Source organism: Helianthus annuus, chromosome 11 (genome assembly GCF_002127325.2).
Source record: "Helianthus annuus cultivar XRQ/B chromosome 11, HanXRQr2.0-SUNRISE, whole genome shotgun sequence".
Classification (NCBI taxonomy): domain Eukaryota; kingdom Viridiplantae; phylum Streptophyta; class Magnoliopsida; order Asterales; family Asteraceae; genus Helianthus; species Helianthus annuus.
Window position 1 is genome coordinate 42,228,295 of NC_035443.2, and position 72,089 is coordinate 42,300,383.

The 72,089-nt window shown below is 38.6% G+C and overlaps 1 protein-coding gene, 1 long non-coding RNA gene and 1 other non-coding gene across 3 annotated transcripts; 2 read left to right on the forward strand and 1 right to left on the reverse strand.

Moving 5' to 3' along the window:
- Positions 1-18,054: 18,054 nt before the first annotated feature.
- Positions 18,055-18,160, forward strand: LOC118484522. Its single transcript, XR_004873632.1, has one exon. It is a non-coding gene; the product is annotated as a small nucleolar RNA R71 (small nucleolar RNA).
- Positions 18,161-21,594: 3,434 nt separating this feature from the next.
- LOC110888125 (protein PELPK1-like) lies at positions 21,595-21,957 on the reverse strand. The gene has a single exon (XM_022135664.1). It carries the CDS (start codon positions 21,955-21,957, stop codon positions 21,595-21,597), a length of 363 nt encoding a protein of 120 aa, XP_021991356.1.
- Positions 21,958-38,033: 16,076 nt separating this feature from the next.
- Positions 38,034-38,759, forward strand: LOC110891969. Its single transcript, XR_002565723.2, has 2 exons — positions 38,034-38,086; positions 38,556-38,759. It is a non-coding gene; the product is annotated as an uncharacterized LOC110891969 (long non-coding RNA).
- The last annotated feature ends 33,330 nt before the right edge of the window (positions 38,760-72,089 follow it).

Here is a 72,089-nt window from a genome sequence, read left to right on the forward strand (position 1 = left end):
CACCAGGAGCTAAAAGGCTTCTCGGCAAACTATTTCCCGTTGTCAGTAACTAGTACCCTGGGGGCCCAAAACGACAGATTATGCTTTCCCAAACGAAATCAATGACTTGTTTCCCTGAATTTTTTGCCAATGGTTTTACTTATGGCCACTTGGTGAAGTAATCAACGACTACCAATAAGAACTTGACTCCTCCTTTGGCTAGTGGGAATGGACCAACAATGTCCATTCCCCATTTGTGAAATGGCCAAGCCGAGGAGATGGGAACGAGGTCATGCTTAGGGCTTTTAGGTACTGGAGCATGCAACTGACAAGCTTCACATTTTTGCAGCTGTTCGGAGGTGTCTTGATGCATGGAAGGCCAAAAGTATCCAAGGTTCATCAACTTTGAGACTACCGATCTTGGGCCATAATGAGCCCACATATTCCTTCATGAACCGCCTTGATCAGATACTGGCTTTGTTCCGGGCCAATGCATCGGAATAGTGGTGCAAGGTATCCTTTTTTATAAAGGATATCTCCTTGTAACACATACTGCCTTGACTTGATACGAACCCTATCGGCCTCTGTCTGATCATCTGGCAACTCACTATTTCTTAGGAACTTGATCAAAGGGGTCATCCAGTTTAGCCCTTCCTCAGTAATCACGTCTTGTACTCCAAGCTCTTGAATGGACGATGTTTTCAATACTTCAACTAATACTTTTTTGGTGAGATGAGCAAATATGAGCGATGCAAGCTTGCTCAACGTATCGGCCTTCTTTTTTGTGACCTTGGAACCTGTTTGATTGTACATGATTAGAATGTACCCATGAGTTCCTTTACCTTCTCTCGGTATTTATTCATGTTAGGATCTTTAGCTATGTAGCTATCATTTACTTGATTTGAGACGAGCAAGGAGTCTGTGAAGACATGAAGTTTTTGAACATCCATCCTCTTGGCTAGCTTGAGTCTAGCAATTAGTGCTTCATGTTCGGCTTCATTGTTGGTTGTCTGAAATTCAAGCCGGAGAGCATATGTAAATTCTAATTCTTCGGGATTGATCAGGACAAGTCCAGCCCCTGACCTTTCAAGGCTGGAAGCACCATCGGTAAAAAGCTTCCAGGTATCAGGGTCAGATGTAGGCTTTGTACGTTTTGATGGTCCCCACGGTAGCTTCCACCACCAAAGGGTTCGAGAGTAAATCCCCTGCGGGTGGTGGGAAGCAGACACATTGAAGCTCCCAAGCCTCCAAGCGTGGTCGTTTGTGGGAAGCTTCTCCATCAAAGTTTACCATGTTCACTTCATTACTCTTACCTTCAGCCATTTTGTCTCTTACCCCTTTGACCAAATGGGCAAGTTCTCCGGACTCAAAAGCTTCCTCGATTCTTTTCTTGAGATGGAAGCAATCATTGGTGTGGTGGCCTTTTTCTTCGTGAAACTCAAAGTATTGAGTGGAGTTTTCATTTCTCTTGCTCTACGGTAAGGATCGAGGAGGTCGGAAGCTATGTTTGACCTCTTCAGTGGCTAGGATCTCTTGCGGGGTCTTGGTTAAGGCTGTGAAGTTCATAGTCTTTTCCCGGCTTGGAGGGTTCCTGCCTTCAGGCCTTCTTGGATCTGAACTTCTAGAGCGTTTGTCATAGGAACCATAGTTACGCCTTTTCCTATTGGGACTATTGCTTCTCCAACTAGGACCCCTTTTCCTTTGCTCTTTGATGTCAACGGCTTCCTCCCCACGAATGTGAGCTTCAGCCCTTTCGAGGCCCCCCTCAAGGGTTTTAGGTAGGCACTTATTGAAGTCCCTAGTTGTCACACGCCAACCGATGGCTGAAACATCGGAGTGAGACGAAAACGAGATTGCAAGAGACTTCATAACGGCAAATTGTGACAAGTATTTAAATAATAAATTCCGTTGCATTATTCGGTGTCATGTTACGTTCCGTGTCTTACCATACACAGTAGAACACCCTATGATTTTCATGCGCGTACCACTATAATCCCGTGTGCACCCACTATTATATTGGTTGTCGCATGATCCGCATAGTCTGTACTAGGTGTGTATGAGTCAGGGTATACAGTAACTTTGAAAATAAGAATGTGTGCGCATATGAATGTAGCATGTAGGCATGATTATGTTTAAGTATGTATGAGACCAACTTAAGTGAACCCCTCGGGTTACGCTCACGTATAGGTACTAATGTATGAACATGACTATGAGTATAAGTATAAGCATGGATGATAACGATTGCGTATATAGTATAAATTGAAACACAACGGCATATAAAATAGTCGAGAATTTTGTGTATGTAAAAACGAATGAATTGCGTGAGATTTTCGTGATATATTGACTAAAACGTGTACGATGACATGCGTGTGTGACATGCATGTGTAGTTGTTCGAGTATCGTTGCGTTTATTGAATCAAAATAGACCGAGTTTAACTTGGAATGTAGAATCAAGTTTGTGAATGTAAAGTATCTATTGGTTATGCGAGATGTATTTTGAAAAGATAAGGATACGCTATTATTGTTTCAAAAGGAATAAGGTATTTACATATGTCGGAGATTGTCGTTTTCTATGAGTCTCCTTGCCCACGTGTTTTGGAATTGAAATGATGTATTGAGCGGTGTATGAAAGGTTGTTGAAAACAGAAAGTTTGTATCATTTAAAGGATGAGCTATGTCGTGCAGGTTGGGTGTATGACTCTTGTGTAGCAATGCCCACTGAGTCACCTACAGCTTGTAAACAAACGACACGCGCATGTACCATTAGCTGCATTTATGATCTCTATTACTTGAACTTCATTTGATAACAGGTCCAGGCATGCATGTGAAACCTTCTTTCGAATGAGATCAAAAATAGGTTTGTTATGTGGACCCATTGTCCGGCTCTTGCTTGCTTCAATGCTGGCTTTTATTTCAGTGACCTGGTTTTTCATTAGGTGATCGATAAGCTGTATAACCTTATCCAGTGTGTGCTGGCAAACCCAAAACGCCATATTTTACTATATACCATTCATTTTAGAAATGTCAAAAAACCCAAACATCAAAGATTCCAAAATCGACGTGTCTTTAAGATACACTATTTTCTCAGTAAAGCACCAAAAAGTTAAAAAATCAAAAATGGCAAACATCGTTTCTTGGATATTCAATATTGTTCTACGCGAAGTTTGGCCGGATGGGTTGTTAGCTGAGGAATGTAACTCAATCACATTTTGCTGCATGAGATGGACAAATCTTCAAGAAAAAGATGCTGATGTCAGACTTATGTCATTTTCTATTCTTTGTTCTTGATGAATATTTGAATGGCATGAAGACACGGATGACACTTGAGAGTGGGATGAAGATAAAGATGAACTTCAAACAAAAAACCCATGTCATTTTGTGCTTCTAAACGGCCACAAAAAAAGCTACTTCAACAACAAAAAACAAACGAATCATGCCAAAGTCAAACCGCCGCCAGTGAAGATGTTCTAAGAAGAAAGAGACCTGTGACAGTGAAGATTTGGAAGATGAAGTGTTTCTATTTTTTTTTAATTTTCTTTTTCTATTGTTTGTTTTGTTATTTTCAGCTAAGAACAAAATACATTGTTTATCTAAAAAATATAATAAAACACCACACAGACAAATGCTTGTGAAACACCATCATGCCATAAAACGCCCAAAACTCCCAAACTATAATAAAATTACTTTGGACAAGTATTATTAAAAACTCAAAAAAAAAATATAAAACAAGGTGCAAGAGTTTAGAACAAAGTGCCATCTTTATCTAAACCCAACTAAAAATACAAAACGCCAAAAATCTCCAAAAGGTAGCTACAAACAGTAAACTGAAACGATAAATAGATGAAGCTGAACAAACAGTAAACTGAAGCGGCAAAAAATTTATTATTAACATTTATTATATTAAAAGCCACTACATGGGAAATTGAATTTATTTATCTTTTTAAAACGCCATAATTACCTGTTGAATTTATTTATCTTTTCAAAACGCCATAATTACCTATCACTTTATAGACTGCATCCTATATGCGCGGGAAAAAAAGTCATTATAAAATTAGAACATGTAAACACGACTTAAACACTCTACACATTATCTAAAATGCCACATATTGTCTAAAATGCCATCAAACCTAAAAATGGCCAAGGTTATTGCATGGAGGTTTGAAAGGTTGAAGAGACGTTTCATCCTAAAGTTCTCTGATAGGAGAAGGGTGAAGGTCAAGACAATCAAAGCCATACTTAGTATGGATGAAGGGGTTCAGAGGGATATTCTAGCCCTTAGGGTTCCAACGGGGTAGGCATTGGATATTCCCCCTCTAACTTGGCGTGAATAAAATGGTTTCTGTTAACATGAACGAGTGTAACCGTTTGATGAGGAACACTCTGTTTGGCTGTTGTCAACAAGGGAAAACGTAGTAAAACCGACATTGCTTAATAAGTGACAAGTCACATTCCACCGGTTAGCTATCAGAATTCCCAAGGCATTAGTAGCCCCACCAGCTTCGGTGCAAACTCTATACCATTCCAATCCAAGGAGTTTTGAACTAACTGAAACTTAACTGAATCTATGCTATTCCACAGGTCTTGGTACCAGTTGCACTCACCTAGAAGCTCACACCGTATTAACGGCCACTCCGTCTGATGAAGCGATAAGCCGACCGCTATATATCGAAACCCACAATTACCATCACCACGAACATCTTGAATGTGCCTTAGGTATGGATGGAAGCAACGTGGTATGAACTGTTGGTAGTGCTTGAATATGTTAAACTGTACTGCAGGCAGTAAAGGTAATGTCAGTGCCTCTTCCATTGATATTGCCACCTTTTGCTTACCCTTCCTTTGCCTAGCACCCTTCGCAATCTCATCGATGAACGTCGGAACTTCACGATGATCACTTTGTAACTAGACAAACGAGCTATGCCTTGCAGGTTGGGCGTATGACTCTTGTGTAGCAATGCCCACTGAATCACCCCCAGCTTGTAAACAAACGGCACACGCATTAGCTGCTTTTAAGATCTCTATTACTTGAACTTTGTTTGACAAGAGGTCCAGACATGCATGTGAAACCTTCTTTCAAATGAGATCAAAAACAGTTTCGTTATATGGACCCATTGTCCGGCTCCTGCTTGCTTAAATGCTGGCTTTTATTTTAGTGACCTGGTTTTTCATTAGCTGATCCATAAGCGGTACAACCTTATCCAACGTGTGGTTTGGTTTGTCGAGGTATTTCTTTAAGAGCGCATGTTGACTCTCTACCCTGTTGGTTGTGCGCTATCTGAAGTTCAAATGCTGGTCGGTCCAGTAAGAAACAAACCGGTCTCCATATGGTTCTAACCAGTTCTAGAACAAGTAGTCCATGATCTCGATCTCTGAATACAAAGTGAAGTGTAGTCAAGACAAGCCAGATAAGTACGATTAATAAGAAAATTACTAGGAAACTTACCGTTGCGTCTTCTGTTTGGCAGTCCTGCTCGTATACGCTGGTACCAGTAGTTGTAGTCGTAATCGATTATTAAGTTAAATAGCCTGCCCCACTTGTATACAAACTTTTCCCAGCCTTCTTGCGTTTTAAAGTTTGGCTTGCAATATTTTGTGATGTTTTGCTATATGTGCCACCTACAAAGTGAGTGTCTAACGTTCGGTAACACGCTTGCACATACGTTCATGAGGGCGAGATCTCTGTCCGTTACTATTACACGGGGCTCCATAACACCGTCTAGTGAGTCTTTCAACCTCTGTAGCAGCCACAAGAAGTTTTCCTCTTTCTCGTTGGCTATGAACGCATGCGCATCACATAATGATAAGTATATGGACGTGACCCAATAATCTGAACTAGCGACATTTTGTACTGGTTCGTCTTGTAGGTGGAGTTTAGAAGCAACACATGCGGAAAGGCGCACCACAACCTGTTCGACTCCGGGTGGATAAAGAAAACATCCTGTACCCTTTCGTTGTTTTCAGATGTTCTGTGGAAGAAAACAAACCCAATAATCTTCAAGTGGTGGAAAAGTATTTGCGTTGGAGTCTCGCCGACTTGCACAATTCGACCCAATTTGGCACGGGCGTTGTATATGGTGTTTCTTGTTGAGACATTCTCGGGGTTCTGTTCCTTAATGATAGTAAGAATGTCTTATGGTTTCATATTCTGGTACGTCAGTTGCTCCAACGTCCTCTCTTCTTCTAAAGTCAGCCTCATTAGAGACGGACGACCCTGTGGATACATAAATGGTTCGTGGTTATGCTGAGCATGGTCAACCCTTAGATCCCAACACCGTGACCTCTTTCCGTATGTTCCGATCAGTTGGAACTTGCAACCGGTTTTCCTGTTCCCGGTTCGTCTCACCGTGGCTGTTGGCTTGTGGTGGCCGACACAATCGCACGTTAGCCAAATTTTTAACGGCTACCCACTTGGGGGTTTCTCGTAGATCATGCGTTTGGTGACTATGGCGTAACCCTTTTGGCGTCCGACTTCTCTACACCACTCCACCAAATCATCAATGCTATCGAATTTCTAATTTCTAATGAAACACTTATATGTAAGAATTAATGAATGTATACGACCCGTATAACGTTATACGGGTTGTATATAACATTTATTATTTTTTATTCGCTCGTATACTCAATATACGAGCACTGTTTATGTCTTCTATACGGGCCGTATGATAGTATATGGCCCGTATAGAAGTAACAAACTTTTTTTATTCGTATAGGTGAAATTGAAGAAATTGTACTTGGTATGTGTTCTGAGATTAAGTTTACTTTGCTTTTGCTTAAGGTTTATTAACTGGTCATTTGTTTGACTTCAAACGTATAAACAATAATATCAAACGTACGACAAATAAATGTATAAATAAATGTTATACCTGATCGGTTTTAAACTCACTAGGTTCCTTGTCACCGTTTGGACCCTAAGACGGTCTACCACTACCGGGAGAAGATTGAAAACTACTGAGCAGAGTCTGCCACTAGCAGGAGGGGATTAGAAAACAACACGCGGCGGTGGATAATAACGAAATAATTACCTTGAAAGGCATCCAAACCCCAAGGATCCTGACTTGCATCAGACGCAAGATTGAGATCGAACGGAACATTCAGATCAAATAAACCCGGATTGTTAGTTTGATTGTTTTGATCACTTTCCAGATTCGATTCATTAGCCGACTCATTACCGAAAAATTTTCCCCAAAACGACATTGATAACGTAATATAATTTGAATAAAGCAAAATATAGAAGAAACGAATAGAAGTTGAATGAAAATGAATAAGATTAGTGTCGTTTATATAGACGTTTCTACGAAATATTACATCATCTTCCTTAGAATTGAACCCACGTCACCGGAACCCTAATAGCATATTTTCTTTTCCATTTTTTTAATCTAGATTTCTAAAATATTTTTGGTAATCATCAAAATGAATTTTTAAGTTGGGGAGCAGTGAAGATTAACAAACAGCTTAAAGTACCACTATTGCAAAAGTTATCAGGTGTTAACACTTTGACAACCACAATGGTTTCCTGTAGTGACTCGCATTAACATATGATCTCCGTTGGCGATTCGTCCACTTGAGTAAACCCTCAAATTTGATCCATGTGTCCTCCGGTTTCGTTGTTAGGTTGCCAACCAAAACTTCTGATCGTGGTTGTTTGGGCGGTTGAATGTTCACAAGGATGACAACCGATTCACATATGTTGGTTGGTTGTGGTTTTCCTTTGTTTCTGTCATAATAATCACGCAGCCAAAAGGTCGCCGCTTTTAATCCCTAAACAACTGTAGTTAGCGGTAATAGGGTATCGAACTCAGGGAGTATGTGGAAAATGTGTTGATTGTATAGCTTTGTATTTAACTAAAATTAAACTAAATTGCAGAAAATTAAAATTCAAGATTGTGGATTGTTGTTTTAGAAAACTAAATTAAGAACTAAGTCAAATCAAAGTTGGTTGTAAACAATTAGGAGAGAACAATGATCACCCTAGGTTTCAGTTTCTTTAAACAGTTGTGTGCAATTTCACTAGAAAGAGTTACATAGACATAACTCGTGTATATGTGATTGAAGTGATAAAAGGGAACAAAGTACTCGGATTAGATAACGCGAGGTTGTTTCCCGATGACCTATTAACCAATAACCAACCCTAACCCTTCCCGTGATATCTCGGTTGCCAACGGCACCAAGAACGTACGATCGAGACTAGAAATTGTAATATGGATTAACACACTACAACAATCAAACATACACCATGACATTCAAGCAACGCAAGATATCATTCTAGAAATGCAGAAATTAAACACACAAAAGTCTTAGAAACATTCACCTAGGATGATCACCGAAGAGTTTAGCCGGACATGGTTCGGTGAATCATCATCAACATCAATCTAGTGTTCATACAAATTAAAAACACAAACCGAATGATTGGAAATGTTCACAAAACAAGCTAGTGCTCCAAATTCGCCCCCAAAGTGTCCAAGAACCGTCAATGATGAGATAATACAAAAAGACACCCAAAAACCGATTATCATATGGCAGTTACATATTTTCCGTGCAGGCTCCACCGTAAATTACGGCTCCACCGTAATTTACGGTGGTCAACTTTTTGTTACGGCTCAACTCTCCTGTGTTACGGTGCAGAAAACAACCAAATCCATGTCAACCGTAAATTACGGTAGAACCGTAATTTACGGTACTCAGCAACTTTGTCTCCTTTGTTTTGTCTTTTGTTCTCCACTCGACCCGTTTTCCACCAAAGCCATCAAAAACTGCTTTTGATCCATCTTTTCACTCCTAGATCGTACCTGAAACATAAGCATCGTAGTTATCTAATTCAAGATAATTACACGGCTAATTGGAGGATTATTTCATATTTTAACATGCTTAAGGGTTGTCCAAAGGACCACCCGTCACATCCCCACACTTAACCGTTGCTTGTCCCAAGCAACTCATCAACATGGTTTCAAAACAAGTGATCAAACCAAACCAAACAAAACATGCAATTTCTTTACCAACCCCTTTTTAACACCCAAGCAATACACCCCTCACAAATTCTCTCCTCTCGGCTACAAGTGGAAACTAGCAACGATAAGCTAGACACACACTAGGCAAACGGGTGGATGCACAATCATAAGCTTGTACCTGAATCAATCATCCTCCTATAATGGGTCAAACATGAATGCAAATCAAAGGGACTTAAAGGTTGTAATGTGGCTAGGTGTATAAGGTAGGAAATGGAATATATATGAGTAACGAAAATTCGACCCGGTCTTTTTATTACAAACATAAAACCAACTAACAAATATGCACTACTATATACAAGACCATGAAACTCTTTCTCTTTTTTTTTTCCGTTGCTTTTCCTTTTTTTTTTCTTTTTTTCTTTTTTTTTCTGCTTTTTTTTTTTTTTTCAATCAAAGCATCATACGATAACACATTAACCAAAACTACTTCAAACTCACAAAACTACTAATTCTATCACTAATACTACAAGACCGGGTCAAATTTGGGTGAATTTTCAAGTAAGTAGCTAGGGGAAGCAAATGATAAGCTTTAAAGGCACAAAATGGGCAACTAAATGTCCAAACCCCCGCCCCTCTCGCAACCATGCTCATATGTATAATTAATGAGGTCCAACCCCCAAATCCCACACTCGCTCACACCAACGACGAGGCTACCTAATGCCCTTATCCTTTCTATATTCATGTCTAACTAAGGATTCAAATCGTATTCAAGCACAAGTTCTAACGCACCCCCACCCGTAGCCACTCTCATCAAAGATTATTTATATACACGTGTGGCTACAACTCTCACCAAGAATGAAAAGGGTAATAAGGGCTGCCGGTGCATTGACTTAGGATAAATTAGGGCGTCAATATTTCACATTATTTTGCTCGACTTAAAATTTTTTTCAAAAATCTTCAAAAATTTCCCCCCATCCCCACACTTGGGATACATTGACCCCAATGTATGGCTTTGGGAGGCTTTGATCACTAACCCACTTCAACATCCACAAAAAGCTTCTCATCTCAAACCCCAAATTTCTTTTTGTATTTTTTTCATTTTATATTTTTTTTATGTTTTTCATTTTAAACACAACACCACCAACCATCGCCAACCCAATAATCAACCACATGATCAATCACCACCCATCCTCCCAACCATAATCAACATAAACCAACAAATATATACAAACTATACAAAAGAGAGAATACCACCTGATCAATAGTAGCGCGGTCCCGGAGGCCCAAAGATGGATGACATCATATCATTCCACTCTCCAAACCCGAATGCGCCGCTACTGCTTCCCTCTTGTTGTTGTGGTCCCTCTTGCCGCCTTGGATCAAGCCACTGAGAATGGTGGAGTGGTGGAGTCGGATAAGAAATGCTACCATCATAAGGCGGCAATGAAGCATAGTCCACATGTTGTGGATCTTCAACCACCGGCCTTCCGGCATGCCAATCCGCATGCATCCGCCTCATTTGATCATCATGATATCTGTTATTAGCATCCACCTCTCGAGAGTATGCGTGGGTACGGTGCCATGATTCATTGCGATCGAAGCTATGTTTGAGCGCCCGCTCAATACTAGCGCTATTCCGCGTGCCTTGATCAAATAACGACCTCTCCGAACCCGACCAAGTATCAAAAATGGCCGCCGGCGGGCGTTGGCTCTCGATCACCTCCTGCATTGAACCACTATAAGCCTACCCCGGCTCATACGGTTGCTGCGCGTAGTCGTAGAACGTACCACCATGACCACCATGAAAAACCCCAAAACCAACATTTGCACCACCCTGTGGCTCGTCTGCGTAATCATCATCCCCACTCGGAATCAACTCTTCATCGCTTTCAGGTTCATCCGGTTCTCCCGGTAACAACTCCCTTGCACCCAATTTCAACGCCCTCCACCGTTGACCCTCCGATTTCAGCTTGTGATAACATTCAGACTGAGTATATGTCCAAACGTTTCCCAACCTATCCAAAGTAAAAGGCTGGTGCCTTTTCGTTAAACCCCGGTCTTCAGATGTGAGTGCCTTCTGCTGTTTCATTAAACCCGTTATGATGCGACAGTACGGGACAATGTCTCTCCCGTATTTGTTCCGGCATATCCACAAATGGTGCATAATCAGGTAGCGTATTGGAAAGCGTGGGGATCCATGCATCAATGAATACAGAACAGGTATCTCTGGAAACCTCACCTGTTCTTTATCACGTCTTCTTGGGATGACATTAAGCAAACAGATCGTATGCAATAGCTTGGCTTCTATCTTCAGATTTTTTCGGTATAACACGCCACCATACCTACCGGGCAAAAACAAATCCGCTACATGCTGTTCCATGTCACGTGCTTCTCTGGTTTGAGCAATAAATCATCAAGCGTGGGAATCATGTACTCCCTAGCCGGAAGACTATCATATTTTCCCAGCTTCTTCAACGTATCGAATGACATTTCAACTGGTACCCCATGTACCATCCCAACCAACTTCATTTGTGATGGCCTGTGGAAGTTGTGACATTTAAGTGTTGCCATCCACTCCTGAATCTCAGTCATAAACAGATTGCTCTTATCTTTATCAAAACACTTGAGTGCTCCTTCCCAACCCAAAGCACGGAACTTATCAAACACCCTGAACTGGCCAAACTGGGGTTCATCAACCTCTTTTTCACAGATAAACGCGGCTGCTTTATTTTTTAACTTGTTCATGCAGTCGTTATAAAGGGTTGGCTGCCAGATTTCGGGTTGGTCATCCAACGACCCCGAATTCCACACCGGTTTATCAGTTGGGTCTAACTCCATCTGTTCTTCTTCTTCGCTCTCACTTTCGCTTACCCTACCCATATATTGCCTCTTCTTTGATGGTTGCTCCTTTTCCTTGCCCTTGCCTTTGGAGGAAGATGAACTTGAACCCGCTTTCTCCTTTGTCTTTGCCATTTCCTACACACAAGAGGCAAGCAACAAAAAGAAAAAAACAAACACCAAATTAAACACTCTCTTCAAAATCCTCCCCACACTTGCTTGTTGTCATGGTTGTAGATGTTAGTGAACCTAAAGTGTTCAAGAATTTTTCAAAAATTGGGCATGGTGTCTCTAGAATGTAGAGCATCCCAAAAGTTTACTACTTTAACAACAATTCCTACATCTACAACCATCAACCATGTTCAATAACCAATTCCATTATCATATCTTAACAACAAGCAAGTGGGCAAGAACACATAACCTAAATCACCTTGTTTTTCACAATGTACTACCATAATATAGCAAAGTAAGTGTTCATACCTTGTTTCAAGATGGAAGAGTGCTTGTGAAACCAAAAATCCCAAAACCCCCAAATTATCCCAAACTAGGGTTTCAAACTTCGACCCCAAAATTGCGTTTTCTCTGAAATCTCTCCTCACAATCACAAAGCTTGTGAAAAATTAGTCAATTTAGACCAAGATTCCACTTGATTTGGACAGGAATTGAAGGTTTTATGAGAGAAAGAAGGTGGAAGAACAATGGGGGATGTGGGTTCTTAGGGAGGAAGAAGATGATGAAAAGGTGAAAAGGTGAATGAATGGTTGGGGTATAATCACGTGACCAGGCTTTGGTTGTATCCACTTTTTTTTTTTTTTTTTTTTTTATATATATATGTACGTGCAGACCCCCAGCGACCGACAAAACTTTTTCGCGTACCGTAATTTACGGTCTCACCGTAAATTACGGTGAGACCTGAATGCCCTTTCTTGCACCGTAATACAGTAGAGAACTCCCGTAAAGCCCCAAACAGATCACCGTAAATTACGGTAATACCGTAATTTACGGTATTCACTGGATCCAAATTCTTTCACCGTAACTCAGTAGAGTTACACCGTAAAATCCATATTTCTTGAACATCCACCGTAAATTACGGTAGAACCGTAATTTACGGTGCTCGCTGGGCATTCACCTTTTGACAAAAATTGAGATTTATGTGATAAAATTTTTTAGATTTTTAAGTTTTTCGATTTTTTATGTTTTTTTAATTTTTTCAAAAACTTGTAAAAATTACCCTACCCCCTCAAAAATCCCGTGTTGTCCTCAACACGATGTAAGAGCAATTCGTGACCCGAACTTCCCCACACTTGTTTCGAACACGGATTTCGAGGAAATAAGGCAATTGTGCAACTAAACAAACAATACAAAACAAAACTACTATATACACTACCACCAAACCTGGGCCTCTTATGGTTGTTCCTCCTCGACCGGGCGTAAGATGTAGCCCGCCTTGTCAAGCTCCAAGTTATTGATGTCATTGCCATCCAAATACGGCTTTAACCGGTGACCGTTCACCGTTTGTTGTTTCAATGTTCGCTCATCTTGAATGTCAACATCTCCGAACCTTCCCACTCGTCGGACAACGTAAGGACCCATCCACTTGCTCTTGAGTTTCCCCGCGAACATTTTCAACCTTGAATTGTATAACCACACTTTTTGACCCACTTCAAAGTTCTTCTTCTTTATCTTCGCATCATGAACTTTTTTCAGTTTGTCTTTGTATGCGGATGCACACTCATACGCTTGGTCCCTTATCTCCTCAATTTCATTCAGTTGAAGCTTCCTCGCCCGACCCGCTTCATCATAGTCCGCATTCACTGTTTTAATTGCCCAATATGCCCTATGTGCCAACTCCATAGGCAAATGACATCCTTTCCCGTAAACCATTCGATACGGAGTGGTATCAAGTGGGGTTTTGAAAGCCGTGCGATACGCCCACAATGCGTCATCAAGCTTGCTTGACCAATCTTTCCTATCCGTTCTAACCGTCTTCATTAGAATTTCTTTGATTTGCCGGTTAGATACCTCCACTTGACCACTCGTTTGCGGGTGGTACGGTGTAGCCACACGGTGATTCACACTATATCTCTTTAGCAACTTTCCAAAATTGAAATTTTTGAAATGTGAACCACCATCACTTATTATCACCCGAGGTACACCGAAACGAGAAAAAATATTGGATTGCACAAACTTACATACAACGGAATGATCGTTGGTCCTTGTGGCAATAGCTTCAATCCATTTCGACACGTAATCAACCGCAACCAATATGTATAAAAACCCATTTGAGTTTGGGAAAGGACCCATGAAGTCTATTCCCCAAACATCAAATACCTCCACTACCAAAATTGGTTGCAACGGCATTTCATCACGTTTCGAAATGCTTCCCATTCTTTGACAATTGATGCAATTTCGGGCATACTCACGAGCATCCTTGAAAATCGTGGGCCAATAAAACCCACTCGATAACACCCGATAGCCTGTCTTATTCCCACTAAAATGGCCCCCACATGCGGATGAATGAGCATGGGTCAATATCTTTAAAACTTCAGTTTCGGGAACACATCTTCTTATCACTTGGTCGGCCCCGATTTTGAACAAGTCGGGTTCGTCCCATATATATTGCTTCACTTGACTAGAAAACTGTTGTCGTCTCTTCTTAGTCCAATGATTTGGAATCGCACCCTTGGCCAAATAGTTAACGTAATGAGCATACCAAGGGGCAACATAAGTAGAAACGGCCAACAATTGTTCATCGGGGAACCGTTCATTGATTTCACTTGCATCATCTACACCTTCCAACGGGATTCGGGACAAATGATCCGCAACAACATTCTCACATCCCTTTTTGTCTCGGATTTCAAGATCAAACTCTTGTAACAATAAGACCCATCGAATCAACCGCGGCTTTGCATCCTTTTTCTCCATCAAGTACCGAACCGCACTATGATCCGAGTAAACCACTACCTTGCTTCCCCAAATATACGAGCGAAACTTATCCAAAGCATACACCACCGCTAGTAACTCCTTCTCGGTTGTGGTGTAGTTAAGTTGCGCTTCGGATAAAGTTTTGCTTGCATAGTAAATAACCACCGGCTTCTTGTCAACCCGTTGACCCAAAACTGCACCAATAGTGGTATCGCTTGCATCACACATTATCTCGAACGGCTTTGACCAGTCAGGTGGTTGCAAGATAGGCGCTTTGACCAAATGTTCCTTCAAAACAGTAAAAGCTTGCATGCACTCATTAGTAAAGTCAAACGGGACATCTTTTAATAACAAATTGCATAAGGGTTTGGTGATAACACTAAAACCCTTAATGAAACGTCGATAAAAACCCGCGTGTCCCAAGAATGACCGTACACCCTTAACATTTTTAGGAGGTGGCAACGATGAAATTACCCGTATCTTTGCCTTATCCACCTCCATCCCTCTTTCCGAAATCACATGTCCCAACACAATGCCCTCTTGCACCATGAAATGACTTTTCTCCCAACTTAGCACTAAATTTTTCTCAACGCACCTTTTCAAAACCTTTTGCAATTCGTTGAGACAAGCATCAAAAGTAGTGCCAAAAATGGAGAAGTCATCCATGAATACTTCGAGCGACTCTCCAACCATGTCCGAGAAAATACTCATCATACATCGTTGAAAAGTTGCCGGAGCATTACACAAACCAAATGGCATTCGCCTAAAGGCAAAGGTGCCATATGGACATGTGAAGGTGGTCTTGTGTTGGTCATCCGGGTGTATGGCAATTTGATTATAACCCGAATACCCATCTAAGAAGCAATAATATTTTTGACCCGACAATTTTTCAATAATTTGGTCAATAAAAGGTAGCGGGAAATGGTCCTTAGAAGTGGCGGCATTCAGTTTTCGGTAGTCAATACACACCCGCCATCCGGTAACCGGTCGGGTGGCAATTTGTTCACCACTTTCGTCCTTGACTACTTGAATGCCGGCCTTCTTAGGCACAACTTGGGTGGGACTCACCCAAGCACTATCCGAAATCGGATAGATGACTCCCGCATCCAACCATTTAATTACCTCCTTTTTTACTACCTCCCTTAGGTTCGGGTTCAACCGCCTTTGAGCTTCTCGTGTCGGTTTGGCATCTTCGGTTGTGATAATTTTATGCATGACGATGGATGGACTAATTCCTTTGAGATCGGCAATCGTCCATCCAATAGCACCCTTGTTCGCTTTTAACACCTCCATCAACGCTTGCTCTTGTGCCAACTCCAAATTAGAGGCAATAATGACCGGTAAAGTGTCATTATCCCCTAAAAATACATACTTCAAGTGGCTAGGCAAGTCCTTGAGCTCTAACTTTGGTGGTTCCTCCAACGATGGTTTTGTACCCGAATCGATTTCCACCGGTAAACCCTCGAATTGGTGGGTCCATGGTGGTCTACCTTCTTTCATTGCCATAGCATCTTGTGCTTCCTCTTCAACCCGTAGTGCATAAGCATGTACCTGTTCAGAAAAGTCACACAGGCAAATATCCAAACCATCCTCCTCATACTCATGCGGGTTGCATCCATCTACTATGTCTGCCATAAAACACTCATCAATACCGTTAGCATTAGAATTGTTAGTAAAAACATTCAAACGCATTTTTCGATTTCCAAATGCCATATCAACTGTACCAAATCTACAATCGATAATAGCATGTGCGGTGCTTAAAAATGGCCGACCCAAAATTTTGTTTTGTTGTTGTTTAGGGTCCGCCGATGAGTAATCCAAAACTAAGAAGTCCACCGGGTAATAAAACTCATCAATTTTTACAATAACATTTTGAACCATACCCCGAGGCAACTTATGAGACAAATCGGCCAAAACAACCGTCGTCTCCACCCTTGCTAATGGACCAAAATCATATTGGTCGTATAAGCCCCCCGGTAAAATGCTAACTCCGGCTCCCAGATCTAGCAACGCCTTAGCCATTTGAAAATTACCCACTTGTACATTAATCAATGGCGTGCCCGGATCTTGGAGCTTAGGAGGAAGCTCCCCATTCAACACCGCACTTACTTGCCCGGTCAAATCTACCCGCTTAGGCACTTTTTTCTTGTTTTGCCTCTTTTGTGTACATAATTCTTTTAAGAATTTTGCATAAGCGGGAACTTGTTTTATTGCATCAAGGAGTGGGAGATTTATTTTAACTTGTTTGAACATATCCCACATTTCCTCTTTTTGAGGACCTCTTGACACAATAAAATTTTTCTTTCCCGGGTCAACTAGGGCCGATGGGAATGGAACTTGACTCGGTTCACCCTCACTTTTTTCATTCTTTTCACTTTCACCCAAACCCGGTTTTTTAATAATTGGTTCTTTTGGTTTAACCGGTGAAAGTTCATCATCACTTTCCATTCCCGTGATATCCTCAACCATCCCCTCGACCAATTCGGGTGACAAATTGGCCTTAAACTCTTTCCCACTTCTTAGAACACTAACATGGTTAATATTAACATTACCTCGTGACGAACCATGTGAAGGGTTTACCTTAGTGTCGCTTGGAAGTTGACCCTTACCTTTCTTTAGTTCCGCCACATCGGTTGCTAATTGACCCATTTGAGTTGTTAGTGATTGAATGCTTTTATCACGAACCTCGTCTTTTTGCATTCGCACTTCGTCTAGTTGGTTCCGTTTTGGCATCTCCATTTGCATGCTCTTTAGCATCTCCATCACCTCGTTTCCACCCGAAAGTCCCCCTTGTTCTTGACCCGTTTGGTATTGTTTTTGATACCCTTGGTTATTCCCGCCTCGGTACCCACCTTGGTTATTGTAAGATGGCCGTGAACCAAAATTACCTTGGCTACCTTGAAAATTCGGGTTCGCTTGATTTGACGGGTTCCCATATCTAAAGTTCGGATGGTTCCTCAATCCGGGGTGGTAGGTGTTTGAATTCATGTTGTTGTAGTTCCTACCACCTCCTCCTTGACCTTGACCTTGAACCGCATTGACTTCCTCGTATTGCCCTTCCAACATTCCTTGGCAATTTTCAGCCGCATGACCTATTTCATTACACAAAGCACAAACATTATATATTTGATTAGTGGTTTGAACATTACCATCATCTATGGCGTGCACTTGTGGTCGGTTAGTGGTTGGTCGGGCTCTCCTTGAAGCCTGGGCCTTCCTTTTTGATGTAGTTGCCATGCTTTCCAAAAACTCCCAATCTTCATTCTCATAATTCGTTCCAAACGTCCCTCCGGTGATAGACATTAAATCACGTGCGTCTTCGGCACTCAACCCCTCATGAAAAGCGTTCATCAACTCCCATAACTCGATCCCATGATGAGGGCAGTTTTTAATCATCATGTTAAAACGCTCAAATGCCTCATGGAACATCTCACCGTGTTGTTGTTGGAAGCTTCTCAATCCCTTCCGCGCATCATTGGTCTTTTGGGCGGTGTAGAATTCATCCAAAAAGGTTTGTTGCATCTCCCCCCATGTATATATTGATGCCGAAGGCAAAGTGTAGAACCACTTCTTTGCCTTATCCTCCAAAGAAAACTGAAATAAGACTAACTTGACTTCATCGGCCGAAAAACCTTGACTCCCAAAAGTGTTGCAAATTGAGTCATAAGCCTCTAGATGGAAATACGGCTCCTCCGTTGCTAACCCTTTGTACTTCGGTAAACTTTGCAACGAGTTTGTTCTTACTTCAAAAGTTCTCCCTTGGTTGTTGTGAGGGATAACCACCGGTGAAGGGTTTTGAGTAATGATTGGCCTGAAATGTGCCTCTATTCCCCTTGCTTGTTCCCTAAGATGCCTTCTTGGAACACCCAATCGGCCCCTTGGACGAATAGGACCCATTGGTCTTGGTATAGGCCCTTGTGGTGCAATTGGTTGTTGGGGCATCGGTGGGTATTGATTTGGCCTTTGAAATTGTGGGTATACATGTTGTGGCCTAACTTGTTGCAATGGAATGGGTTGTTGGATTGTTGGCCCTTGTGGTCTTGGCCGAATGTGTTGCGGTATAAGTTGTTGTTGTTGCATTCCACCAACACTCGCCATCCCTTGAGATTGACTTTGAACATAACCAAAATCCCCTTGATCACCATAATCTCCATAACCGTACCCATCATCTTCATACCCCTCAAAGTCTTCGAATCCCTCATCATAACCACCCCCTTGAATTCCTGACGTTTGCCCAAATGGAATGGTCGAATACTGAAAACCCGACTGTTGTTGTTGTGGTCTAAAAGATGAAGTAGTATGCACAACAGTTGAATTGGGTGCAATTGTGAAGGTAGATGATGATTGACCCGTAGTTGGGGGAAAAAAGTGAGATAATGGTGGGATTGTGGTGGATGGATCGTAAGTGATGGAAGGTTCAGTTTGGGTGGTAATTGGTTGGGTGACATGGGATGGTGTGAATTCAGCAATGGTATTGGGTAATGTAGTGTTTGGTGATGGTTGGGTGGAAGTAGGTATAAAGGATGAGGTTGTTTGACTGGTTGTAGGTGGAATCTGAGAATCAGCCATGATGTTTCTCGGTGTAATGGGTGAAGTGGGTGAACCAATGATTTTGTTTTCTCGCACTAAAACTCGGTTTTGTCGTAGCGTTCTTTCAATTTCCGGATCAAACGATAGCGGTGATGACCTTTGAGAGCCTCTAGTATGCATACACCTGAAGTACCTGCACACTAAACACAACCAGCGTAAACCCGAAAATAACAAACAAAACTATTAAACTAACACACGTTGCGCACTACTCCCCGGCAACGGCGCCAAAATTTGACGTGATGTCGTGGGTCACGCAAATTTAATCCCTAAACAACTGTAGTTAGCGGTAATAGGGTATCGAACTCAGGGAGTATGTGGAAAATGTGTTGATTGTATAGCTTTGTATTTAACTAAAATTAAACTAAATTGCAGAAAATTAAAATTCAAGATTGTGGATTGTTGTTTTAGAAAACTAAATTAAGAACTAAGTCAAATCAAAGTTGGTTGTAAACAATTAGGAGAGAACAATGATCACCCTAGGTTTCAGTTTCTTTAAACAGTTGTGTGCAATTTCACTAGAAAGAGTTACATAGACATAACTCGTGTATATGTGATTGAAGTGATAAAAGGGAACAAAGTACTCGGATTAGATAACGCGAGGTTGTTTCCCGATGACCTATTAACCAATAACCAACCCTAACCCTTCCCGTGATATCTCGGTTGCCAACGGCACCAAGAACGTACGATCGAGACTAGAAATTGTAATATGGATTAACACACTACAACAATCAAACATACACCATGACATTCAAGCAACGCAAGATATCATTCTAGAAATGCAGAAATTAAACACACAAAAGTCTTAGAAACATTCACCTAGGATGATCACCGAAGAGTTTAGCCGGACATGGTTCGGTGAATCATCATCAACATCAATCTAGTGTTCATACAAATTAAAAACACAAACCGAATGATTGGAAATGTTCACAAAACAAGCTAGTGCTCCAAATTCGCCCCCAAAGTGTCCAAGAACCGTCAATGATGAGATAATACCAAAAGACACCCAAAAACCGATTATCATATGGCAGTTACATATTTTCCGTGCAGGCTCCACCGTAAATTACGGCTCCACCGTAATTTACGGTGGTCAACTTTTTGTTACGGCTCAACTCTCCTGTGTTACGGTGCAGAAAACAACCAAATCCATGTCTACCGTAAATTACGGTAGAACCGTAATTTACGGTACTCAGCAACTTTGTCTCCTTTGTTTTGTCTTTTGTTCTCCACTCGACCCGTTTTCCACCAAAGCCATCAAAAACTGCTTTTGATCCATCTTTTCACTCCTAGATCGTACCTGAAACATAAGCATCGTAGTTATCTAATTCAAGATAATTACACGGCTAATTGGAGGATTATTTCATATTTTAACATGCTTAAGGGTTGTCCAAAGGACCACCCGTCAGTTGCCAACCAAAACTTCTGATCGTGGTTGTTTGGGCGGTTGAATGTTCACAAGGATGACAACCGATTCACATATGTTGGTTGGTTGTGGTTTTCCTTTGTTTCTGTCATAATAATCACGCAGCCAAAAGGTCGCCGCTTTCCGTTGTTTACACGGCTCTTTCAAGTCTTTGGCGTGGGGTTGTTACTATACCGAAACGCGATGGGATTATGGTTATGAAATAAGCACTCTTCGATTCAATTAGGTATCGATGAAGAGCAAGGTGCTGATAACGTGTTATAACCAAGAGATAAAGAGAACCAATTCATTCATCACAATATCATGTACATATATATAGATCAATATAATAACAACCCTAGAGCCCATTAACATTAGGTTGGGCTTGGCTTATGGGACTAAATGTCTGCATTCATAACAGTTTACACGATTTTAAGATATTTTAAGTGTAATTTCTGTTTTTAAGTAATGGCTTCCAAGTGGTCATATTTTTTTTATCTGATTTGATCAAACTATTCTTTTGATTTTCTCTTTAAATATTCACAACAAAACCTCCATGGTAATCACCTCACTTTATATGTATGTTAGGACTACATCACCACGACTATTTATTTAGTTGTTAAACGATTTTCATAAGAACAAATAGTAGATAAATCAATTTTCCATATTAATTAAATATGAGGCTTCAACACTAAAAGGTTTAAAATACTAGAACTTTTTAAATTTACATTTACAGTAACAATATATTACAACAAAGTATATCAAACCACACAAAGAACGCAGAAAAAAACAAACAAACAAAAAGTATATGAGAAAACACTCAACAATCGTGTAAAATAGTTGTATCAAGGACCCTTTTAATGGCTAGATCAATGAATCTACGCATTTTCTTCGGATCTAGCAGAGATCGCCCGTTGTCTACTTTTTAGATGGAGGTGGAGCGAAGAAAGGAATGCTTGGAAGAGTTGTTGGAAGGTTTGGGATGGTAGGCATAGAAGGCAATGGAGGAAAGGATACTTTGGGCATATTAGGGAATGTAGGGATTGTTGGTATGGTGGGCATCTGTGGCTGTGGGAGTGTGGGGATGGTGGGTATTTGTGGTTGTGGGAGTGTGGGGATGGTGGGCATCTGTGGTTGTGGAAGTGTCGGAATGGTGGGTATTTGTGGTTGTGGCACTGTTGGAGTAGCTTGCAGCAAATTGCGTGAAGCATAACACATCTCATTGGTTGTGATGGAGAATAGCGCAAGGGAAAAGACGTAAAGGTAGCAGGCAGAAGCCATTGTAGGATGACTGCAAACTGTTGAGGCTCTAGAACTATATCAGATTGTGAGTGAAAGCACAACAGATCAGTGTATATATGGAGAACGCACAAAGGAGTGTGTATATATAGAGAATGCACCGAACGATGGTCCTAATATATATTAAAGAATATAAGAAAAAGTCACTAGTTTTGTTAAGACTATAATTGGTTAGTTGGAAACTGATATCTGGCATTATTATTGGGTTCTTAGGTCTATAGTTGTTAAACAATCTCCAAACAAGAGGAATTTGTTTATCGATATTCCTATCCTTAGGTAAGCTATATCTGCAGAAAAGTTGACCCAAACTCAATCTCAAACATTTGCATCATGCTTTTTGCTATAATGTTTATGCAAAATCTAAATGTTGTAAAATATAAAATGTATTTCTGACTAGGACGATAGAAAGAATAGTAACCTTAAAAGACTGACTAAGACTAAAAGCTAAAATATTATAATTTAGCATTGATGTAGGCTGTGACTAAACTTTCGAGAGCAAATTAGAGACAATAATAAGAAACTAATGCCTTAATTATGATTACAACAAGCAGTATAATCCTAATAAGTGTCATAATGACCGTGATCTGAAAATAATTATTTGAACTCATTGCTGTCTACTACTCCTACATAAGGTTATAAGGACAAGATTCTACTTCAACTTGAACTCTAATGTAGACGTGTTATTTTTAATATATCAGACTATCCATAATGGTTACCCCATAAGAGGCATTTTTCACCACATCAGCATTTTAACGCCTCTACCAAAAATGTGTAATGGTTAATGCCCCTTTAGATACTAAATAACTTAACAACGTTCGATTAGATTCTTGGATACTAAAAACCTTGTCATATATCATACCGACCGTGGACAAGTTGTCCCTCGAAATTCATAAAACAGGACGACCATCCGAGTAATCAACTCTGAAATATGTGAAGGTTTTATACCTGTAGAGTTATTAATAATTCTACTCATTTGACATTTTTTGCCAGGCGTAAGATGGACAATTGCACCGGTTTTTTATTGGAGATTTTGGTTTTTTTTTTTTTTTTTTTTTTTTGAAAAAGTAAAGAAAAAGGTCCTATTGTTTATCTGATTTGATCAAACAACTATGCTTCGGATTTTCTCTTTGAATGTTCACAACAAAACCTCCATGGCAATCACCTCTCGTTCAAAGTATTTTTGGACTACATCACTTCGGCTACTAAATCCACACCTCAAAACCACTTATAATCCAAAACAATTGATATTTTGAATAAGCTTTTCATTCGATGATTGATTTATAACTCTCCAACACTTCTTCATTTATAACCCGGAACGACCAATTCAATATATTCGTTGGCGTTACTCTTGCAAACAGCAATTTTCATCCAACAAGATCACTGAATGTTTCTGCTGCTTTTCATTTAGTTATTGAACATTGTCATCAGCATAAATAATAGATAAATCAAATTTTCCTCGTAAATTAGTCAGAAATCGCTATTTGTGACGCATTTTTGACGAAAAACGGTGTAAGAAATTTTGTGTTTTCTAGTAGTGATATAATAGATAAATCAAATTTTCCCTATTCATTAACATGAGGCTTTAACACTAAAAGGTAAAAGTGGGACTTTTAAATTTACATTAACAATATATTACAACAAAGTATATCAAACCACACAAAGAATACAGAAACAAGAAAACAAAAAGTACATGAGAAAACACTCAACAATCATGTAAAATAGTTGAATCAAGGACCCTTCTAATGGCTAGATCAATGACATGTAACAAGCTTCTTCTGATCTAGTAGCGATTGTTTATTGTCTACTTTTTAGATGGAGGTGGAGCGAAGAAAGAATGCTTGGAAGAGTTGTTGGAAGGTTTGGGATGGTAGGCATAGAAGGCAATGGGGGAAAGGATACTTTGGGCATATTAGGGAATGTAGGGATTGTGGGAATAGTGGGCATCTGTGGTTGTGGGAGTGTTGGGATGGTGGGTATTTGTGGTTGTGGGAGTGTCGGGATGGTGGGCATCTGTGGTTGTGGAAGTGTTGGAATGGAGGGTATTTGTGGTTGTGGCACAGTTGGATTAGCTTGCAGCAAATTGCGTGAAGCATAACACATCTCATTGGTTGTGACGGAAAATAGTGCAACCACAAAGACGTAAAGGTAGCAGGTAGAAGCCATTGTAGGATGATTGCAAACTGTTACGGTTCTTGAACTGGATGAAATTGTGAGTGAGAATGCCTTAGAGGAGCGTATATATAGAGCATGCACTGAATGGTGGTCCCAATAATAAATAAATAAAAGCATATAAGAAAAAGTCAATGGTTTTGTTAAGACTACAATTGGTTTGTTGGAAACTGATATCTCTGGGATTATTATTGGGTTCTTAGGTCTAAGTTGTTAAACAATCTCCAAACAACAAGAATTCGTTTATCAATATCCCTATTTTTAGGTAAGCTATATTTGCTGATTATTTGACCCAAACGCAATATCAAATGCTTTCTTCATGCTCTGCCTGCTAATGTAAATATGTTGTATATAAATAATCAAGCTTAAAAGACAGAGTGAGAGTTAAAGCTTAAGTACTATTATTACAACGTTTTGACTAAACTTTGGAGAACACCTGGAACACAATTACGATATTGTCTAATTAATAATCCTACACAAGGTCATAAGGACAACATCCTAGTTCAGCTTGGATTGTAACTTGGTGGTACATCCATTGATTTGTGATGGGAGTTTTGGAGATTTCATATATGGTTGCGGATATTTTCAATGAATTGAAAAAAAATGAAGGACACTGAGAATCTTTTTTCTAAGAACGCGAAAGAACTTTGGAAGGTAAATGGGCAAAAGCTATTGGCGTAGAGCTGGCAGATAAAACACATTGCAAGAAAATGCTAACTTTGTAACTGTATATTCTATGATTTTTATTATAGTTCAATTTTCCAAAGCTAGGTTAATCGACATATAGGTGCACTCAAGATTGTAAGAACACCCCTTTTTTATTTGAAATACGGTTCTATATTGTGATATTTTGTTGCAGCCTGTAAGTAGGCAAAAGTCAAAGAAAAACATGATTAAGAAGAGATCCAATTTTGGGGCAATTTTTTGTGTTTTTCATTCAATGTAAAAGGGACTATAAATAACAAACTTGGGAGTACATGTCCACCTTGTCACTAATGCATGTTCACCATGTCATTCTCCTTATTTCTATCCATGCAACCTACCCACTACTTCTATCATAACATGTGAACGACACTAAATCAATTGCAACAATGCAGTAAAAATAAAACATGTGCAGAATTAAACTAATGGCTACTCCAACAACTTCTTGGGTTTCTTCATGTTTCTCTTGGGCAGGTTCAGTGGGTCAATTTCTATTGGACCTGTATCATATATGGTTTATTTATATATATAAACAAAGTTAATTAGTTCTTCCATGGGAACATAGTTTTCTTGTATCAATCTATATATACTACTTAATAAATAAAAATATCTAGAGTACCAAGTGTGCCCATTCTCTGGTTGTAAAATTGGAGGGTGTGACAACCGGTAATTTACGCCCTTAATACGTGATTAACAGGTGTGTCACGAGACATTAAATAGTGTTTACGACACAAATTAACTTAATTAGGCCTTTGGAGTGCCTAGGAATGTCTATACGACCTTACAGTGCGCGAACGGTGGTTTACAGAGAAAGCTGCTGAATATTACGCGACAACGGACTGATACCGTACGAAATACTGACAACGCCAACAATCACGAATTTTATACGAATATTTTATACTTATAATTTAGTTTCGCGAATTTATAGTGCTTCCGTACGACACAACACGCAAACGAGAACGAAGAACACGGAAAACAGTAACGCACCGACAAACAACGACGAAACGGAAGCACCAGACTCGAATGTAGTCTCGATATTAACATATGATGATATATTTGGTTTCGTTTTCGAATTTTAATAACCGTATTCGAAACCGGATCGAAAAACGGATTAGAAACGGTAAACCACGCAATTTACGCGCTTTTTACGCAACCGGCGATCAAGACGCGACAACGACTACATACATAATTTTAATTATCTTTGGACCAAAACTTATAATTTATGGCATTACGAGGAGTTTGGGTTTTAATGACGGGTCATACACACACACACACAAGCAGACAACAAACGAGCACCCACCCGATGCTCTCTCTCTCTCTCGACTAAAATCCGGCAACCGGAGCAGAATCCGGCCGGCCAGTGCCGGTTTCTGGCACCTCACTCCCCTCACACACACCCACTCCTCCTGCTCCTCTTTTTCTGATAAACAGCGCCAGCGACAACCCGACTGATGCTGGTCGTATTCCGGCAGACCACTCGGGAAACCCCATCACTTCTGCTCGGTTCTCAGGCAACAGACACCCCCCCCTTTTTTTCTTCGATCAGCAAGGAACCACCACCACCAACGTCGGGTGGTGGTGAGCGGTGGTCAGACGGCAGAGAGAGAGAGAGAGGGACGAGACTGAGAGTGAGAGAGAGAAAACCGGTGGTGGTGGCGAGCGATGGCAGCGGCAACGGTGGTTGGCCTCTCAGTTCGACGATTTGTCTCTCAGACCGGTGGTTCGTATCTCGGTCCGGCAGTCTGTAACTCGGACCTACGGTTCTTGTTATTACCCGACAGATTCCCGGTAAATACCCCCCCTTCTCGGTTTACTTCCTTCTCTTTCTTTTGTTAAACTCTGATGATGATGATGGTGATTTTTATCACCAGCACAGGTTGGTGACGACTTCGTTTCGGGTTGGTTCGAGTCAACCCGGTTGAACCGAGTTAACTCGGTTCGGGTCCGAGTCAAACAGTCACGGCTGTCAAGAGGTTCGGGACGGTCAACAGCTTTGGTTCGGGCCAGATTCTGGAGCGGTTCGGGTCGACTCGGTCGGACCGAGTCAACTCGGTCAAAGTCAGCCGGTCAACTCGGTTGACTCGGTAACCCAGTGAACTTTTGTTCGACGTTCAACTCGAAGAATGGTAAAGATTAACGGCGAATTAACTTGAATATATATATTTTTATTAAATTCGTGAAACGAGCTCGAACCGATTTGGATTAGTATTTAGTTTACATTTTGTCGTTTTACAAAAATACGTAGTTATTGATGATTGAGAAATTGTTGAATTTTGATAAAATGACGACAACTTGTGTTGTCGGGGGCGTCCAAAAACAGAGGAAACTCTGCCCGTTTTTCGAGAAAATCCGTAAAATAATTATGTTTTATTATAGAACGAAGCATAACCAATCGACTACAAACGATTTCTATAAAATTAAATACAAGTGTATAACATTTCGGATAACACTTTACAATATCACGACAACGATGATTTGGATATCATTTTCGACGATTCTTTTATAAAATAAATATAACTGCTATATTTATTTTAAACAACACAACTTCGTTATATATTTATTCCGAATACCCGACGATTCTTTTACTAAAATAAATATAATTTATATATTTATTTTAAATATCGAACAACAATAACTCCTTTTATAAAAATAGATATAGCTTCTATACTTATTTCAAAGCATCATACGACTTGTATTCTTTTACAAAAATAAATATAATATATATATATTTTTTTTTTCAAACACAACGACTCGATGATTGTTTTCCAAAATAAATATAACATTTTGTATTTATTTCAAACGCCTAAACGGCAAATACCATATTTTGATAATTTTCATACAAGACGCGATATATAATACAAGTTTATTATATATTACTTTCATACGAATATTCCTATTTATCAACATACGACTTCTCAAAATGAGCCAACAAGTATAACTTCTTCACTTCTTTCAAGTTAACAACAAACCGTCAAATCGTTCGGTCAATGATTCGGTAGAGCTCGGTGACACGTAATTTAGTTACTGCGTTTAGAAACTTATAAGATATTCCGTGTTAGGAATATTGTAGAATGCACGCTAGCAAGTCAAGCCTTGGAAACGACATCACAAAGTCGTAATTAGCTAGCTTTGCACAGGAATATTCAGGTAAGTTCATAACCCCACTTTTTCACTGTTTTACATTTGTCTAAATGTTTTCGGGGTAGAAAGACATGCACATTTTGCAAAGCATACAAGAATTACATATTCATAAACCATTTTACAAGAAAGTTTTAACAGACACAAATGGTTTACGAAAAGCTTATGTTTTATACCGGTTTTTCAAACAAGCGTATTTTTTGAAATATGCATACACACAAATTCTAGTTTCTAAACTACGGGAAAATACAAATACAAGAGCTTACAATGTTTACAAAATGGTATGACGGAGTACAAAAACATTCAAGTGAAACATTCTAGATCATGTCCCGAATAGGGTGCCATAAGCACCATTAATCAACGTATACATTCAGACCGCGGAACAAAAGGTTAGATCTAATGGGTTTCAGGCAACACCACTCTTGGCCTACTTCTACCAATGAGTGCTTATGTGTCTAAGTCAAAGTTGACAAAAATGCCTAGGTTTGGTGGCTTCCTATGTCGTGACACATGTTAGTGGTCTTGTAAACCACTAGCGATCTCAAACATTCATAGTACTCAGTTACAGATACGTTTTACAAGTTACATTCAAACATTCATACATTCTACAAGTTACATACCATGTTTTCATTCAAGTAATCAAACATTCAAGTATTTAAACATTCAAGTATTTAAATATTCAAGTATTTAAACATTCAACAATAAAACAAAAACCGGTCATTCAAAAAGATTTATTTCAAATCTTTTACATATAAACTATGAACTCGCTCAACTTTATGTTGATTTTTCGCATGTTTCTTTCTCAGGTTGCATTTCTAAGATAAGGCACAGTTGGAATAGGAGAACCATGTGTAGTCGAGTACTTAGTGGGCGTTCAATGAAGATACCAGTCCAGTCACGCCAATGCTCTGATATTTCGGGGTGTGACAGATTGGTATCAGAGCTATAGGTTACAGCGAATAGGGTTGTCTGTAGAGATACCTAAGCTCTAACCTCATTTTCCTCTGGGACTTAGATCATCAAGACTTTAAATACATACAGAACGCCTAAGACTCGAATATGGTCTCCAACTGTTGCCGAAAAACGAGCAGTCAAAATTTTGTTTTCAAACATACGCTATTGTGGTGTTTTACACATGATACACAAAGACAATTACATACAATACACAAAACTCTGAGAGTTTAGGAAACGTGCATTTAAGACCTTCGGAAACTTATGTTGAAGTTCATTAAAGGTCATCACGTAGGAACCGCGAATATTAACTCGGGCACACACTATTATTCATATCGTCTAGGATATTTTGACTTCCCGAGCAGGCAGCCTACGCATAACGAAACACTAGTGCACAAGTATATGTGAAACTTAAGCTATACATCAACGGAGGTTGAAGTACGTCACATACGCCTTTCGAGGAAGCGGCAGTTTGGCACGCGGTCCTGCAAACGACACGAGTCATGCTAAGGAGAAGACATATGTCTCCGTAGTCCCCCTAAATCAATAATGACGAATACGCCATGTTTGACATTCCATGGTAATGTCACCTAACAATTGGTCGTCACATGCAACCCCAGGTAAAGTCCTTGAATTTCTTTTATTGAAATTTCGACTTTCACAGTTACCGAGTAAATTTTCGCATCTCTACTCCTCTTAATGGTCATTGCATCACAATAACTTCTTCATTATAGCGAATGTTCATTTGCTTCATTTCTTGAAAATTCTTATGTTACGCATGCATCGTTTGTTACGCATGTGGTTTCGTTTCGAGTAAAGCGTTTCATTGAAGCTCAAATATTGTTTCGCCAAATCTAATTGTTGATTTGTGATTCAAATGACCTGCTTTATTGTAATTGTTGGCTTCTTCGTTATCAGGTCAACACATTTTCTTGAAATCCCTTTCTTTTCAAGTTACATACATAGTTTTTGTTGTGACCATGCCGAAAGTTTTTCTTGTCGATACATGTAATTATTGTCGGCTTGCGCCGAAGTCAAATTCAATTGTTTGAACTTGTTCATTACACATATTCAATTCAAGACACCATATGATGTATTGAAAACATCATATTCGAATTCGTTTTAACAAGCGTTTCATTGTTCTGAGTCGTAGTAGATTTGTTTGGTCTACGACTCCATTAAGTCGTTTGTTAACTTCGACACCTTGTGGTGGCGTTTCACTAAATTGAAGCTTGCGCTAATCTCATACACGGATTTAGTTATCTATTTATTGGTCTAGATTAAATCTGCTTCGATTTATTATTGCGCTTTCATTTGACTTCAAACACAGGTGATACTTGTTTAATCACCACTATTATTGAATTATTTTTTATCACTACGACACCTTGTGGCGTCGGTAGAACTTGCAGCTTGGGCTGATCATGATCGAGCGTTTCATGCAAACTATTACATTTGAGCTTGTTGAAATCTAAATTCATTCATTGGATGCAATCATTTCTAGAATTCATTTGCATCTTGCGATACGTCCTTGAATTCACATCATTCGAATAAGTCTTGATTCGGTTTCATGATCGTTCACTCTAGTACTATTCGTATTTTCTACGCATAACGTAACTCTAAGGAGTTAACGTAGTCTAAATTTCGAGGACGAAATTTTATTAACAGGGGGAGAATGTGACAACCGGTAATTTACGCCCTTAATACGTGATTAACAGACGTGTTACGCAACATTAAATACTGTTTACGAGTCAAATTAACTTAATTAGGCCTTCGGAGTGCCTAGGAATGTCTATACGACCTTACAGTGCGCGAACGGTGGTTTACAGAGAAACCTGCTGAATATTACGCGACAACGGACTGATACCGTATGAAATACTGACAACGCCAACAATCACGATATTTATACGAGTATTTTATACTTATAATTTAGTTTCGCGAATTTATAGTGCTTCCGTACGACACAACACGCAAACGAGAACGAAGAACGCGGAAAACAGTAACGCACCGACAAACAACGACGAAACGGAAGCACCGGACTCGAATGTAGTCTCGATATTAACATATTATGATATATTTGGTTTCGTTTTTGAATTTTAATAACCGTATTTGAAACCGGATCGAAAAACGGATTAGAAACGGTAAACGACGCAATTTACGCGCTTTTTACGCAACCGACGATCAAGACGTGACAACGACTACATACGTAATTTTAATTATCTTTGGACCAAAACTTATAATTTATGGCATTACGAGGAGTTTGGGTTTTAATGACGGGTCTTGTAGGAGATTTCGGGCCACTTTAAACGCGAGATTGGGCTTGTGGGCCTCGAGCCCAAGCCCAAAGCTCACTAACCAAATTCTTAAGATAAATACTGCACTTTTGTTAAAATCCTCATTTTCTTCAAGCAACAACACACACACATAAGCAGACAACAAAGAAGCACCCACCCGATGCTCTCCCTCTCTCGACTAAACTCCTACAACCGGAGCAGAATCCGGCCGGCCGGAGCGGGTTTCCGGCACCTCACTCCCCTCACACACACCCACTCCTCCTGCTCCTCTTTTTCTGATAAACAGCGCCAGCGACAAGCCGGCTGATGCTGGTCGTATTCTGGCAGACCACTCGGGAAACCCCATCACTTCGGCTCGGTTCTCAGGCAACAGACACCCCCCCTTTTTTTCTTCGATCAACAACGAACCACCACCACCAACGTCAGGTGGGGGTGAGCGGCGGTCAGACGGCGGAGAGAGAGAGAGGGACGAGACTGAGAGAGAGAGAGAGAGAAAACCGGTGGTGGTGGCGAGCGATGGCAGCGGCAGCGGTGGTCGGCGTCTCAGTCCGACGATTTGTCTCTCGGACCGGTGGTTCGTATCTCGGTCCGGCGGTCTGTAACTCAGACCGGCGATTCTCGTTATTACCCGACAGATTCCCGGTAAATATCCCCCCCCTTCTCGGTTTACTTCCCTCTCTTTCTTTTGTTAAAGTCTGATGATGATGATGGTGATTTATCACCAGAACAGGTTGGTGACGACTTCGTTTCGGGTTGGTTCGAGTCAACCCGGTTGAACCGAGTTAACTCGGTTCGGGTCCTAGTCAAACAGTCACGGCTGGTTAAGAGGTTTGGGACGGTCAACAGCTTTGGTTCGGGCCAGATTTTGGAGCGGTTCATGTCGACTCGGTCGGACCGAGTCAACTCGGTCAAAGTCAGCCGGTCAACTCAGTTGACTCGGTCAACTCGGTAACCCAGTCAACTTTTGTTTGACGTTCAACTTGAAGAATGGTAAAGATTAACTACGAATTAACTTGAATATATATATATATATATATATATATATATATATATATATATATATATATATATATATATATATATATATATATATATATATATATATATATATATATATATATATATATATATATATATATATATATATATATATATATATATATATATATATATATATATATATATATATATATATTTATCAAATTCGTGAAACGAGCTCGAACCGATTCGGATTAATATTTAGTTTACATTTTGTCGTTTTACAAAAATACGTAGTTATTGATGATTGAGAAATTGTTGAATTTTGATAAAATGACGACAACTTGTGTTGTCGGGGGCGTCCAAAAACAGAGGAATCTCTGCCCGTTTTTCGAGAAGATCCGTAAAATAATTACGTTTTTTTATAAAACGAAGCATAACCAATCGACTACAAACGATTTCTATAAAATTAAATACAAGTGTATAACATTTCGGATAACACTTTACAATATCATGACAACGACGATTTGGATATCATTTTCGACGATTCTTTTATAAAATAAATATAACTATTATATTTATTTTAAACAACACAACTTCGTTACATATTTATCCGAATACCCGACGATTCTTTTACTAAAATAAATATAATTTATATATTTATTTTAAATATCGAACAACAATAACTCCTTTTATAAAAATAGATATAGCTTCTATAGTTATTTCAAAGCAACATACGACTTGTATTCTTTTACAAAAATAAATATAATATATATTTATTTTCAAACACAACGACTCGATGATTGTTTTACAAAATAAATATAACATTTTGTATTTATTTCAAACGCCTAAACGGCAAATACCATATTTTGATAATTTTCATACAAGACGCGATATATAATACAAGTTTATTATATATTACTTTCATACGAATATTCCTATATATCAACATACGACTTCTCAAAATGAGCCAACAAGTATAACTTCTTCACTTCTTTCAAGTTAACAACAAACCGTCAAATCGTTATGTCAACGATTCGGTAGAGCTCGGTGACACGTAATTTAATTACTGCGTTTAGAAACTTATAAGATATTCCGTGTTAGGAATATTGTAGAATGCATGCTAGCAAGTCAAGCCTTGGAAACGACATCACGAAGTCGTAATTAGGTAGCTTTGCACAGGAATATTCAGGTGAGTTCATAACCCCACTTTTTCACTGTTTTACATTTGTCTAAATGTTTTCGTGGTAGAAAGACATGCACATTTTGCAAAGCATACAAGAATTACATATTCATAAACCATTTTACAAGAAAGTTTTAACAGACACAAATGGTTTACGAAAAGCTTATGTTTTATACCGGTTTTTCAAACAAGCGTATTTTTCGAAATATGCATACACACAAATTCTAGTTTTCTAAACTATGGGAAAATACAAATACAAGAGCTTACAATGTTTACAAAATGGTATGACGGAGTACAAAAACATTCAAGTGAAACATTCTAGATCATGTCTTGAATAGGCTACCATAAGCACCATTAATCAACGTATACATTCAGACCGCGGAACAAAAGGTTAGATCTAATGGGTTTCAGGCAACCCCACTCTTGGCCTACTTCTACCAATGAGTGCTTCTGTGTCTCAGACAAAGTTGACAAAAATGCCTAGGTTTCGTGGCTTCCTATGTCGTGACACATGTTAGTGGCCTTGCAAACCACTAGCGATCTCAAACATTCATAGTACTCAGTTACAGATACGTTTTACAAGTTACATTCAAACACTCATACATTCTACAAGTTACATACCATGTTTTCATTCAAGTAATCAAACATTCAAGTATTTAAACATTCAAGTATTTAAATATTCAAGTATTTAAACATTCAACAATACAACAAAAACCGGTCATTCAAAAAGATTTATTTCAAATCTTTTACAAATAAACTATGAACTCGCTCAACTTTATGTTGATTTTTCGCATGTTTCTTTCTCAGGTTGCATTTCTAAGATAAGGCACGGTTGGAATAGGAGAATCACGTGGAGTCGAGTACTTAGTGGGCGTTCAATATCTAAAAGACTTAGATTATTTGCTTCCACTGTGCAATGAAGATACCAGTCCAGTCACGCTGATGCTCTGATATTTCGGGGTGTGACAGAGGGAATGCTTTATATATAAGGTGACGTTTTCTATATTCCCTTTGAACTTGTGGGCGAATGTTTGAGGTTAATTGGAGGACTGGAAGTTGGTGATAGGAAATAACAAAAACCGGTGAAACACATAGGACGATAGTAGCAATATTCATTGATTAAAGTTAGAGTGAATTCCAAGTTTTGTTGTTTATTTTTATACCAATTTCAAGCAATGTCCTTTGCCTTTAAAATTAACGAGTTTTATACTTAAAGTTTCAAAATCTTGCACGTTATATCCGTTGATACTAACTCAATTAAATTTTTCTATTAAATCTTTTTATATGACTTGCACATGAGGGAATTTTGTCATTTTACCTTTCAGGGACTAATTATATAAATAACTTAAATAACTAACCATTTTATGAAAAAAAGTTTAACACCAAAGATTCAAAAAACCCAATTTTCTTTCTCTACTGCGTCGCTCTCCTTTTGTACTTTCACCACACCACCACCACAAACTCCTTGCACCACCACTACCATGTTTCCAACATAACCACCACCACCGCCACCTATTTCCACCATAACCGTGACAAACGGCAAAATTCCGGTAATTCCGTACAACTTGAACAACTATTTCAACTATTATTTTCGCGTGTTTGGCTTGATTTTAATTAATTAAAGTCTTAAAAGTCTAGGAATTACAAAATCAAAGTGAATTATGAAAACAAATCCATTGCGATTGGAAATAATATCCTAGACTAACAATAAGAACGCGAATAAACGATACTTGTCAGTACTAGTCAGTACTAGTCACGGTACAGTCTGACACAATAAAAACAAGACATACGGATATGTCTACAAAAATATTATATAAAAAGCTTTGTCCAAAAATAATATGTGCCTTATTATTTAGAAAATTCCAATTAAAAACCAAATTTTCCAAGTCCGCAGAAAAATACAGCAAGCCTGCGGAAGTGTACAGCATTCTGCAGAACGAAACAGTAACATTCCGAAAACCCAAAAATAAATATTATTTGGCATAAATAATATAATGGGTATTAAAAACGACACAAAATCCGCAATCGAATCTTGTTGCGTTAAGCTGCACGGCTAGTTCAGTAAACTGCCAGTCAGCAAAGCCGGTACCAGAACCTTGTCAAAAATAATAAAATTTTTAGTCCAAAAAGTTGGATTAATTCTTTGTATAATAAAACAAGTGCAAAAATATTTTTTGTTATGTATTTATCCAAACGAAACACGGTGTCTGTATTTAACCCGGTACAGGACCCGAACGGACTTTTTCACCCCAATTACAAACTAAAAATATTGGTGAACTAGTTTTACCTAGTGTCACACTACTTTAAAATATTAGAGATTAAAACCTTGTAGATATTTTTATATAAAATATCAAAGTTATAAAGACGCTTAAAGTTTATGTTTAAACAAGATTTTTTTTTAATAAAAATTCAGCCATTACTTCTCTCCCTTAGCTGAATTTTCGAAAAATGTGGGACCCCCATCTAAGCTCACTCATCAAATTGCTTTGTTGGAACAAGGACATGCTTGATTAGTGGCATTTTTCAAGATCTAGTTAATTCTTACACTCCACCTTCTATCATAATCCCAAAAACCATAAAAAATTACCACTCTCTCTCTCTTCAATTTTCGGCTAGAACCAAACAACCCTTACGCCATCTTCTTTCATTCTCCAAACTCAAGAGTTCATGCAATTATGAATGTCCATGGATGAAACAAGCTACATGGGTGTTTAGAAAAGCTATTAGGAGTTTTTTGGTGGAACTTGAAGTCTAAAATCATCAAGATTTCTTATCATCATCTTTGTTTCCTTGCAAAATTTGTAAGAACATCATACTAGTTTCACTTTTATTCTTGATTTCTTTTACAAGTTCATCATAAACCCCCATATGAAAAAACAACAAGAAACAACTAAAAATCATTATTTTTAACCATGATTTTTCTATGATTAAGAGATGAACTTGGAGAAATCTAGCCTAATAAACTTGAATCTTGGTTATTTTTACTCAAAAATATGATCTACATACATGTATGTAGGATCAACCAAGATTGATCAACAAAGTGATGAACATGAATTTTTGATGAACATGCATGTTAGTAAAATGTAAGAAACCATTTAAAACCAAGAAAATAAATTTTTGAAAAATTTCTTGAATAAAGTTTCCATTTCTGGAAAGAATCAAAATCAAGAAATATGTTGGTAGTAAACGTTTTGAATACATATATATGCTTCAAATGACATCTAAAACAAGAGTTTTTCATAAAATCTTGTTCTACAAATTTTTGGCACAAATAAGGTATAAAGTTTCCTTTTTAGGAAAGTTAAGAACAATATCATGTTCATGCTACTTTTGTTGACAAATTTTGTTAGATATTGATACTTGATGATGTTTTGTATTAAAATAATTTAAAAACAAGTTTTGTATAAACTTGGGGAAAAATCCATATTTCAAACAAAACTATGGAAAAATTTTTATAAAATTTTGTTATGTTTTTAAAAGTTGTTAAACAAGAAAGTATGTAACTAAAACAAACATTTGAGGTCTTGAACATGGTTAAACAAATTTTGGACAAAGACATAAATCCATGTTTTATAAAAAGATTTCTAAATAAAAATGACAAGTATATATTTTTGAATAAAATGTGTACTTACAAAAATAATCATCAAGTATCATAAGTATATATATTTTGATGTGTACATCATATGTTAGTTCTAGTAGGAACAAATGCAAAATTGTTACACATCCATAAAAATTACAAAAATATATATATGAACTTGAAAAACGAAATAAAAAGTCCATCCTTGGACACGAAAACACAAATGGATAAATTCGGACACTATTGGACAATATGGACTTTTGGACAAACTAAAATGGCACAAACGAAACAAATGATAAAAACGGGACAAACGATATGAATAAATCAAATCGACAAGTAGTAAAACGACTATAACAAAATACGAGTCGTCACACAAGTTTATGCACTAAAATGATTCAACTATGGCATAAGTAATGATTTTTATAAAAAATATATTTTTTATAAAATACAAGTATTACCATTATTATTTTTTACCAGCCCAAAATTCTATATTTTAAAAGTAGTCCATAAATTAAAATTGGGCTAATACCCATTTCTCGTAAATAAAAATTTGGGCTAGGCCCACTTTTACAAAACAATGGACTAAAAATATATTTTTAGTCAAATTTGGGCTAAAGTCCACTTTACAAAGTACTTGGGCTAAAAACCCAATCTTTACAAATTTTATGGACTAGATATATTTTTAGAAAAACAATTTGGGCTAGGCCCATTCTTCCACAAATTATTTGGGTTAAGTCCACAAATATAAACTAAATTGGGCTAGGCCCACTTTTATAAAATATTTTGGGCTAAGGCCCACTTCTACAAATTAATTTGGACTTGACCCATTTTTAACAAATTATTTGGGCTAGGCCCATAAGCACCAAATACCCAAAATAGACTTAAATTCTAAAACATAAATTAAGCCCATTCAAACAAAAATCAAATAGAATAAATATATATACAAAGAAGTTATGTATATATATATATATATATGAAAACACAAAAACAAAATACAAAGATAGAATATTTGTACGATAAATAAACATAAACCTAAGTGTCTAACTAGATTAGAACACTTGTAGGTCAAGAAATGAACCCCGAACAAGGAATCGAATAGAGATTTGCACGGAACGCAAATCTGTGAGTTCATGTTTCCCCTTTTACTTTGAATGTTTATAGTTTTAAACTTTCGGGGATGTATACATGTTACAAATAGTATGATGCTTACCATGAAACTATATTGATCGCATGCGGATAGGTGTTTAAAACCATTAATGAATAAACAAGTACTCAGGAACAAACGAATAGATCTATTTGGGTTTTGGCAAGCCCCACTCTTAATGACAACGATAAGCACGATCGTTATGAGTGCCTTTGTGTCCAAACAAGCGTCGTTGACACACATGATAAATTGTCAAGGTTTGGTTGCCTCCTATTCGGCATACATATTAGTGTCCTTGCAACACACTAATGATCATACGATTTTTCATCATACTATATAAAAACGAATTTTACTACAAATGTTTTGGGGACTCATTTGATGCGAAAACAAAATAACATGAATTCACTCAACTTTTGTTGACGTTTTCAAAATTAACATGTATTACAGGAGATTAGTGGACGGCTTTGGAAAAATATGTTCAAGTGGTTATCAAGAACGCAAGCTTTTGTGATGTGATCCGTTTTCGGTTGTTATGTTTAGAACTTTGAATAATGTAGTTAAAGTTGTTGTTTCAAATTTCAATCAAGACATATGTAATGTAAATTATGCTTTCGAATCAAATGTAGGGATGAACATCTTTTATGTTTCAAATATGTTGTTTACTCGATTGATTGTAACGATTGCCGCTCTCGTCATACCTCGCCATACGCTCTGCATAAACCGAAAATCGGGGTGTGACAATAACCACCACCGTTGCAACCGCACCATCACTACCCATCCACCAACCACCACATCATCCACCCCTAACACATAATTTTCACAACATTTCAGATCTACATTTCAACCACATAAATCCAAAACATCACTTATGAATCTTTCCTTTAAGTTTTGTAGGATCGAATCGCGACCTGAATGAGTCGTTCGGAAGAGTTCTTAGACTATACAAAAGGCGGAAACAGACGTATAGACTTGAAACAACTTGAATATCACTTTAACCTTCTTGTATATTGAATTAACAGCGATTACAGTCACAAGAAATACCGGCAGCACTTCGGTACAATATCCTGATTCCCCACCAAATGACGTGATCACTAGCCTATTTATAGAGTTTCTGATTCCCCACGAAAGTGGAATGTTCATTTCGTGGGAAATCAACATTTCGTGGGAAATCAACATTTCGTGGGAAAACAACATTTCGTGTGAAATCAACTCTAAAACTCTATTTTCCCGTACAATGTGCCCTGATCTAACATATCTAGTACTAGACTCGATACAAGACGAAGTCGACAGATGTATGCACTAACAGACTCCCCCTCAGATGTTGACGAGTCTTAAGTGTCGATCTTCAACGTCTTCAGTCTTTATCAGTCTTTGGGCTTTTCCTGCTCTTGACTCGCTCTATCTTCTCCTGAATATCAGCACCAACAGATAACTTCCCAAACTCTCTCTAACAGACTCCTCCTCAAAACATGCTTGGATCATAGACTGACTTTTACAGAATCAGGATCGCAACCTGGTTTGCTACTCTCAATCAGAATCCAGGCTTTCCAGCAAATCCTCTACCCAAAACATAAGTTTCATAAAAATAAGATACAACAAATTATGACATTACTAATGACCACTAGAAAACATATCATTCATTTTCAGAACACTTTTCTTTCTATAGACTCCTTTTTTTACTTAAAAACTTTTCAATCACATTCTCCCAAACCTGTTCATCATGTTCAGCACTCGGAATTTTGAAAATCAGCTCTTCAACATCAGTTGACTAAAATCTTTTTGATTTTTTTTTTTAAATTTATGTTAAAACATATCGAAAATCTTTTTGGAATTTTGTGAAATAACCAAAATGAAATGCAGTAAAGAAATATTTACATACAATATTTGTGTGAGTTTGTGTAAGAGGATCATATCAGTTTATGAGACAAATCACCAACACCGTTAAGCTTCATTTCATTTTAAGTTCTAAACAATTCACCTAGATTGTCAGTATACAGTATACTGATCCACTTAAATTTTCACACAAAGTTCAACAGTTTCGAGATACGAAATTAGTGTTTTAGAGACTTAAACTTATTCGCGTGTCCCACCTCAGAATATACTCCGGTATCCAGATCCCAATATTCAGTCTTACAGGTGAGTATACCTAGATGATATCTGTAAGGGGTTAGATGCGTAACCATGAGAGCTCAGGTCAGAACTTCCGTTCAGCAAAGAGATGACGGCTCGACTTTTGGTGGGTCCCCTTTAGAGGATCTTTTTTACAACAACAATGACTATCAATTTTATTGTTTCATCAATTTTCTGAGGGTGGCGCTGTATTTCAAGCATTTGCAAAAAGTATTATGCGGGGACTAGGTCAGAATTCCATTCAGCAGAAGTCCCGGGATAATACCCCAGATATCACTAAGCATAAAGACCTAGTATCTCAGAAAGAGGGGTCATTCAAACAAGATTTCGGGGGTTACCCATATATCCGAGAGATGTTACCCACGAATTAAGCAAGTTTGAAATTTAGGTTTATATCTCGTCACAATCTATTAAATGTGCAAAAACCTACTGACACATCATCAATGAGACCGTTTATCACTATTTAACTTTCCAATTCTTTAGCATGCCATGATTGTCCACTGATGTACTATCATTTCTTCTTTTATACAACAAAACTCATTTTTTTGAATTTATCATGTTTTCAGCTTCTCATTTTTTTGAATTTATCATGTTTTTGGCTTTTTTAAATTTTCTAATGTTTTTGGATTTTCTGTGAAATTTATACTCCCCCTAAAATGCAAACACATTTAAAGAAATTTGAAAAACAAACTGTACAAACAAATTGACAACTAATATCAAATCACTTCAAATCGCCATCCACTCGGCATAAACAATCAGAACTCCCCATCACAACAAACTATTTTCCCATTGTGATTTCAAAACACTTAAGTTTGTTTTAATCAAATGGTTTTTCCGGAAAATTAGTTTTGTTGATTTTCAAACCATTTGTAGGTTAGGGGATAAACTCATCATTTGTTCTCCAAAATACCACTTGTAAGTATGATCCAATCAAGTTCAACTTAATGACCTTGATTAACCACTTGTCAATGAAAACCTCTTTCAACCACTTATAGGTTCACTTACCAACCATAATCACTTGTAAATCAAAATATAATAGTTTAAAGATATCACCTGTAGATTTACCAAACAAACATTTCAAGAATGATGCCGATTCCTGCTCCACTCTTACCAACCTGGGAGCTCCGGCAGGTCAGGTGTTTACTCAAACATAATGTCCACCCAAGCCTGACCAGCCTTGGGTGATTTTGGAACACATCTATCCCACCAACATTTTGATTTGTAAAACTCCTTAGCACCTTTTACCTTCCTGTCAACCATCTTACCGAAAATATGTTTGACTTTCCCGTTGAAAGCCTTCTCAACATCAAATTCTCCTTTATCAGTGGAGAATTGATTTGAGATCTCAACCTTCCCAACTTTTGACATCAAATTTTCCTTTGACAATGATGGAAAATTTTCATCGTTCATTTCTGGAACGGAAACCACAATCTTTTTCTCAACTAATGACTCCTTTGATTTTATGGAATCAGATTCATTGTCAGAATTACTTTCGGATTTAACCACCCACTTTTGCTTGTTCATATCACCTTTTCTTTTGTAAAAACGTTTTGAACTTTCACCCTTTTCAGAACTAGAATTTTCAAACAATTTACCATTTTTCAACGATTGTTCTTTCTTATCAACACAAGTCTTTTTCAAATCAGAGTTAGAAGAAACTCCTGTTTAGTATAGTTGTTCTTGGGGCAATTCCAAGCTATGTGTCCAACTTCTTGGCATTTGAAACATGTTCTTCTGTCAACTCTTTGAGCAAACTTTCTCACATTCTTCTTCACTTCAGCAAGAAACTCCTGGTTTGACTGGTTCCAGAACGGTTTCTTCTGTTCATCCTTTGAACTTCCTCCTGAAACAAATTTTGTTTTTGGTTTATAAGTTTTCTGATTAATATAATTTTCTGATGAAATGAAACCAAAACCTTTCTTTTTGAGATTACCATTATGGTTTGGTTTATTTTGAAAACCATAACCACAACCGTAACCCATTTTCTTGTTTACTCTTTGTTTAATCTTTAAAGTGTAAGGTTTAGGTTTTGTAGAAAGATTTAAATCTTTTATTTCAGAAATATTAATTTTTATTAATTTGAAAACCTTTTTGATCATTTCAGTTTTAACACTTCTTATTGGGAATTCATTATCAGAATATAATTTGTCTGAATCATTCAAAATATAAGCCAAATTGATTGATTCATCATTCAAATTAGATTTTGATAATAAAAATCCCTTGTTGTAAACCCTCTTAACCGGTGAACTCGGACTCTTCTCAGACGAACTCGAACTATCTGACTTAGACTCCCCTTTGACTCTTCATCCATATCCAACACCTGATCGACAACTCTCTTAACTAACTCAGACTCATGATCAGTGTCAGATGCTGTGAATGTGACATCAATATTGTCTGGTAATTCATCAATGATTTCAGACTTTAACTTGATGTTTAGAGCCTTGTCTACTCGTTCCTCATTTGGTTTCCTGGTAGAATAACTCTCAAAAATAGGAGGCGGACATCTGTTATACTTGACACTTGGTTTCTTACCAGTATCAGTATCTTCAGTCTTTTCTTTCTTGAAAGCCTCAAGACCTGCAACAGTAGGATATACACGATCAATCACATAATCAGAAGTAGTATAACTCAACAATAATCGTTTAATCCTTTCACTCTCAATCTTCTCAAGTTCCAACTCCTTCTTCAGCTTAGCACAATCTTCAATGTACTCATTGATGACGCTCTGCTTTGTCATTAAAGTTGTACTCATTTTGTCATTTGCTTTTTCAATTTCTGAATTCGTTCTTTTCAAACTATCAACTATGTGTTCAGTACATCGTACGACTCCTTCACATACTTCACATCAGACAGTAAATCTTCTTTCATCTTCTCTAATTCAGCAATCTTTTTGTCTTTTTCTTCACAAGTTTTGCAAAATTCTGAATATTTCAAACATGGTTTTTCAACTTCAACCACTTTTTCAACTATCTTCTCATCCTCGACAATCTTTTCAATTTCAACAAGTTTCTCAATTTCAACAACTTTCTCTATCTCTACAATCTTTTCTACTTGGACAATCTTCTCCACTTCGACAACTTTTCCAACTTCAACTATTTTCTCTACCACTTTCTCTACTTCAACAATTTTTTCTATAGCATTCTCATTCACTGCTTCATCTTTTGTTTTTCCAGCTTCTATCTCTACCTTTTCATCAGCAAGTAATTTTGCGGCTTCCAGCTCTCTCTTCAATCTGTCAATCTTCTTTTGATTCAGCATCTCAACTTTATCTGCATAGAAAAAATTAAAGCTGTCAGGATCAATGCTTTTTCTACATTTGTTAAGATATTCTTCCTCATCATCAGTATCAACATCACTTCCTAGATCTGGAAATATTGGAATTCTTTTCTGACTAGCTTTATCTTCCAGAACTCGAGCAACTAAAGCTGAATCAGGTATGTATTTGTCCCAACTAAAACCCTCCGCAACCTTTTCATCGTCCTGATGAATGACTAAAGCTTTCTTCTTTCCGTTGTCATTGACATGAGACGAGGATGGTTGTTGTTTAATCTGATGAAAAATTGATTTATGATAATAATTGTTCTTTTCTTGACTCCCAGTTGATTCTTGATTTTTACACTCCCGTTTAAAATGACCCTTTCCTTTACATCGAAAACAGGTTACTTTAAATTTGTCAAAACCTAATGGAGAGGTAGCCATTCCTCGAAACTCATCTCTGCCAGTAATCTGTTGAAACTTTTCTGCTCTCCTCACAGCACTTGCTAAACACCACTTCCCATCCATCAACTCAAGTTCTTATGCATGGATATTGTCGTAATCTTCTTTTGTGAGCATCGGATTACCAATTCTTCCTGCAACTGAGCTTTCGTGTGACTCTAACATAGCTACAAGAGATTCCATGTCTTGCTTAGCCAGCTCTGTAGAAAGATGTTGAACATTCTGAATGTTCAAAGTAACATTGCACTGCAGATTTGTAGAATTTTGCTTCTGAGGACTTGGTGTGTTGCTATTAGGATCAAAGCTTGAAAATGATGAAGTATATCCACCACTTTGAGTTGTCGTACTGACATTTGGACTGGAAGAACCATTAGCGCTAAAAGCAGTACTAGTCTTTGGACTTTGACTGGGGGTAGCCTCAAACTTGTTCCCTCAATAGTACAAACTGACATCTTGTTTAGCACTTCGGTACAAGTTTCTGATTCCCCACCAAATGACATGATCACTAGCCTATTTATAGAGTTTCTGATTCCCCACGAAAGTGCAATGTTCATTTCGTGGGAAATCAACATTTCGTGGGAAAACAACATTTCGTGGGAAATAAACTCTTAAACTCTATTTTCCAGTACAATGTGCCATGATCTAACATATCTAGTACTAGACTCGATACAAGACGAAGTCGACAGATGTATGCACTAACAAGTTTAACACCCAAAACCCTATCCATCTTGGCCTTGGCCAAAACCATCTGATTCAGAACCGTCAGTCGGTCAATAACCCCCACTTGCTCTGCCTCGTCGAGCTTCCTGGCGTACATCGACTTCGTGTTTGAATCAGGTCCTCTGCTATCTCCAAGTCCTCCGTTGCTGGATCCTTTTTGTTCATTTCAAACCGTTATGATCTTCACTGTTTGAATGATTTTAAACATTCAGGTAGAAAGAGAGGGAAGTTAAGAGAGAGAGGGAGGTTAACAGAGAGAGGAGAGTAAAGTTGTTTTAAAGAGAGAGATAGTATAGATTTATTTTATATATCTTTTTAAATATTTTACACAATAGTCCCTTGATGTTAAATATTTGTACAATAGTCTTTGTAATGGTGAAAAGACAAATATGCCCTGATGTGCAACTCACATGACAAGATTTAACAGAAAAATCTAATTGGTTTAGGGCTAAAGGACACGTGCTTGGAACATTACATACAAAACTCATCAATTTTAAAGATAAAGGACAACGTCTAAAATTGGGTATAAAGATAAAGGACACAACTTGCAATTCACTTTTAAAGTTAATGGTTATGTTGGTTGTCATTTGACGAGGCTGTTTAGCTGCTTATATAGGTGAAATACATGGGTAGATAGTAGGGATTGTTTGTTATCCGGGAAAATTACACCTTTTGTCCTTTAACTTAATATGATTTTTCTAGCGGTGTCCTTTGATGGGAAAACAGACAACTTTTGTACATACTGTTTCAAAATCCTGCATGTTATGTTCTTTGGCCCTAACCCAGTTATATTTTCTTGTTAAATCTGGTCACCCAAGGGTCTTTTAGTCTTTTTACCCAATAAGTTAATATTATTTAGAAAATAAAACAAAATAAATTTAAAACATAATATATATATATATATATATCCACAACTCTATCTACCACTCTCTCTCAGTACCGCCATAGCCTGCCACCACCCATCTTAGATCTCGCCAGCAAACTCTAGGGCTTTGATGAAGATGCAGGTGATTTGCATTGGGTTTGGGGATGAAATTAAGGTTTGAAATTACTTGTAATCATGTACGTTGTGGTGGAGATTGATGGGTGGCGCTGGTTGTAGATGATGAAGGTGGGTGGGATGGTGAGAATGGGTTTTATATAATAAAAAAAGAAAAAAAAGGTTATTTGTATATCTGGATGTGAAAGACGACAATACCCATATATAGGGGCCACATGACCATATTCAACAAGAAATATTAATTGGGTTAGGACTAGAGGATGTAAAGTGTAAGATTTTGAAACGTCAAGTACAAAACTAATCAATTTTCACGCGAAAGGACACCGTCTAAAAAATGGTATTAAGATAAAGAACAAAACGTGTAATTTTTTTATTATGATACGAGATGGTAGAATTTTGTTACTTAAGTTGTGTTGGTGCACTTGTGTCTGTACTTTGTCTGTATTCGGCCTGTATGTAAACGATGTCCAAAGTCAGTCTGTAAGTTGACCAAGTCAACTATCCTCCTAGTTTGACTTGGACAACATGATGCTGTCTGGATCGAAGGATAGCCTCGAAGGATACAACTGATCCTTCGAGGTGCTCGAAAGATATGGTTCGACCATAGTTCAACCATTAGACATCGAAGGATGATCCTTCGATGTCCATGCTGATCGTTCGAGCTCCCTGTCATCGATAGATGATCCTTCGGACCATCTATCGATCCTTCGACCAAGACCTGCTATGTATGGGTATAAATACCCATGCAGTGTGTTAGTGTTAGATAGATGCACATTTGGAGAGTTAGAGAAACTCTGCTGGAAAACACACACACACACACACTTTAGAGAGTTTGCAAACAGATTGTAAATCTTGTGCTTGTAACCATAAACCTTCATACGTATTAATACAGTGGTGTTAATCGGTGAACTTTGTGTGTTCTTGTGTTTGTTCTTGCTTCATCCCGGTTTGCCTACTAGCTTGGATTCCGCACTCGCTAGTGGGTTAGTATAACAAGGTTTAGGTTTGTTCTCGATCCTCCGAGAAAAGGGACCTACAAGTGGTATCAGAGCCTCGCTCTTTACCTTGTTTAAAACCGGTTTGTTCGAGTTCTTTGGTGTGTTTGGACACTTGGTTTAGCACCCGTTTTTGGTAGTTTTCTGCATAAAAACGCGTACTAAACCTATCGGGAGTGTTCGGGGTCGGTTTGGGTAACATAAAAATTGTTTTTGTGAAACTTTGATTTTTCCGGCCGTGTTCCGATCATCTTTCCGGTGACTGGACTTGGGATAAGGTTGCCATTTTGGGTAAACTTTTTGAAAGTCAAAAAGTTGGTGAAAAAGTTGTTGACAGAAACATCCTTTCTGCCGAAAGTTGGCTCACCAACCACATCAACTTTTCACCAACCTGTCGTACCTTGTGTCAGTGTGTCAGAGCTGTCGAAAGATATCCTTCGACATCGAAAGATATCCTTCGAAATCTTTCGATCAAAGGCAGCTCGAAAGATAGGCATCCTTCGAGTAGTCTTTCGAAGTCTAAGGGTTATCCTTCGTAGTTGGAATCTTTTCGAAAGTTGGTTGTCCGAAAGATAAGGATACATCTCGAAAGATAAGGATCTTTCATTGTGAATCTTTCGAGATCAGTATTCGAAAGATATAGATCTTTCGAACTGTGAATCTTTCGTGATAATCAGTCGAAAGATAAGGATCTTTCATTGAAAATCTTTCGAAGGCTTTGCTCGAAACTCAACAGTAATCTTTCGATCATTGTTGATCCTTCGAACAAGTCTTGATCTTTCGATCAGATTGTATCTTTCAATTGTTGTCTGTTTGTTGTTAACAGTTTGTGGTGTGTAGGTTATTTGTTAATTTTTGATCAAGATGAGTTGCACAAGTCCTTGGGATTGGAGTACGGATCCACAACCAGATCTGAAACAGATGTCGATGGCTGAATATATGACGAGTGCCATTCCAAAACAACAACAATCAATAAGTTCGTGTCAATGGGCTTTGGTATCCAATCAAAGTCAAAGTCTTCAGAATCTTCTGATTAGTGAAAGTGAAACAGGCAGTAACAATCGTCCACCAAAGCTGAACCACATGAACGATTTTCCGTCATGGAAAGGCCGCTTTCACACATATGTTCAAGGACAAAGCACCGATCTTTGGATGTGTTTTGTCAATGCATTCAATGAAAGTCTTGAAAGTAGAGCATCCACTTCAGAAGGTTACGCCAACATGCTTGAAAATGACAAGAAGGCTTATGAATTGGAGAAAAAGGCCTATGCCATACTTACTCAAGCACTCAACAAAGACATCTACCATCAGTTTTCATATTGCAAGACCACGAAAGCATTGTGGGATGCCTTAGTTGCTAGAGGAGAAGGCAATGCAGCTGCTCGAAAGTCTAGGCATGATTTGTTGAAGAAAGAATTTGAATCCTTTCAGTTTTTGGAAAACGAGACTCTGAATGATATGACCACACGTTTCTATCATTTGATTAGTGAAATGTGTGCTTATGGGGTGGCAGCTACTCAACAAGACATGGTGAATAGGTTTGCTGATGCCCTACCCCCAAAATGGAGTTCGTTTATTGAGTTGTTGAAGCATACTAAAGCTCTAGATGAGATTAACATCTATGAGTTCATTCAGAAGCTGGAACATAAAAATGATGAAGAAATTAGGAAAGCAAGGCGTGCTCCAGCTCCTCAGAATACTGAAATGTATTTGCCTGGTTTTGGTCCTTCAGCTAGTTCTGTTCAGCAACCGAAGCTTCAAACTGCTTTTGTGTCCAATACGAGTTCCTTTCCATTTCCTCAATCAACAGCTGCTCCACCACAACCTCAATTCGATCCGAGGTCTTATATTCCTGTTCCAACACAGCCACAACCACAACCTCAACAACAACAACAGCAAGCTCACTATACAAGCAATCCTCAACCTCAACCTCAAAGTCATCACACAATCCGAGTCGACAACTCAAATCTTTCACACCTTAGCATTGAAGTTGCTAAGGAACATATGGAAATTATCAACACCATGGTCAGTGCTTACTGTGGTTTGGTAGCTGGTCAGCTTGGAAACATCAACATGACCAATGAAGATTATGATCAGATCGACAAGGAAGAAATGGAGTTGATGGATATTAAATGGGCTTTTGCTAGTGCGGTTAGAAGGGCAAAAGATTTCATGGCACGAACTGGAAGAACTTCGTTGGAAGGAAAGAAAAACACGAAGTATGGGTTTGATATTAATGCCGTCACGTGCTTTAACTGTGGCGAGAAAGGGCACTTTAAACGTGAGTGCACTCGACCAACAAAACACGGCAATCACAACCCGTTCAGAAACCAGACTAATGTGAATGCCCAACAAGAAAACCGTGAAAGAAGGATGGTGGCAGTGAACAACAATCAGGGACAGCCTGGAGCTACCAATCACAATCGGGCTTTGGCTGTTCAAGCTGATGAAGGATGTGACTGGTCAGTTCAGTTTGGTGAAGGTGATCAGGGAGGCGGAGCTGCATTGTATGCTAAGGTCATCGAGCAGGTTCAAAAAGAAGAATCTTCTGGGAGCGATGACAGTTCTGGTTATTCGGGCAGTTCGGATGAAGAAGGCTCTGTTTCTGGGGATAATCACTCAGAGCCTGATGTGAATGAAGAAGGAGATGATGATATACAGGAGCTATTGAATGAAGCTGATGAGCTTAAATGTCAGAAATCAATTCTGATTAGGAAGGCTGCTGCTACATCAACGGAAATGGAAAAGCTATTCTCTGAAGATGGAGCTTTTTCTTTTCAAACTGCCTTTATGGCAAATGGTTCAGCCTCTACTAGTCAGGTAACTTCTGAACCTCCTGCTCCTAGTATTTGTAAATCATGTGCAGAGATGAAGCTTGAATCAGAAAAGCTTCATAGTCATAATCAGAATTTGGTTATTGAACTGTCAAAATGCCAAGAGGCAAACATGGCTTTAACCCGGAATGAAAAAGAATTTAAATCTGTAATAGAAACATTAAAGAAAAATGTGTCCGAGGTTAACAAAGTAGTTTACCACAAACAAGTTAGTATAAATGAATACATTAACCTTGTGGAAGAAACTAAGAAGCAATTAGCCATTGCCCAATGCAAGCATGATGCGATCAAACAGAAATTGGATAGTTATTCTAACTCCCGATTTGTGCTTGATCACATCATAGACGTTCAACAACTGAAAGGTAACGTGAAAGGTGTAGGGTATAAGGCGTGTCCACCCCCTTTGATGGACAACTATACCAAGATGCCCGATGAAGAGGAAATGCCTCGGTATGAACCCAGTGTGCCTTTGAACTTTGAGGAATTTTCTACTGGCCTAGGGTTCAAATCGGACAGTTCTTCAAACACAGCCCCTAAGGAACCAGAAACTTCACCATCCATGAAACAAAGTCCTCCAATTATCGAGGACTATGAGACATCGGATGATGAATCAGATGTGGCTGTAAGTGATCAGGATAAATCACTTAGCAAGATGAAAGGAGTAGATATTCCACGAGAGAATCACATCCTTTGTGATCCTGATACTCCTGAGGTTCCATCTGTTGAGAAGCAAGTGATTGATCCTGTCAAGGTTGATAAGACAGGTGTGTCTACTGTTAAAAGCAGTAATGTGCTGTACACCTTGGTTGGAGATAATAAAATCTATTCAGATCATGTTTTTCCAATTAAAAATGTAAATAAATCTTTGATTGACAAAGTCTTTGAAGACAATACAAACAAATTTTTGGGAAAAACACTGCCGGGAATTGTGGTAACACAATGTGATCCAATTCCTAAGGCTGAGATTAGGAAACAGTTTGGCAATCAAAAATCTCCAACCACTCAACAACCGACTGCTTCTAAGGGTAAACAACCACAACGAGCTCCAAAGCCAAAGGCTAAAGTTGAATCAAAAGGAGCTCGTTACATGAAGAAAGGAAAAGATGTTAAGTTTGTAGCATCAAAAGGTACAGATAAAATTGAGACTTTTGAAAACAAATCAAACACTGATTTTGTACAACAAGTCAAGATTTTGAAACGAAACAGTGATAACAATTACACCCAACATACAAACGGGTGTGATGAAAGAGCAAGTACCTCAGGTTCTACAAGCTCAACATCTGGTAGTCGATCAAGTTCTCCTAAGTCTGTTGAAAGGAGAACTTGTTTCAAATGTGGAGAAATTGGGCACATTATCAGAAATTGCCCAAATGCTCCAAAGAAGAAACTTGTTGAGAAAACTCCACCTGAAACAGTTCACCCTCAACGTCGGTCAGTTTCACCTAAACAAGATAAACGAACTGTAAAAGAACAAGAAACTAAACAACGACGTAAGAACATAAAAACTGTTGAAAAAGCTTTAAAATCTGAAGTTAAAACAGTTCAGAAGGAACCAAGAGTGTCACAACCTGTAAAACCAGAATCTTCAAAAACTGGTGGGCACAGACAAACTTGGTTACCTAAGTCGGGTGACAATTCAGGGGGAGCAGTTGTTCTTGAAAACCATCAAGAGATAGAGCTTACGTATCGTGATGCCAAGGGACGACCCAAGACCACTAAGGCTTGGGTCCCCATTCTCAACTGATGTGTTTATTTGACATGTGCAGGATGTTCTAGGAGGAACTATTAATAGTCATTGGATTGTTGATAGTGGAGCATCCAGGCACATGACTGGCGACTTACGGCTCCTGTATGACGTGAGAAATATCAGAGGAGGGTATGTTGCCTTTGCGGGTGATAAAGGAGGGTACATCACTGGAGAAGGAAGTATCTCCAATGGCATCGTGTGCTTTGATAAGATCAATTATGTGAAGCAAATTGATCACAATCTTCTCAGTGTGTCGCAAATCTGTGATAAAAAGTTCTCAGTGATTTTTGATGATGCTGGCTGCTATGTGCTGAAACCTGGATTCAAAATTCCACAAGAATGGGTTCTCTTATCGGCTCCGAGAGTTAATGATCTTTATATTCTCGATATGAGCCAAGCAATTACTACATCTGCACAAGTTACTTGTTTTGTCTCAAAAGCCACAGAAAAGGAGTCTATATCTTGGCACAGAAGAATGGGACACATTCACTTGAGAAAAATGAACCATTTGGTGAAAAATAATCTTGTGAATGGTGTGCCTGTAAGAAGTTTTCATCTACAAGATATCTGTGTCTCGTGCCAAAAGGGGAAGCAAACAAAGAAGTCTCACCCTTTGAAGAAAATCAACACTGTCAGCATGCCTCTCGAACGTCTTCATATGGACCTTTTTGGACCTATGAAACACAAGACAACGTTTGGTGATGCTTATTGTTTAGTAGTTACTGATGACTACTCTAGATTTTCTTGGGTATCTTTTATGGCACACAAAAGTGAAACTCCTGGCATCCTCAAGGATCTTCTTACAATGTTGGAGAATCTCTATACGTTGAAAGTGAAAAGGATCCGAAGCGACAATGGAACTGAATTCAAGAATCAAGTTATGGATGAGTTTTGTACTTCTAAAGGCATTCTTCATGAGTACAGTTCTCGTTATACTCCACAACAAAATGGTGTCGCTGAGAGGAAGAATCGAACTATTATTGAAACTGCAAGAACAATGTTAGTAGAGTCGGAACTCCCTATTCAATTCTGGGGAGAGGCTGTATCGGCTGCTTGCTACACGTTGAACAGAGTTCTTACAGTTAAGAGACATGGCAAGACTTGCTTCGAACTCCTTCAGAGAAGGAAACCGGATCTTTCTTACCTTGAACCGTTTGGTGCTCCTTGTACTATGATTGAACCGGATGGAAAGTTTGGTGCAAGAGCTATCGAGGGTTTCTTCCTTGGATATGCAACTCCGAATTTTCGTGTTTGGAATCTAGCTACCAAAAAGATTGAGCTATGGAGCGAAGTTAGGGTTCAAAGATACACGAGTCCTGTTAGGGCTCCGGGTGATCCGTGGATGTTCGATTATGATGGGCTATTTGACTCCTTTAATCTGCCAACCTTTGACGAAGAATCAGCAGCGGCTCGAATGTTGTTGGAAAGTGACAACGCTGCTGTTTCGCCATTGGTTAGACCTATTGTTGTTGACCCTCAAGCTTCTTCGTCAGTCAACAATATGGTTCAAAATGAGGTTTATGAAGATGCTGCTGATTATAATGACTCTTCTGAAGATGATGAATATCATGATGCAGCCGAAGGATCTTCAGCTCCAGCTGCTCCTGTTCAAGGTGCCTCTGGTGATACACCTCATACGCAGAATGTCGATACTGCTGAAGGAAATGCATCCACCTCTAACCACATTCCTGGTGTGGAGTTGGTTGTTGATCTTAATCTGAATAATTTGGGTATCAATGCTCGTGTACCGGATAATCCTGAAATGAGGATTCACGATACCCATCCACAGCAGAATATCATAGGAGATGTCCATCGCGGCGTGCAGACGCGTAATCAGCTGAGAAACAACCGGAATGCTGGTTTGTATTCAGCTATAAGAGAATCTGGCCAACAGAATGACTGGTCCTTCGCGTGTTACGTGTCACAAGAAGAACCAAAGTCGTGGAAAGAAGCATTGAAAGACAGTGCTTGGGTTGAAGCCATGCAGGAAGAATTACAGCAATTTCACAAGCTGGGTGTTTGGAAGCTGGTTGAAAAGCCTGAGAATTACAAGAAGATTGGCACTCGATGGGTATTCAAATGCAAGAAAGACGACCGTGGAGTGGTCATTCGAAACAAAGCTCGTTTAGTCGTTCAAGGTTTTCGTCAGATAGAGGGTATCGACTACAACGAAGTCTATGCACCAGTTGCACGTCTGGAAGCTATTCGGATCTTTCTGGCTTATGCCTCATTCAAAGGATTCAAGGTTTACCAGATGGACGTCAAAAGTGCATTTCTACATGGTGTGGTTGAAGAAGAGGTATATGTCGAACAGCCTCCTGGTTTTGAAGATCCTGTCCATCCCGATCGGGTTTGGTTGCTCAACAAAGCTCTCTATGGTCTTCATCAAGCGCCACGAGCTTGGTATGCAACCTTATCTACATATCTGTTGGAGAACGGTTTTCGAAGAGGTCTTATCGATTGTACTCTCTTCATCAAAGAACAAGATGGAGATCTTCTTCTGGTACAGGTATATGTTGATGATATTATTTTTGGTTCTACTAATGATGTTTTGTGCAGGAATTTCGAGCGCATCATGCAGGATAAGTTCGAGATGAGTGCTATGGGGGAAATGAATTTCTTTTTGGGCCTACAAGTGCAACAAACGGAGTCTGGGATATTCATCCATCAGACTAAATATGTTGGAGACATCCTGAGCCGGTTCCAGATGTCCGATGCAACGCCCATTGGTACCCCATTGCCAACTAATCATGGAATTACTCCTGACTTGAAGGGTGAACCTGTTAGCCCTTCATACTATCGCGCGATGATCGGATCCCTTATGTACCTCACAGCATCAAGGCCAGATATAATGTACCCAACATGCCTGCTTGCCAGATATCAAGTCAACCCGAAGGCCTCACATCTTGCAGCTGTCAAAAGGATTTTTCGTTATTTGAAGGCTTATCCAGACACCGGTCTGTGGTATCCTAGGGATAATAACTTTGACTTGGTCGCATTCAGTGATTCTGATTTTGGCGGGTGTAAAATCGACGGCAAATCCACAACGGCTGGATGTCAGTTTTTAGGAAATCGCCTAGTCACCTGGCAGTGCAAGAAGCAGACGTGTGTCGCTACATCAACATGCGAAGCTGAATACATTGCTGCCTCAAGTTGTTGTTCACAAGTTCTTTGGATCCAACAACAATTGCGGGACTACGGTTTTGAATTCCTAACTACTCCTATATACGTTGATAATTCTGCTGCTTTAGATATCACTAAAAATCCTGTGCAGCATTCAAAGACCAAACACATCGAAATCAAATATCACTTCATACGTGATTGCTTTGAGAAAAGGCTAATCGATGTTGTTAAGGTCCACACCGATGACCAACGTGCCGACTTATTTACCAAAGCTTTTGACAAATCTAGATTTGATTTCTTATTATTGGTAAACGGCATTAAGGTCAAGCAAGAGTAAACCAACATCGGAAAATCATTTTTGTAAATATCTTTGTGTGTTTTTAAATTTATCTTAGTTTGTTGATTTTAGGGGGAGTAAATCCAAAAATCGGAAAATACAAAAACATCGAAAAATTTCAAAAACACAAAAACAATAGAAAAACAAAAATGAGTTTCCTGGCGAGCAAAAGAGAAAATGATAGTACATCAGTGGTCTATCCAAACCTCTTTAAACCTTAAATGCAAATCGATAAGCAGCTCTATATAAGATGTATCGGTAGGCTCACAATCATTTTAAAGTGTGCAGGGTGATATAAATCTTAATCGACTGAAGATCAGGTGGGAACCATTCATTGGCATATGGTCTTGGTACCGAAATTTCGTTTGATAGATTGCCGAGGTTCTGAGATATTCGGTCTTTATGCTGCTTATCATCTGGGTATCATGGTTGTATCTTTTACCGAAAAATAACGGGGACGCAAGTCTAGATCTTCCATGATACTATACATACGTGTACATATTTACATACTGCATTCGACCTCAATAAGTGATAAACAATCACATGTCCAAATCAAATAAGTGATAAAATATCACATTTATCCGGGTGTCAAGTTCGTCTCTCTGCTGTACGGAAGTACTGACCTGTTCACGGACTTGCACCTGTGCCCTCATGCATACGAAAATCAAGTACCTCATCAATAAGTGATTATATCACATAGGACTTGTTTTCAAATCAAAATAAGTGAGTATCTCACAATTTATACGGTCAAACAGATGATAATCGGTATACTCACCGGTAAGATGAACTCTCGTGCATACCTTGATACGGGAATGTGTCGTGATGTGGATGAACACCGGTCGGTAAGTATAAATCATACATTAACGTATCCTCTAAACATGATTACATCTGATAAGTTGAGCTTAAGTGGACAACAATACCGATAATTGTTATAGGATGCTTATCTTAATGTTAACTAACCGAACAACAAGAGTGTTTTGGCATGACCGTACACTGATATGATTCTCTTACCCTCGAAACTCGCAAAAAGAATGTCTGTATATATTAATTTACTGCTTAACTTTTATTGCTTTCTTTTAAACAGTTTCGTCGTTTGGTGCATATCAGCACGACATTAGCGGTGATGTCGTTTGATAACACTCAAAGGATTTTAAATTGTTGTCGTTTACTTTCAAAAATACCAAAAAGATTTTAGGTGTGTTTTAATATAAACTTTATAAAAGCCAAAAAGATTTTATTTCTACTTTATTTTCGATCGTACGATGTTGGAGCTCGAGTCTTCGTTACCTGAAACCTGAACGAAAACCGAACTGACTAAATCTTCATAAACGGTCGAAATTTGCATGTTTTGAAAGTTAAAGACTAAAATTGACAAATTTTATTAAACTTTCAAACTGTCGGACGGTGTTTGATTGTGACATGGTTATTCGTGTGTCATTTGTTTATACAATATTCCAAGCAGTTGTTCTCATTACGCGTTTAGATTTCTTGCATGTGCAGATTCTAAAGGCTAGGAGAACATGGTCGATGACAAGCTTTGGAATGAAGACACGACGAGAAGGCGCTCAACTGATGAAGATGATCGAGTAGCCGCTGACCATCCTCAACACCACAAGGATCTCACTTCATAAAGATAAAGTCTTTTCACGAGCATAACTCAAGGGGGAGCTTATGTTAAGGGGGAGTTTGTCAACACACTTCCTACATGATACAGGTAGTTTGTTGATACACTCTCTGCTTTCAAGACGTGAAGACTTTGAAGATCCTCCGACATTGAAGACTTGAAAGGACATCAGAGTTTTGATAACTCGAAGACCAAAGACCGTCGAAGTTCAAGACGAGTCTACAACCATAGAAGATAAAGACAAAGCTACAGCCAAGGGGGAGTTTGTTGGTGCACTTGTGTCTGTACTTTGTCTGTATTCGGCCTGTATGTAAACGATGTCCAAAGTCAGTCTGTAAGTTGACCAAGTCAACTATCCTCCTAGTTTGACTTGGACAACATGATGCTGTCTGGATCGAAGGATAGCCTCGAAGGATACAACTGATCCTTCGAGGTGCTCGAAAGATATGGTTCGACCATAGTTCAACCATTAGACATCGAAGGATGATCCTTCGATGTCCATGCTGATCGTTCGAGCTCCCTGTCATCGATAGATGATCCTTCGGACCATCTATCGATCCTTCGACCAAGACCTGCTATGTATGGGTATAAATACCCATGCAGTGTGTTAGTGTTAGATAGATGCACATTTGGAGAGTTAGAGAAACTCTGCTGGAAAACACACACACACACACACTTTAGAGAGTTTGCAAACAGATTGTAAATCTTGTGCTTGTAACCATAAACCTTCATACGTATTAATACAGTGGTGTTAATCGGTGAACTTTGTGTGTTCTTGTGTTTGTTCTTGCTTCATCCCGGTTTGCCTACTAGCTTGGATTCCGCACTCGCTAGTGGGTTAGTATAACAAGGTTTAGGTTTGTTCTCGATCCTCCGAGAAAAGGGACCTACAAGTTGTTTCAAATAATTTGTGCTACACTGCTACATGATTAATGAGAGGGGTTCCTTGCATGGGCTCCACATCTGTTAATTTGGATTCTTGATTTAGGATTCATGTTATGCTTTGGTTCTTTATAGTTCTCGTGGAATTTACTTTGTAAGTAAATGAATTTTGAAGGACAGGCGATGGCTAAAACCAGGGTGAAAGTAGCACATCAGTGGTCGTGGCATGATAGTTTCAAGACATGAAAGGACAACGAAATGCGGTACTGGTAATGGCCGCTCTAAATAAGATCGGCATAGCTACACATCAGCTCCAGGACGTGCCACTTCAGGCATCATCGACTGCCATTTGAATTTTGGAGCCGCACCCAATTGAAGCTAAACTTCCATGGCAATCACCTCTCCTTAAAAGAATTTTAGGACTACATGACTACAACTAGCTATATCCACACGTCAAAAGCACTTGTAATACAAAAACACTGATAGTTTGATAAGCTTTTCACTTGATAAGATATATTTATAACTCTCCAACATTTCCTTTATAACTCTCGCCCCAAGAACCAAAGATGGCAAGGATATAGATCATTTTACATTGTATATTCTCATAAGGAAAGGAGGATGCAAATCTCTACGGCTCATAATTTTTGGATAATGATTGCAAGAGATATGAATTTGCCATGGCGGGAAGGAATGAGCTTAAGGATCACATATGCTCAATAGACATTGTCGAGTGTTATTTCAATCTGTTCAGACGCAACAAGGAAGAATCAATAGCATAATCATCAATATGAAGTCTTGAAGTTATATATGTAAAACAGATTGAATTCCTGAATAAGAATTGTACACGGGATGTGATCCAGCAGGTCATAGGAAGCTACTTAAGAGACAAATATATTCATTGGCTTTACTCTTGCAAGCTTGAGCAAATTATTATCCAGCAAGATCATTGAATGGTTCCACTGCTTTTAATTTAGTTAGCGAAAGATAGTCATCAACTTAGCTGGAGGCTTTAACTCCAAAAGGTTTAAAACAATGTAACTTTTTGACTTAAAATTAACAATATATTACAACAAAGTATATCAAACCACACAAAGAATAACAAACAAACAGAAAGTACATGAGAAAACACTCAACAATCATGTAGAATAGTGAATCAAGGGCCTTGAAATCTAACGAATTTTCTTCTGATCTAGCTGAGATTGTCCATTGTCTACTTTTTAGATGGAGGTGGAGCGAAGAAAGGAATGCTTGGAAGAGTTGTTGGAAGGTTTGGGATGGTAGGCATAGAAGGCAATGGGGGAAAGGATACTTTGGGCATATTAGGGAATGTAGGGATTGTGGGAAAAGTGGGCATCTGTGGTTGTGGGAGTGTGGGGATGGTCGGTATTTGTGGTTGTGGGAGTGTCGGGATGGTGGGCATCTGTGGTTGTGGAAGTGTTGGAATGGAGGGTATTTGTGGTTGTGGCACTGTTGGATTAGCTTGCAGCAAATTACGTGAAGCATAACACATCTCATTGGTTGTGACGGAAAATAGTGCAAGCACAAAGACGTAAAGGTAGCAGGTAGAAGCCATTGTAGGATGATTGCAAACTGTTAAGGCTCTGGAACTTGATGAAATTGTGAGTGAGAATGTCTTAGAGGGCTGTATATATATAGAGCATGCACTGAATGGTGGTCCCAATAAATAAATAAAAGCAAATAAGAAAAAGTCACTGGGTTTGTTAAGACTACAATTGGTTTGTTGGAAACTGATATCTGGGATTATTATTAGGTTCTTAGGTCTAAGTTGTTAAACAATCTCCAAACAACAAGAATCCGTTTATCAATACTCCTATATTTAGGTAAGCTATATTTGCAGATAATTTGACCCAAACGCAATCTCAAATGCTTTCTTCATGCTCTGCCGGCTAATGTAAATATGTTGTAAATATATGTGTATAAATCTGAATAGGCAGATAGAAAGAAAATAATCATGCTTAAAAGACTGATTGAGTGTTAAAGATTAAGTACTATTATTATAACGCTTTCACTAGACTTTGGATAACACCTGGAAGACACAATTACGATATTGTCTAATTAATATTCCTACACAAGGTCATAAGGACAACATCCTATTTCAGCTTGGATTGTAATGGGAGTTTTGGACATTTCATATACTAGGTGGACACCCGTCCGATGGACGTGTTGTTGTTAGTATTATAAGTATAATGATAAAAGTTTTTGTCTACGTTTATATGTAAAATATGATGTAAAATTATTTAATGAATTCACATTTGCATTATACTTAAGAATACATTAAATATTAGTTCTATTTGGACATAGTTTGAACACAAACCCATAAATTATTATTTATACAACACATATATAAATATTATTGATTTCCAAAATATTTAGTAAAAAACTAATTTTCACTAAATTTCCAATAGGTAAATGAAGTCTTCCTTCTAATGCTGAGTTCCAGTGCAACAAAAGTAGAACCTGAAGAGAATGCACCACTTGTCCTTCTTGCAAATTTCTTTACAATAAATAATTGCCTAACAGTGCAAGTTATAATGGCTTCAAAACAAACAATAAAATAAATTTATATTAAACATGAGATATTTACTAAATAACATCAAGTGTTTAAGAACTGGACATGCTTATTAAGAAGTGAATTACTTTCCAAGATGTTTATATATCTCTTGGAAATGTGCTTATATTTGGAAATTGCTAGGAAAATGCAATAAAGATGAAGGCCAAGTTCCAAAATGTTCAGAAGAAACACGATTCGAGAAAATAGAAATCACTACTCGAAATTTCAGAAACAACTGGAGATTTTAAACATTAAACATATGAACATATATGCCAAGCTTCAAAAATGATTCAAGATTTCGGATTTCAGATGAACATCAAAAAGGTGATTTCGTGAACGTCGATTGTTAAAAAAGCCCTAAATATGAACATAAATGAATGATAAAAAGACTAAACATACACTAAAGTGGAATCATCAATGGAATTTCGTTCATAGCAGTAAAGGTTGAGAAGAAAACGTACACTAACCGACTAATAAATGACTACCAAATTCGTAGACATGAATACTTCGTAAATTATCGTGAACTAGGGTTTAGAGTTCGTTGGTTTAATGGAGAACAATGAGATTGAAGGGAGTCAGTTTTAGGGAAGAGAATCAAAGGCGAATATGATTTGGGAGGTGGAGCCTAGGCATTTATGGTGAACTTCTCTCGGGGACTTGGATTCATGGAGGTTTTCTTGTGGGAGGTTTTGAATTTCTTTTGCAGATTAGAATGGTGAAAAGGCGTGATATAAACATTACTTCTGAGATGTACAAAGTTATTCAAATTTCAAAATCAAAGAATCGCACATTTATTTATGTATTATTAATATTAAATAAAGTTGTTATTTTTGACATCAGCAAAACCTACGTGGCATATCTAGTTAGTTAACACGTATGCAAAGTTACATGAGCTCTCCTTCTCCTTTTATATATAGTTAGATGGTAGCCGATTTTTTCAAGGAATTGAATAAAATTAAGGATAGTGAAAATCTTTTTTTAAGAACATGAAAGAACTTTGGAAGGTAAATGGGCAAAAAGCTAGCAAAAGGCTTTTTCTAATTAAGGATAGTGAAAATCTTTTTCTAAGAACATGAAAGAACTTTGTTAGGTAAATGGGCAAAAAGCTATTGGCGTGCAGATAAAACACCTTCCCCTTTTTTTTGAACTTGAAAAACTAATATACTTTCTTTTTTGTTTCATAAAAGTCACTCCACTTTTTTTGCATATAAAAACCAACATACTTTCTTTTTTAACTTATAAATGTCCGTAAATAACTTTTTGTATATAAAAGTACCTCCACATGTTAAATTTGAACAAAATTGAGAATATTCTTTTTACTTATTAATATCACTTTAGAAAAGAATTGAGATGAATTAATGTTTTAAATTGGATGTATGGCAAACAAAACTATCTTCAATGTTCAATATAATAAAATTTACAAGCATGGATGACATAACTCAAAATATAATAAAATAACTAACATATAAATTGGTATGTATAAATCTAAAATCATTAAAAAGTATAACATAATTTGTCATGTTTTCCTTATTTCATCTGATTATAATTAAGACATTTTTGTTAAAATTTAATATTTTAAGTGACTTGTATCATACAACATTTCACAAGTGTTGTTTGATCACATGATTGACAACATCAGAGGTGAAAAATATATCATGTATCCAAGATTCATTCAGTTGCTGTTAGATGATCAAGTGAAAGATCTTCCGAAAGATCGTGATGATGAACTAAAATTGAATCACATGACAAGTGAGACCTTGAGTAGATTGAATCAATATAAAGGTCTGAAAGATGATCCGGAGCCAAGAATTAAGAGAATGATTTGTAAGATTGCAAATCCAAATTATGTGGCACCTGAGAATGATGCATGGAGACATGAGAAAAGTAATTCTGAAGATGTGACTGAAAGATTGAGTGAGATGCATGAAAAGAAGCTTAGGTATTAGTTTGTGAAGGATGGAAAGAGAAAAAGGTCACCTAAAGTATCACCTAAAGTGGTTGAGCCAAGAGTTATTAAAAAGGGTAAAGTTGAAGGGGGAGTCACAAGAAAGGTTAGATTATACTTTGTTATATCATTCTAATTAATGATTGATGTTTGTTTTGCAGAGCCAGCAAAGAAAAAGTCCCCACCAAGACTTGTTGATGGAACAGTAATTCCTCCAGAAGATGTGATTCAACAAGGTGTTGATCTGATGAATGTGTCTTTTGGAGATTATCTGAAAAAGAATGAAGAGGCCAAAGCTACTAAAGCTGCAAAGAACGTTGAGGCTGAAAGCTTGAAAGAAAAAGAAGTTGAAGGAGTTGCTAACACGGATTCAAGTGCAACTGTTAGTGATTCAAGCGATACGGAGCCTGAGATTGATACATCAAAGATTGGAGTTGGAAAGATAAAGCTAAAGGTGAAGCCTCAAAAGAAGAAGAAAGATTCTGATGAAGAGGATTCCACTTACATTCCTATACCTGAAGAGAAAAAGAAACTCCGCAAGAAGCGCAAAGCTGTTCAAACAGGAGTTATTCCAAGGAATGTGAGAGCCAGGAAGAGGTCAGCTACAATGCCTGAGATGCAAAGTGGCAAAGCTCCAGAAGTTGAAAGTATTCAAACTCCAGAAGTGCAAAAAACTCAAAGTATTCCAGAGGTTGAAGTTCAAAGTGTCAAAGCACCTGAGGTTCAAACTACCAAGGGTGCAGAAGCTGAAAAGGAAAAGCCTGAAAGTCCAGAATATGTTAGAGTTGAGAAGAAAGTCGGTGATGATGATGAAGTTCAATTCATAGGTGAAAGAAAGTCTACACCACCACCACCAGAGAATCCAACTATTCACATTCCAGATGATCCAGAGCAGTCACAGCCAAAGAAATTTACTTCTCCTGGTTTATTTGAAGGTTTTCCAAACATTCATGGTGAATTTACTGATGATATCCTGAAGGCGATTACGACATGTTTCATGATGGAAAGATCAAGAATCTGACAAAGAAAGTTAGTAGTCTTGAAAAGGCAAAGGAAAAAGCTGAGACTGATCGTGATGAATTGAAAAAGAAGCTTGCCAAGGCTGAGGAAGTGAATGAGGAGATGAAGTTAGCAGTGAATGATCATGCTGAAAGAATAGATGCATTGATAGAAGATCTGGGTGATAATGCTAAATTAATTGATCAACTCACTACAGAGTTGCAGAAGTTAATGCAAAGTATGAGAACATGAATGAAACAAACAAGACGCTGCATCAAATGCTTGGTGATCTTCATGAGGCGTCTTCTAATGAAAACAGAGTTCTGAGGGAAGAGATTGAAGCTCTAAGGGCAGATAAGATTGTAAAAGACGAGCAGCTGAATATGCTAAATACAGTGATGGAACACAAGCTTGGAATCAATGTCCAAGCTGTGTATAATGAGTTAGAGATTCAAAGGGTTGAGGAAAGAAGAGTCGCTAGGGAGAAAGAGTTAGCAAAAGAAGCGGCACAGAAAAAGAAAGGGTTGGTAGTTGATACTCAAGAGGTTGCAGGTTCTTCTAGTCACCCTGAAGGTGATGATGTTGAAATGACAGAAGCGGAGGTGAATGAAGAACAAACGGAAGTTGATCCAGAACAAGGCTTTGTCCTTATGGGTGGATCAGTCTCTCGGCCTTGCAATTTGAATGATGTCATTCGTATGGTGAAAGTTGAACAACGGAAAAGGAAGGTGAGAGCAGCTGATGTGAAATTACTATGTTATAAAAAGAGAAAGAAGAAGAGGAAGAGGAAAAGTTTGACGATGAGGAGTTAGATCAGTTGTTTGAAGACATTGATAAATGTCCTGAAAATGAAGACGATGATGATCAAGGGGCAACTGGGTTGCTAATTGTGAAGCCTTCAGTTCAGCAATCGCTTGATGATTTTCTTAACGACGAGCTGAATGAACAAGTGGATGATCAGCATCAGGAGTCTTCTTCTTCTGGCAAACAACACGCTGATCAGGTATTTCTAACTCAGCCCAAAGTTATTTACTTACATTCTGCATTTGAGGGGGAGTTAGAGGTACCTAGGACCAGAGAAGAGATGTTGGAGGAATTAGGGATGGATGACGTTAATCTAAAGTTTGATATAGAAGATGAGATTCCATCGTCGCCAGAGAGAGAGTATGAGTTTAAGCTTGCAAATGAAGCTGATAATTTCAATCATGTTGAAGAGGGTTCTGATATATCTGAAGAAGATACACCCTATCGTTACTCTGGTGTTGATGACACGTTTCCAACGTTTGCTGAAATGTTCAAGTCACAAAATGAAGATGAATTACGTAGGAAAGTGGTGGAAAAGATATCAACTGAGGGTATTCCTGAGACAGTACCACAGGAAACATTGTTAGAAGGAAGAAAGAACTGGTTCAAGGTTATGCCAAAAGAAAGGAAATACAAGAGACCACTGCAATACTTCACAGATCATCCAGAAAAATCTCTGGGTGACATTCTGTCTTGGGGTTATCTTGAAGACTTGAAAGTGTATGCTATCAGAAGGGAACAGTGGTGTCAGTATTTTGAGTTTCTATCAAACATAAAGACACTCCCTTGGTGGGATGTGGAAGAGCTAGTGCAAACCAAGAATATCAAACAGTTCTATTACGGTCTTGATGTGAAGATACACGACCAGAAGTTATGGGACTACATAAAGCTCCAGGCAAATAATAGATTTCCTGATTGGAAGCCACAATTTCCAAAGCAGATTGTCAAATTTGATCCAATCACAGGAGAAAAAGATGTAACATTGAAGATTAAACCGCCGAGATGTTTAAAGAATATGCCACTGCGTGCAATGGAACATGATTTTTATGAAGACTTCCAAGGTTGGATGTACAATCAAAGCACAGCAGAAGCGGTTACCATGTTGTTTGATAAGAAGACAGGAGAGGCAAGGAGGATCAATGTGTTGGATCCTATGTGGTTAGTGAATTGTTCGAAGAAGGATATTGAACGTTTATGTTTCAACAAGATTGTTTATGATGCTCCTGATAAAGCACAGGCTCAACAATATCAAAAGATGGCGAACTTATGCTTTGAAAAGGATATCAACTCAGGAAGATATTGGCAAACAAAGTTCAAAGACTTAGAGTTGGAGGAGTTTCTAAAGAAAGAGAAGCACAACGAGAAATTTAGAAAGATAACTGAGAGAGCTGCAGTTGTGGGAAGAAGAAAACTAATGAGACCTCCACCAACGGACCAAACGCCAATTGAATCTGAGGAGAAGAAGATCCCAAGGTGGGATAGGAAAAGAGATGGTGATCTTGAGTATAGAAAGTACTGGAATGAGATCGGCAGGCCTCTTAGACGGAAAATGTTAGCTGAACAAGCAGAGGCGAGGAGACAGAAAGCTAAGGCTAGGAGACGCAGCAGGAAGGTGAAGTAAAGACTATGTAGGAAGGAAGACTACAACTACATCGAAGGAGGAGTTTGTTAGTGCATTATGTCTGTAGCTTCCGTCTGTATCGAGTCTTTGTATTTTGTCCTGTATGTGTGGTTGTATATTTGTATATGTATGTATTTTGTATCTAGACAAAACAGGGAACGACACGTTAACTGTCAAGTCTCATCCGATAGGATGGCATGTGTCATCCGGCCGGACGGATGGCCATCCAATCAGATGACACCAACACCTCCCTGGTTTGCCTATAAATAGTGGAGTAGGGTCATTTGTCTAGAACCTTTTGCCTGATTGTCATAGCGAAGCTCTGTCCAGTTTGCATACGGATCTGTTGTACTTTCACATTCTCTTAATGAAATTGGACATGTTAAGCGTTGATATTGTTGCTGGTGATTCTCTGACGATGCCGAGGGATTCCGCACCTCGTCATTGATCGATTCTACCACGTTCTTCTACTAGAACCATTCCTGTGTTGCACTCACAACGTGGTATGAACTGTTGGTAGTGCTTGAATATGTTAAACTGTAGTGCAAGCAGTAAAGGTAATGTCAGTGCCTCTTCCATTGATTTTGCTACCTTTTGCTTACCCTTCCTTTGCCTAGCACCCTTCATTGGTACTTCACGATGATCACTTTATAACTGGACAAACATGCTATGCCTTGCAGGTTGGGTGTATCACTCTTGTGTAGCAATGCCCACTGAATCACCCACAGCTTGTAAACAAAAGGCACACGCATGTACCGTTAGCTGCTTTTATGATCTCTATTACTTGAACTTCGTTTGATAACAGGTCCAAGCATGCATGTGAAACCTTCTTTTGAATGAGATCAAAAACAATTTCGTTATATAGACCCATTATCCGGCTCCTGCTTGCTTAAATGCTGGCTTTTATTTCAGTGACCTGGTTTTTCACTAGCTGATCGATAAGCGGTACAACCTTATCCAACGTGTGGTTGGGTTCGTCGAGGTATTTCTTGAAGAGCGCATGTTGACTCTCTACCCTATTGGTTGTGCGCTGTCTGAAGTTCAAATGCTGGTCGGTCCAGTAAGAAACAAACCGGTCTCCATATGGTTCTAACCAGTTTTTGAACAAGTAGTCCATGATCTCTGAATACAAAGTGAAGTTTAGTTAAGACAAGTCAGATAAGTACGATTAATAGGAAAATTACTAGGAAACTTACTGTTGCGTCTTTTGTTTGGCAGTCCTGCTCGTATACGCTCGTACTAGTAGTTGTAGTCATAATCGGTCATTGAGTTATGATGTGCACAAAATGCAGCATATAAATTACATCAATTGTGGCTTAAAACTAACCCTTTTTAGTACTAATGTTGAAAAAGTGTGCTTTTGTCTTCCTTTTGTATTTTCAGGAATAAATGAGCTCAAAATAACAAAAGAAGCAAAAAGACAGCAAAATCTAACATAAATACAAGAAAGGGAACAAAAGTGATATGCCCGACCCCCCGACAGCGTCTTCCCAAGCAAAACAAAGAAGACATAAGACTGAACACGCCCCGTGCTCAGTGAGCACGAGGCCTGCCCAAGTGCCAGCAGAAAAAACAAACTGATAGAAGCTTCTATTGCCCACCACGGGGCCGTGCCCAGCGGACACGGGGGCGTGGTCAACTTCTCGCATGCGCATTTATTGTAATTGCGAATTACAATTAATGAAGAGGGAGAGTCAGGTGGACACGGGGCCGTGCCCAGCGGACACGGGGCCATGCCCGAGCTTCTGTTCAGCCTATAAATAAGAGTGTTTGGAGCTCTTGCAACTCATCCCTTGGCACACCACCTCTCTCACATTTCACCCACCACCCACCACCATCACAACACCATCATCCACCACCATCATCCATTGTCCATCATAGAGTGTGTGAGTCGTCTCGGGATCCAAGATTGATCGTAAGAGTTCTTGACAATCAAAGGCCATGTTTGCCTACGTCTCTTACATCACTTGGTGCAGACAAGTGTTTAGTGTAATACTTTTTATTTTTAATCTTTTGCACTTTTTAATTGGTTTTGTATTAATGACTTTAATTACTAGTTTGTTATGTTGAAGGTGATTCTCCCTTATCGGTTGTCGTTGTGTCTTGGCATTATTTTACTGTCTATATAAAATAAAAGATTTTCACCATTCATATCTCCACGGTCTATATGGAGGTATGTTGGCTACCTGGTCGGGGTTTAAGGGAACGGTTTGGTAAGAGTCTTACCATTGTTCAGTGTATAGATCCTGCAAAGGACTTGGGTCAAATTTAGTAGGACCTCCTTCAATACCCAAAGGTATTGGATGGCGGGGGTCCAAACTCTTTGATCCCCTCATAAGTTAAACTACTATTAAAACTTTAACCCAGCTACTTAGGACTGTATCCCTACTGACTCAGACTACTTAGCTGAGGGTAACGTCGCCTTCAAAAGAGGGGCCTACCACATTATGCATTAATAACTTAATTAATTATCTTTCAATAATCCGACCCTTTAGGATTGTATCCTTGCTGACTCAAACTACTAGGTTGAGGGTAACGTCGCCTTCAAAAGAGGGGTCTACTACAATAACTAAGATAATCTCTTAAACAAGTGCAAAAGTGCAAAAATAATCAAAGGTTACACTACACAGGAGTCGGATCCAAGTGATTTATCTTGTCTATCTGTTTTTATTTCTATTTTATTTTTTAGCATTTTAGTTAGTTTTGTTTTCTTAGTTTAAAATCTTTTTCTAACATTTTGATTTGGTTAGACGTTGAGGATAAATTGGTACTAAAAGCTCTTGTGTCCTTAGACGACCTCGGTGTCTTACCAACACTATACTACGTCCACGATGGGTGCACTTGCCCATATGTGTGTTTAGTGTTAGTAAATATCGTGTTTTATAAATTTAAAATTTGGCTAAAAAGTGTAAAAAGGGCTTAAAATATATACCTAAAATATAACACACTTCACGCACATCAAGTTTTTGGCGCCGTTGCCGTGGACACAAGGATTTTAAGTAAGTTAGGAATCAGCGGCCAAATTAATTTTTTTTTTATTTTTCTTTTTATTTTTTTAGGATTTTCTTAATTTTTCAGCTTCTTCAGAACTCAGCAAGGGTCGTGCCCGCTGAACACGCCCCCGTGCCCAATCATTGGAACTGGCAATCTTGTTTTAAGTCAAACAGTAAGCTGAACACAGGGCCGTGCCCACTCAACACGCCCCCGTGCCCAAGATTCAGTTACTGAAAACAGAACCGTAAGATCCCGACGGTTGGTAATTTCTGACACAAAAATGAGTGATAATGATCTTTTTTACTTTCGGCACTCTTCTGGTACGTGGTGTTAATTATGTGGAGGCGATCATAAAGAATTATAATGTTATTTTCTAAACTATAAGCCCCACTATATAGACCCATGGTTTGCCTGTAGCCTTAAGAGGGGCGAAAGTAAAAATAATACTTATCTCTCCCTCGAAGGCGCCCAACCAGATATTCAAGGAGAAATGCTTCTTGATGAACTATTTCAACTAGAAGATCTAGTTCTTAATTGGTTAAAAGAACTTAAGATGGATTTCCTTAATTCATCTCAAGACGATTACCAAGAAGAAGTGTTGGGGTCGCATTCAAACAACCTCGCTGCTCCCGATAATACCTTCAACTCTAGCGAAGACTTGGACGATAGTCGTCCCTGTGCCGATTGTGCCGTGAAGACTTTGTTCAATGCATACATAGACCTGAGCGATTCGGCATACACCTTCTTTAACAAGAGCTCGGAAAAGGGTTGGACTTGTCCACCTACAGTTAGCATAGGAATCACCCTCACCAACAACCTCTTGCGTTCTCGTCTTAATCTAGATCAATTAGGGTATCTTAGGCACTTTGGGGTTGTTCCATCCAGTAAGGAACCACAAGATCCAGATAAGTTCCTTGAAAATAGACAAACTTCATAATCAGCCTTTTGACATAGGGCCGTGCCCAGCCAACATGACCCCGTGTCCACCAAAAGATTCCTTTCTGACCATACGTCAGAATATGGACAAACTGTGTCAGGATCCTGTCTGCACACGGGGCCGTGTCCAGCCGACACGGGGCCGTGTCCAGCCGACACGGGGCCGTGTCCAGCCGACACGGGGCCGTGTCCGGGGCCGTGTCCAGCCGACACGGGGCCGTGTCCAGCCGACACGGGGCCGTGTCCAGCCGACACGGGGCCGTGTCCAGCATGCTGTCGTTTTCTATAAATGCAGCCAAGAATCCTGCACATTTGGACCATCCAGGGACAAAGATTTAAAGGGATCTTCTCTCCTACCATCCTAGGTAAGTTCTAAAAGAAGGTTCCAACAACCATCTTGTCCTTTCCTCTTTTATCCATTTCCTTCTTCTTCATCTTTCTCCAAAAACCTCCATTAAAGCTTGAGATTTCAAGCTTTATGGCAAGGATTATTGAGTTTTGTTCAAAGAATCTTGTTAAAAATAAGTTGTATAACATTGTTTTAAGTTACTATTGTTCAAAAAGGCTTCACAAGTTAGACAAATAACTTAAAACTTCAAGATTCCTTGTTTCAAAATCTGCAGAAAGGTGAACACGGGGCCGTGCTCATTGAGCACGGGGCCGTGTCCAAGGTACTGTTTCATTAACACTAAGCTATTTTCGGTTTACTTTTGTAGAATGTCAAGTGAAAACAGTGGAACATCGTCCATGCAATCAAGAAACAGTAGAAGTGGAAGGAGGCCTTCCATTGAAGCTACCCTTGTGGACTACGTCATGGTGCTATGGGAAGCTCTCGATGAAATGTCTTCGGTAGAGGAGGTCCTAATAGACCGTATAAATTATCTTATGGTGGGGCTGGGAAATAGTTTTCAAGAGATTAACCTCTTGCACCAGAGGTTAAATATTCTTGTAACACCTCCCATGGAACCCGTCCTCCCTCAAGAGGATTGGAACCTAGCACTTGGAGTCAACAACCCTACCGGATGGGGTGACATTCTAGCGGAGCCTCCTCTTGAAAATCTACAAGAAGTCCCGGTTGCACCTCTTCAAACCGACGCCAACGAGCCCTCCTTCCTCCTCCCTAGTGAGATAGAGGAGTGGGTCGCCGACATATGAGGAGTCCATACCCGGAGGAAGGAGTTCTATGAAGCCGCATCCAATCGAGACTACTATCTTCTCGGAAATTTTGCTAATTAGTATAACTTGTAGGCTAGAACTCCTTGGTTTAAGCTTCTTGTGCTTACTTATCTAACTTACTAGCATTTTAGGACTATGTATCTCTCTATGGTTTTTAATGAAATGATGGTTTTAACGTTTGGATGATGTTGTAATAAACACTCATGATGGTAAAGGATAACAAGGTAAACGAGAAACGTAGCCCCATGCACGAAAACAGGGCCATCTGACAACAATTTCTTCATTACAGTAAGCTCAGCACGGGCCGTGTCCGCCCAACACGGCCCCGTGCTGCACACTCTGCAGAAAATTGCCTAGTTCAGGTAACTGGACAAGGGCCGTGTTCACTGAACACGCCCCCGTGTCCTGGCTTCTGTTTCTTTTCTTTAATTTTTGTCGCTGGCACCTAAACACGGGGCCGTGCCCGGTCACCACGGGGCCGTGTCCAGGATGCTAGTAACATAAAATTTTGCTTTTAACACCATTTTACACATTCAATCAACCTAAAAACTTATTTTTAGGACACATTAAGGACAATGTGTAATTTAAGTGTGGGGGGATGCTAAAACCTTGAATCTTGCAAGTCCTAATAACAAGCCTTACACAAAACTCTATTGGAACCGCTAATCACCCCAATTTTTTTTTCAAAAAAACTTTATTTTTTTACTTGTCTAAGTTTAAGTTGGAAATTCAAGTTCTAACAAGGTTATATTTTTACAAATTTACAACCGATAGCGTCGTGATAAAAAGAACCAACATAAGAAAATTATGAAAAGGCATGACAAACTTAGTTAAGATTTGATTACATATATTTGATCACATAAAAAACCCTTTCCCACAAAAGTGAGTTTTGAGCCTTTATCGAGCATACAAATACATATCTTTACACTAAATGCTCATTTTTCGTTTCTTGTGTGAATAGCCGCTTGGTTCGTACGACTCTAGAACTTGCCAAAACAATACATTCCCGGTCCTTACCAACTTAAACCCGAGTAAGTAAATGATGGAAGCATTAGGACTAACCCTTTTTCTTTCTACACCATTATTTTTCATTTTTTTTTAACACCTACCCAAAATCCCCCTAGTTAACCCTTTTGAGCCTAAACCTTTTCATTTCTTAACCCAAAACAATCACCCTTTTTACCCACCTAAACCTTTTTATTTCTAACCCTTTCTTTTAGTAACAACGTTCGGTTTTCTAATGACTCTTCCTAGTTAAAATATATATATATATATATATATATATATATATTGATGAAACCAAACAAACAAACAACTTCATCAGAAATAACTTTGTTTGAAACAAGTGGTTCATCAAAATAAAATAAAAATGTGAAAAATAAAAAGTCTTTCAAAAACGGACGTTTGTTACGCTTTTTCGCCCTTTTACTAACCACTAACCCAACCACCCACCTTTAGCCCAAGCCTAACCCTTAACCCAAAAAGTCCTCTTGATATTTACAGGTATATAGTTAAAAAGGAGGAGGATTGATTGCTTGGCAAGCTTATGGTAGGAGTAAGTTCCATGCCGCTCTGAAGTGATTCACTAAAAATACACCTTCGGCCGAGTGTTGAGTGATTCCCCGTGAGGTATGTGAACTTGTATATAAATGGAATTTTAAAGAGGTATGTTATGCCCTAATAAATAATTTATCTTATGAAATGTTTTTAATAAATCATGACGAATAGGATTGTAAATAAATAAAAATAAAACCTAAATAATCTTGGAAATCCCGACACTCTATGACAAGCCCAAAAACCTTCTCTTCTACCCATTCCATTTGGG

What these genes read in the sequence shown, in the direction of transcription:
- LOC110888125 (XM_022135664.1), bottom strand. Translation starts at nt 21,957, where the DNA reads ATGGCTTCTGCCTGCTACCTTTACGTCTTTTCCCTTGCGCTATTCTCC.